This window comes from Pongo pygmaeus, chromosome 9 (assembly GCF_028885625.2).
Source record: "Pongo pygmaeus isolate AG05252 chromosome 9, NHGRI_mPonPyg2-v2.0_pri, whole genome shotgun sequence".
Taxonomy (NCBI): Eukaryota; Metazoa; Chordata; class Mammalia; order Primates; family Hominidae; genus Pongo; species Pongo pygmaeus.
In genome coordinates, this window is record NC_072382.2 from 1,574,899 (window position 1) to 1,646,428 (window position 71,530).

General features: G+C 50.7%; 1 protein-coding gene and 2 pseudogenes across 1 annotated transcript; all 3 read left to right on the forward strand.

The window, feature by feature from the left end:
- Positions 1–434, forward strand: part of LOC129007606 (putative uncharacterized protein DDB_G0291608) — a 1,270-nt pseudogene extending 836 nt beyond the window's left edge.
- Positions 435–17,426: 16,992 nt separating this feature from the next.
- Positions 17,427–21,947, forward strand: LOC129007607 (putative uncharacterized protein DDB_G0291608; annotated as a pseudogene).
- Positions 21,948–22,886: 939 nt separating this feature from the next.
- LOC129007608 (arginine/serine-rich protein PNISR-like) lies at positions 22,887–35,432 on the forward strand. Its single transcript, XM_063670610.1, is given in 4 exon segments — positions 22,887–22,919; positions 34,630–34,716; positions 34,801–35,263; positions 35,395–35,432. Coding segments are annotated over 4 exon segments (621 nt in total).
- The last annotated feature ends 36,098 nt before the right edge of the window (positions 35,433–71,530 follow it).

Consider the following 71,530-nt stretch of genomic DNA (forward strand, 5'->3'; position numbering starts at 1 on the left):
CAGCCAGAGCCACAGCCCCCACAGCCAGAGCCACAGCCCCCACAGCCGGAGCCACACCCCCCACAGCCGGAGTCACAGCCCCCACAGCTGGAGCCACAGCCCCCACAGCCGGAGCCACAGCCCCCACAGCCGGAGCCACAGCCCCCACAGCCGGAGCTGCAGCCTCCACAGCCGGAGCTGCAGCCTCCACAGCCAGAACCACAGCCCCCACAGCCGGAGCCAGTGCCTCCAGAGCAGCCACAGCAGCCCATGGTTCTGGTGGGTTGAGGGTGGAGCAGGTAGAGGAGCAGGTGAGAGGGAGGTGCAGGTGTGGAGCCCCCTGAGCCTGGGCCCTTTATATCCCTGCCCAGGGTCAGGTGTGAAGCTGGGCACATGGTCACTTCCTGGTTCCTGTTTGTGCCATTTTCCCAGGGAGATTTTGCTTGCTTTCTTGAAACTAGAAACAATCACGTTCTGTTTATTGTGTTTTGCAGTTTTACTTCTGGCTCTGCATCTCTACTCTGACTGGCGCATGCCACACCCGTGTATCATAGAAGAGACTGACTGGGGCCCCCAGGGGCCAGTGGACCTGCCACACATCCCCTTCCCCAGTGGTTGTCCTCACACGACTCCTGGCCATCAGGGAAATGCCTCTGAACAGCCACCAAGAGACCCGGAGAGCTTGGCCAGGAGGGGCGTGCAGGACCTCGTAGCTTTCGCAGCTCTTAGGGCAGGAAGCTGGGATCAACTCCTCCCTCCTTGGGGGCTCCCCAGCTGAGCAGCTGCCAGGAGCTGCTTGCAGGGCCTCACGCCTGAGGCTGCATCAAATTCGAGGTCACGCATGTGCAGGGTGATGGGGCTGGGAGGGGCCCGACACACTCGTTCAGAAAGGCAGAGCTGGCTGGGTTACTCTTCCGACACTGTTGAGAGAGACCTTTGCAGGATGTCAGAAAAGGAGGGAGCCAGAGGCAGGGGTGAAACCTGTGTCCCCGTCCTGGGGCTCCCGTGACAAATGACCACAAACTGGGGGCTCAGACAAGAGGAATTAGTTCTCTCACAATTACAGAGGACAGACACCTGGGTGTCTGCAGGCTGAGCTCCCGCCAAAGGCTCTCGGGAGGCTTCTTTCTGCCTCGTCCAGCTTCTGGGCTCCGGGTGTTCCCTGGCTGTTCCTTGGCTGTGGCCGCATGGCCCAGCCTCTGCCTCCGCAGCCACAGGGCTGTCTCCTGCGCTCCAGGCCTCTCTTCTGCAGTCAGGTTCCTCCGGCCTCCCTCTTACCAGGACGCTGAGGTCACACTCAGGCCCCGTCCTGGAGTCTGGGATATCTTTCCCATCTCAGGATCCTAGACACAATCACGTTTGCCAAGGCCCCTTACATCCACAGGACCCAGGAGCCTGGATATGGGGCCAGGAGGGCATCGGTCAGCCAAGCACAAGACGCCCTGGAGTCACCCTTGGTGTCCGTCTCTGTTCAACAAGGTGGGTCCCTTGTGAACAGAGCTTCGGGTTCCAGGTGGCCTCCCTGCAGGAGCCACTGCCCCTTGGGGGTGGTGGGCAAGGGGGGGCAGGCCCTGGTCAGGTGGCAGAAACTTTGGGGCTTTTGTGGGTCCACTAGTGTCCTGCGGTCTGTGTCCGCGATCTGTGAGAGTCAGGCAATGTTCTTTGCAAGCTCATCCTGGCCTGGAAGCACTGGGGGAGGAGGAAGTGTAGGAAGGAGGGGTCTGGAGTTAGGAAGCCAGCTCCTGCTCAGGAGGGCCCAGCTCCGTCCAGCAGGGAGCCGTGAGGTCTTGGGCCGGAACAAGGTGTGGGGTGAGGGTAGTTCTGAAAGGGTGAGGGGGGCTCAGGCTGAGACTGGAGAGGGAACCCCAGGAGAGGGAACCCCAGGAGAGGACAAAAGGAATAGGGCTTCTCCCTCCTCCCACCCTCGGAAGATGGAAAGTTCATTCCTGGGCCCCAAAACTCCACTGCCTCTTTCCAGGATCTAACACGCCGCTCACTCCCTGGATAGGCAGCCGCTGTGCTGGCACAGAGGGAATGGTTGTGAGGGGTCCCAGCGCCAGCCCCCGCTGCTTCTGGTTGCTGCATGTTCCTTCGGGGCTCTGGACCCGCACCTCTTGTTCTTCCATCTTAGAGAACACCAGTGTGCTAATGATGACGCCCGTGTGCGCGGGAACACATACATGTCACTCAATGTGTTCCTTGCAGCATGATCAGTTCGCAATGTGGAAATGAATGAAGGCTGCCTAACAGGAACGCGCGGAGGCTGTTTACCCGGAGCTTGCTCTGGCAAGGGGTCAGCCACGCCACCTGCATCGGGCACTGTCAGTTGATATATTCAGTCTCTCAACATTTTATTCGCATATAATTTAAACAAATTTCACCAAATGTTGTGTGTATATATTTAAAAAGTCAAATAATGCCAAGCGGCTTATAATTGCTTCACCTTGCTCAGCCCAGCCTCATGCAGGGGATGGGCGTGTGTATAACCACGCGCCTTCTGCAGTTACTGGCGAGGCTTTCCGTAGGTGCCAGTCCTGCAGGCTCTTGGCGTATCATTTCGAGAGCATAGGTCTTTACTTTCTGTTGTGATGTATGTGGGCTCACCTCTCCTACACACGTCTTTCGTGTCCTCCAAATACGCTCCCTGTGTGTGTTTTGTGAAACCACCGTTCCCACCATTGGAATGTTTGTGTGAACATTGTTCTCTGTGGAGCCCAGCTGCCCATGCAGGTGATAGTTCCTTCTTAGCCTCCTTCTTCAGAAGCTTAGGTTGGCTTTGTTTTTTCACTTTTATCATTTGTTCTCCCTGAGCCTTGATTCTCCCAGGGTTTCACTGTCTCTTCTCTGCCAGGAGAGTCGCCAGGCACCAAGGCTCCTGTCTGGCCCCATGCACAGTGATCGCAGGGCTCAAGTGGGAGGCGGCGATTAGCCAATTGGCAATTAGACAATCTGCTTCTTCAGGAGATTCTGGGTGATGAATCTGTCCCTGAACACCCTGTTTTCTTGGGACCTCTTTTTCCTAGAGTCCCTGTCTTCCTGATCCAAACTGCGTAGATCTGATTGGACCCACACACAGCTGTCAACCCAGGTCTCAGTCTTCACCTCTCCTGGGCTGAGCCCCCTCCTTCTTGGAGCCTGGGCCTTCTTCCTTCTTGTTTTACGCCTTTAGTTGACTAAGCAACTCCCCGCCCCGGACCGCACCCCAGACCCCACCCCATGTAGCGTCCTAAGTGAGCCTGGGAAGGAACAGGCAAGCTCTTGCATGCATTACTCTATCCTTTCTGCCTTTGTAGTGACTTGAAATTGGAGGCTGAAACCATTTCCAGTTCCAACAACCAGTGCTGCTGTTGTGAAATCCAATGAAAATTCTTCCCAGCCTCCTGTTGTGTGGGGCCTGTGTTCTCTGTCTGGAAGCTTGGGGCCCTCTCTTTGCTCCTGATGTGTAGACATTTCATGACGGAGGCCCATTCCATTCACTTTCATTGGTTGCGCTGCAGCCCCTCTCGTGTGGAGGCTCGCAACCTTTGCCATTGGGGCTTTTTTCTTACATAATTTCTTGGATACTCTCCTCTCCATTTTCCACTTTTTATCCTTCTGTAATTCCCATTAATCTGAAGCTGAGCCTCCTTGATCAGGCCCAAGAACTCCCTTTCATAAGTATGAGTATTTTGTAATTATTTTTTTTAGATAAGGTCTTGCTATGTTGCCCAGGCTAGAGTGCAGTGGTGTGATTATAGTTCACGGCAGCCTCAACCTCCTGGGTTCAAACGATCCTGCTGCCTCAGCCTCCCAGTAGCTTGGACTACAGGAGTGCACCACCACACCTGGCTAATTCTAAAAATTTTTAATGGAGACCAGGCTCTCACTCTGTTGCCTACACTGGTCCTAAACCCCTGAGCTCAAGTGATCCTCCTGCCTCAGCCTCCTAAAGTGCTGGGATTACAGGCGTGAGCCACTACACTCTGCCAGCATAAGATTTTGTAACACCTTTTTAATGCATTGAAATAAAACTTATAAATAATATAAACAACCTACACATGTAAGTTTAACAAAATCTATCCAAAGCCCCAACTGTTACATAAAGAGGAAGTAAAAGGAAACCAATTAATACTAAAACTTTATGCATTTCTCAAGATGAAAACTAGGCACAGCTACACTGGAAGATGGAATGCTGGCTATGACACATGTATCCAAAATGAGTAAGTTTGCATGTAAAGAAATGCAGAGGTGGCTGGGCACAGTGGCTCACGTCTGTAATCCCAGCACCTTAGGAAGCCGAGAAGGGCAGATCACCTGAGGTTAGGAGATCAAGACCAGCCTGGCCAACATGGTGAAACCCCATCTCTACTAAAAATACAAAAAGTAGCCAAATGTGGTGGCACATGCCTGTAATCCCAGTACTTTGGGAGGCTGAGGCAGCCTGATAACTTGAGGTCAGGAGTTCGAAACCAGCCCAACTAACATGGTGAAACCATGTCTGCACTAAAAATATAAAAATTAGCTGGGCATGGTGGCTCTCGCCTGTAATCTCGACTACTCAGGAGACTGAGGCAGGAGAATCGCTTGAACCAGGGAGGTGGAGGTTGCAGCGAGCCAAGATTGCACCATTGCACTCCAGCCCAGGTGACAGAGTGAAACTGCTTCTCAAAAAATAAAAAAAAAAAAGGAAGAAGAAGAAAAGAAGACGAAGACAAAGATGAAGACGAAGAAGAAGAAGGAAAAGAAAAGGAGGGAGGGAAGGAGGGAGAGAGAGAGAGAAAAAGAAAGAAAGAGAAAGAAAGAAAGGAGAAAGAGAGAAGGAGAAATGCAGCAGCAGAGAGAGAAAGAAAGAAAGAAAGAGAAAGAAAGAAAGAAAGAAAGAAAGGAGAAAGAGAGAGAAGGAGAAATGCGGTAGCAGACACGATTCTGCGTGAGCACCACGGAGACGTGAAGGAGTGGCAGTGCAGGGACACAGGACCCGTGGCCTGGGCTGGACTCACTGTCCATGATGAGCGGTTGTCCACATGCACACATACGGCTGACTGATGACCACTTGCAAGCTGGGCCTGACCTACCCATGGAAAATCAATGTCATCCCCCAGGTTGTGAAAAGTATCACAGGAAGCACATCTTGTGCCTCCAATTCCAGTCCCTATGGAGGCCACGTCTCCCTCCAGTCTTCAAAAAGAGCCTGAAGAGTGAGGCTTTCAGCGTGAAGGGGATGGAGAGAGCACTGGGCAGGAGACCGCTGGGGACAGGTCAGGGCGGGAGGAAAACACGGGGACAACCCACAAAGAGCTTCAGGCTTTCCACGTGCAGTTGCACACGAGGCTTCTTGTTACCAAGCAGCAACAATTTCAAGAATGTGTGGGACAGAAATAGTACAATGCCCTTTAACAACAACTTCTACTGATGGAACTCAATGCGGCCCTGTGAATAATACAACACACTTTAACAACAACTTCTACTGATGGAACTCACTGGGGCCCTGTGAATAATACAATACACTTTAACAACAACTTCTACTGATGGAACTCACTGGGGCCCTGTGAATAATACAACACACTTTAACAACTTCTCCTGATGGAACTCAGTGGAGCACTGTGAACAATACAACACACTTTAACAACAACTTCTACTGATAGAACTCAATGCGGCCCTGGGAATAATACAACACACTTTAACAACTTCTACTGATGGAACTCAGTGGAGCCCTGTGACTAACACAACACACTTTAACAACAACTTCTACTGATAGAACTCAGTGGGGCCCTGCGAATAATACAACACACTTTAACAACAACTTCTACTGATGGAACTCAGTGGAACCCTGCGAATAATACAACACACTTTAACAACAACTTCTACTGATGGAACTCAGTGGGGCCCTGCGAATAATACAACACACTTTAACAACAACTTCTCCTGATGGAACTCAGTGGGGCCCTGTGAATAATACGACACACTTTAACAACAACTTCTACTGATGGAACTCAGTGGAGACCTGTGACTAATACAACACACTTTAACAACAACTTCTACTGATGGAACTCAGTGGAACCCTGTGACTAATACAACACACTTTAACAACTTCTCCTGATGGAACTCACTGGGGCCCTGTGAATAATACAACACACTTTAACAACTCCTGATGGAACTCACTGGAGCACTGTGAACAATACAACACAGTTAACAACAACTTCTACTGATAGAACTCAGTGGGGCCCTGTGAATAATACAACACACTTTAACAACAACTTCTACTGATGGAACTCAGTGGGGCCCTGTGAATAATACAGCACATTTTAACAACAACTTCTGCTGATGGAACTCACTGGAACCCTGCGAATAATACAGCACACTTAAACAACAACTCTACTGATGGAACTCAGTGGGGCCCTGTGAATAATACAACACAGTAGAAGTAGAAGAAGTTCAACAACTTCTACTGATGGAACTCAATGGAGCCCTGCATTTGATGTGTCTCCTCAGTGTTCACATCTTCATTCTGAGTCTGTTCAAAGGATTCCCAGGTCTTGTTCCTCATGTATTTGCAGGTGGTGGTGGCAACCATAAGACCACCATGTTGGCAGGCCAAGTACCAGGAGTGCTGTCCCACAAAGGGATGCGAATTTCCAACATGGTGAACAGATCTTAATACATTCGAAATATTTTTTAAAAGGACACACTTCCATTGAGTGACAATGGCAGTTGCATTCCTGGAAAATTTAGTATATGTCAAAATCTGCAAAACTTCTGTGTGCGCATGTGTGTATGGTGTGTGCCATGTATGTGTTGTGGGTATGTGTTTGTGTGTGAGCAGGTGTGAATATGTGTGTGTGTGGTATGTATGTGGTGTGTGGAGGTGTCTGTGTATATGTCTGTGTGTATGTGTGTGTTTGATATGTGTGTATGTGTGTGCATGTGTTTGTGTATGCATGTGTATGCGTATGTGCATGTGTGTTGGTGTGTATGTGTGTATGCATGTGGTGTGTGCATGTGTATTTCTGTTTGTATGTGTATGTGTGCATGTGTTGTGTGTATGTGAACATGTGTAGAGTGTGTGCATGTGTATATATATATGTGTGTGATGTGTGTGTTTGTGTGTGGTGTATGTATGCATGTGTTTGTGTGTGTGTGTGTTTTTGTGGTGTGTCTGTGTGTTTCTGTGGTTTGTGTTTTTGTAAGTGTGTGTATTTGTGTGTGTGTTTGTGTATGTATATGTATGCGTGTGTTTTTTTATGTGTTTTGTGCATGTGTGTGTTTGTGTGTGGTGCATTTGTGTCTGCATGTGCATGTGTTTGTATGTTTGTATGTGATTTTGTGCCCACATATGTGTATGTGTCTGTGTGTTTGTGTGTGTATGTGTGTGCTCCAGAGCAGCCACATCAGCCCATGGTTCTGGTGGGTTGAGGATGGAGTAGGTAGAGGAGCAGGTGAGAAAGAGGTGGAGGTGTGGAGCCCCTTGAGCCCGGGCCCTTTATACCCCACATAGGAACACACCATCATTTCTGTCTCTTTCTGTTTGCTGTTTACACAGCTCCTGGAGGTATGTCTTGATTGTTTTTCTTTGGCTATGTTGATATTTTCTGGATCCAAGTATGAGCTCTTCCTCATGAGATGATTTCCTTGTGGAATTCATACTGAAAGGAAAGACAGCTCCAACGCTGGTTCACCTCAGGGGGAAGTGCAGACTCCTCAAGGTCTTAGGCTCTGTCCCAGGTCCTGACTCTTACTCTTCCTGGGCCTTTGAGCAGATCCAATCAGCCCCGGAGCCCCAGCTTCCTCTCCAGCAGAGGGGTGCTAGCAACACCAGCCTCTGGGGGTTGCATGAGAATTATCTGAGATCATTCATGTATTGCTTCTTTTGCAGCACCCCAACTCCCCATCCCCCATGCTCATTCAGGGTTCCATCTTGGCAGGACTGGGTCAATGTTGTGGGTTTCTCACGTTCGATGCTGTGAGACGCCCTCCCTCCCCAGAGCAGTGCTGCTCTCTACCTGATTCCTGCTGATGCCCCCAGGATGTGGTATCTTCTCTGTGGCAACTGTGGCTGAGGATGGCAGGGTTCTCAGCAGTGGGGAAGGAGGCATCCTCTGTTTACCTCCTTCTTATTCCTGGGCCAGTCCCTGTGGTGAGGGCGATGGGCTCTGTGATTACAGAAGGGAAGTTCACACAGCACGGTCCTTGGGGACATGTGAGCAGAGTTTCCCGCTGCTTTGAAACTATTGTCTGGACAGGTTCTTCTCTTGGAGGAAAACAAAGCTTGGAGCAGAACTTGGAGGGTGGTGGGGGGACCATGATGGGTATGAAGAGCAGCCAAGAGACAGGAAGGATACTGCAGCCAGGAAGTAGGGCACCAGCGATGGTGTGGAGGCTGCAGGTGCAGGAACCCATCGGTACGGTCCACACTCAGATGCGGTTCAAATGTGTGATGAGTGGATGTGCAGATTTACAACCTTCCAGCGTGCCTCAGCCAACTTGAGGTGAAATCCAAACCACTGACACTGGACCCATCCACCTCTCCAGCTGGATTTGACAGTGGCCTTGGCCACCCATCGTTGCAGAACCAATCAGCCCAAAGCTCAGTGGATCAGGAGTTCAGATCTGGCACTGGATGGTGGCACAGGCCGCATGATTTGTGGGGTCTCAGTTAGGAAGGTACCAATGGCTAACGATGGCAGCATGGCTTGGCTGGGCTGTATTTTGGGACCTCAGTTCTGGCTGTCTGCAGGGTTCCTTGGTTTTTCTGTATATTATGTCAGCTGGGGCTGGCTTGTCCAAGATGCTGTGTTCACACACCTGTGGGATGGCTACAACAGGTGAGGCTGGACAGATCTCCCTCCCCTCCCCCACCTCACGGCCTCTTCCCATGGCTGGCTTGGGCTTCCTCACAGCATGGTTGGCTCAGGGCAGCTGTACTTCCTACAAGGTCACTGGAGCGGAGACTAGAAGGCACCTTATGACCCAGCCTAGGAATCCTAGAGTATTTCTTGCTCCTCAAGTCACTAAGGCCAGTCCAGATGGCGGAGAGAAGAGAAAGTCCACCTCTCCACGGGAGGAGAATGACTTGGCGTCATCTTCAAACTGCCTCAATCATTCATCCAGACCTGGATCGGTGCCGGGGCCACACTGCACTCCTCCTTACGTCCTGTGTGCTGGCGGTTCCTTACATGGAACAGACTCACCCAGGACCGCCCTGGACTGCGTCCCTCCTGTCTGCCCAGCTCAGATCCACCTCTGACACCCCGTCCTGAGATAGCTGCCCCTGCCACCTTGCATTCTCCGCTTCATTTATTGATTCCCACGATGCCAAGCTGGCTCTGCTCTCACCCTTGTTTGTTCTTAGAGGTGTGTGTCCCACCTCAGGGGGGTGTGAGTCTCGAAGGGGCAGCAACTTTATCCCACATGCAGCCATGCAGCTGTGTCACCAACACCTGGACACGCTCCGTCATTGTCATGGAGAGAGGGAGGTGTCAACTGAAGAAGGACGAGGTCGTCAATTTGGAAAGGAGCGCTTTACTTCTCATAAAGCGCTGTGGGCTGAGTGTGGCTGTTCTGACCGTCTGGGAGGCACAGCCTCTGGTAGGAAGCTGGAAACAGACACTTAGAGGGAGGGAAGAATAAAGCAGGGATCTACACTGAGTAGGGGGTGGCTGAATATGCATATTCAATAAGCTGTGGGAGGGGCATGAATATTGATGAGAGGTGAAACCAGGCATATGTGCAATTGAGCTTCACTTCTCTCCATGTGCCAAAACCAGAGGTGTTAGCCTGATCTGAGGGCGGAGTTTTCAGCCCTCTGACGTTAAAGGTGGAGCAGCGGACTCAGAAGCCCTCCCTGCACCTCTTCCCTAGACTGGCCAGGGCCTCTCCATGGGGGATCTTCTATCAGGAAGAAGAGGGGCAACATCAGGGGTTTGCTGATCTCAGCGGTGCAGTCTCCACAGGGTAGGTTCCTGTTTTCCCTGAGGTGAGTGTCAGGCCCCTGAGCCCAAGCTAAGCCATCATATCCCCTGTGACTTGCACATATACATCTAGATAGCCTGAAGCAAGTGAAGAATCACAAAAGAAGTGAAAATGGCTGGTTCCTGCCTTAACTGATGACATTCCACCATTGTGATTTGTTTCTGCCCCACCTTAACTGAGCGATTAACCTTGTGAAATTCCTTCTCCTGGCTCCGAAGCTCCCCCACTGAACACCTTGTGACCCCCGCCCCTGCCTGCAAGACAAAAACCCCCTTTGACTGTAATTTTCCACTACCCACCCAAATCCTATAAAACGGCCCCACCCCTATCTCCCTTCGCTGACTGTCTTTTCGGACTCAGCCCACCGGAACCCAGGTGATTAAAAAGCTTTATTGCTCACACAAAGCCTGTTTGGTGGTCTCTTCACAAGGACGCACATGAGAGTGAGGGAGCTGGGTCATGGCTGGCCAGGAAGCAGAAGGAGGTGAGTCCAGCCTCCCATCCTCATAGCCAGGAACTCAGCTTCCAAGGTTTCCCTGTAAACCAGATATAACATTCTAAGGCCCCCTCCTCCACCATCTGAATGGACTTCCTCCTCAGCCAGGGCTGTTTTAAAATTTAACCCGAGAAACTATGACGGGCAATGGGGGTCAGACATGCTTCACTCTACGTCTCCGGCATTAACATCTACATAGACTTCAAGTCCGATAAGAAATGTTTCACAACCTCTTCTCTCTGAAGCCTGCTACCTAAAGGCTTCCTCTGCAAATAACAACCTGGGTTTCCATGATCTTTTATCCTAACCCAGACATTCCTTTCTGTTGATCCCAGGTCTTTAGACAAGCTCAACCAATTGTCAACCAGAAAATTTTTACATCTACCTATATCCTGGAAGATCCCCGTCCTTCAAGTTGTCCCACATTTCTGGACCGAACCAATGTATTGTTGACGATAAGAGTAAAACTCTGTAAAATATTTGAAGAGATTTATTCTGGGCCAAATATGAGTTACCATGGCCCATGACACAGCCCTCAGGAGGTCCTGAGAACATGGGCCCAAGGTGGTCACGGTACAGCTTGGTTTTATATATTTTAGGGAGGCAGGAGACATCAATCAAATACATTTCAGAAATACATTGGTTTGGTCCATATTTGTGGAACAACTCAAAGCAGGTGGTGGGGGTTGGGGGATGGGAGGATTCCAGGGTAAAGGTAAATTTAAACATTTTCTGATTGACAATTGGTTGAGTTTGTCTAAAGACCTGGGATTGGAAGAAAGGGAGTGTGCAGGTTAAGATAAAGATTGTGGAGACCAAGGTTCTTTAGAAGTCTTATGGTGGCTCCCTTAGAGACAATAGATGACAAAAGTTTCCTATTCAGATGTTTATGTTTAAAGGGTGCTAGACCCTTAGGTAATCTCTTTAGGACTGGGGAGGCCTGGAAGAAAAACACCTAGCTATGTTAACAGAGATTCTTTCCAGATGCAAATTTTCCCCCTCAAAGGACAGCTTTGCAGGGCCATTTCAAAATACGGCAAAGAAACATGTTTGGGGGAAAATATTTTGATTTTCTTCCTTGTCTCATAATGTTATGCCAGAGTCAGGTTGGAAAGTAAGTCACAATATTTAGGGCTAAACAAAACCCGTCTGATGAGAGTTTATGATTTGTAGGGCACGCCCAGAAGCCTTAGATAAGGAATTTGAGCAAGATTAAAAAAAACAGAGTTTAGGCCTTAGTATTTCTTAAATGTATTTGACTGAAGTCTCATGTCTCCCTAAAATATGTAAAACCAAGCTGCACCCTGACCACCTTGGGCACCTCAGGACCTCCTGAGGGCTGTGTCACGGGCCATTGGTCACTCATGTTAGGCTCAGAATCTTTTCAAATGTTTTACAGAGTTTGACACTTTTTGTCGACACCCCCTTGGCCAAGAGGGGTCCCGTTCAGTCAGTGGTTGGTGGGGGCGTGGCTAGGATTTCCTTCTGATTTCTCGGGGGAAGACTCTTGCTTCTGCCTGCTGCTCACATGTTGAGTGAGTTCCTCTGATTGGCAGCTGGGCTTGAAACCGCCTGCAAAATTATGACTGAGACGGTGAGATCTAACTTAACCCACTCCACCTTGCTTCTAACTTCCAAGCTGTCCTTGTTCATTCCTGGGCGTTGGCTGAACTAACTTTGGGAGAAATTTAGTTTGTAGTTTATAGTTTAAACAAAGACAGTAACAACCCTTTCCCAAAGCAGACCGCCTTCTTGCCTGGGGACTAGACTAACACTAGCCACAAGATTAGAAATTACGGTTTAGGAGTCACGTAGCCGGAGGTCATTTACAAGTTCTGACCCTCCCTGCACTTGATGGGTCAGTTGGCACCACCCAGATCAATAAATTGGTTCATCTGATCTTGTGGCCCCCACCCAGGAACTGACTCAGTGCAAGAAGATGGCTTTGACTCCCTGTGATTTCATCCCTGACCAATCAGCACTCCTGGCTCACTGGCTTCTCCTCCCCCCACCAACAAGTTTTCCTTAAAAACTCTGCTCCCTTGGCACATATACACCATGGAATACTATGCAGCCATAAAAAAGGATGAGCTCATATCCTTTGCAGGGACATGGATGAAGCTGGAAATCATCATTCTCAGGAAACTATCACAAGGACAGAAAACCAAACACTGCATGTTCTCACTCATAGGTGGGAATTGAACAATGAGAACACTTGGACACAGGGTGGGGAACATCACAAACCTGGGCCTGTCGGGCATGGGGGGCTGGGGGAGGGATAGCATTAGAGAAATACCTAATGTAAATGACGAGTTGATGGGTGCAGCAAAGCAACATGGCACATGTATACCTATGTAACAAACCTGCATGTTGTGCACATGTACCCTAGAACTTAAAGTATAATAAAAACGAAAAACAAAAAAAACCCTCTGCTCCCCAAATGCTCCGGGAGGCTGATCTGAGTAATAATAAAACTCCGATCTCACGCACAGCTGGCTCTGTGTGAATGACTCTTTCTCTATTGCAGTTCCCCTGTCTTGATGAATCAGCTGTGTCTAGGCAGCGGGCAAGGTGAATCCCTTGGGCAGTTCCAGACTCATGGTTTCTTTAGTTAGATTCAGTACCGTGGGCTTCAAGCGCTAGAGGTCAGGAAGGGACCTTTCCCTTGAGCAGATCTGTGATCTTGCTTGCCGGGTGTCTGCCCATTCTCCTGCCTTCCTCAGAAGTCAGCAGCCCCTGTGTCTGTCCTCCAGGCAGCCCTGGGCTCCCTGGCCCTCCTCCAGCAGCAGCCGCTGCGGCCTGACTCTCAGGGTGGTCTGGCTCTCTGCTGCGAGCTGCTTCTTCAGTGGCCCTGATGCCTTGCTTACCTCTGTGTGCAGTCTTTCTCAGGAGCTGTGGGGAAACAGCTGGCAGGCTGGTACTGATTCAACTAGGCTGGGACACCTGGGAGTTTAAACGCTCGCACCCATCCACATTGGGCCTGTCAAAGTCTTTTTTTTTTTTTTTTTTTGAGATGGAGTCTCACTCTATTGCCCAGGCTGGAATGCAATGGCGCCGTCTCGGCTCACTACAACCTCCGCCTCCTCGGTTCAAGCAATTCTCCTGCCTCAGCCTTCTGAGTAGCTGAGATTACAGGTACACACCACCACACCCAGGTAATTTTTGTATTTTTAGTAGAGATGCGGGTTTTGTCACGTTGGCCAGGCTGGTCTCGAACTCCTGACCTCAGGTGATCCACCCACCTTGGCCTCCCAAAGTGCTGGGATTACAGGCGTGAACCACCGTGCCCGGCCTCAAAGCCTTTTTAAAAGCTCAGCTGTTTTCTTCCTTGATTCGTAATAGCTTCCTCCTGCACCCGTTGCACAGAATCAAATGATGGAAAGGACTGATGGACATGCGCAAAGCACACTGACCTGGAGCTTTCACTGTGTGAGAAGAGACGGTCTTGATCTTACTCCCTGGCTTCTGGCACAGAGCTCTTCAAACCCTTGCAATTTCTCTGAGAGTTATTGTTTTCTGTTTGTTTGTTATTTCTAATAAGCTCCCTTAGATCACACGGAGTTTATGCTAATGAGGTGACTTGGGGGGGCCCTACATGGCCTCAGGATGGGACCAGTGGCCAGAAAGATGCAGTGAAAAGAGCCTGGGAACTCTCAGCTCCAGGACGGCGAGGGCTGCGGGTAAAAACTCTACAAAATTGAACAGTGTTGGGAGAAAAGCTGAGTGTTGGGAGAGAAGCTGAGGCAGGGCTTGCATGTCTGCTAGACTTGTTGACTCCTTGCTTCTAGCGCTCCTGTTATCTCAAACAGCCATATGTTTCTCATTCACTTGATACACTGTTTCAACCCCCACATCCTCACCACCTGTTTGTTTGTTTGAGCACCAATAAATAGCGTGGGCTCCCAGAGCTCAGGGACTTCACAGCCTCCACACTCGCGATGGCCCCCTGGTCCCACTTTCTCTCTCAAACTCTTTTTCTCATTCCTTTGACTCCGCCAGACTTCATTGCCCTTACGACCCAGTGTTGGGTCTGATCACCCCAACAAGCAGTGAGATCCCATGAGCTTCCAGTTGGTGCACACATCCCCCTGCTGGAGAACGATGCCCCCAGCTCCACGGGACAAAGCTCCCACACTCAGGACCGTCCTGGACCTCACCCTAGGTGCCTCTTCACCTCACATTCCCCCACTGGGAAAGCGATGCCCCCGGCTCCATGGGACAAAGCTCCCACACTCAGGACTATCCTGGACCTCACCCTTGGTGCCTCTTCACCTGGGGGTTCATCTGTGTCTCATCCTCTATAATAAACCAGTAAACATAAGCAAGTGTTTCCCTGAGTTCTGGGTGCTGTTCTAGCAGATTATCGAACCTAAGGAGGGTGGTGTTGAGTAAAGGAAAATAAACATCTCAGAACTCCCAAATTCCTTAGGCCAAAGGGAAAGTTAAGCGCAGAGGCTGAGTCGCACCGCCCTCTTGCAAAAGCAGTGCTGTTCCTCCACAGCCTGTGTCGTGGTGTGTTTCGCTCTCCAGGCCCAGGAAATGGCAAAGGCTTCAGGTGTCTCAGGACACTGCCTCTGCAAATCACTCGTAAATACGCGCCATGCTGGTTGCAAAACCTCTCAAGACGTGCGTCCTGCCATCAACAAGGACCTGCCCGTTGTGACTTTGGGCCTGCAATCCAATTCCTGCTCCTAAAACGAAAGTCTTCCATTCCACACCGATCATACAGATTATGCGTTTATCTTCCCAGGAGCAGAACAAAAACAAGATGACACCAGTCCTTCCTCCACCTACCTAGAGAGGTCTGCATAACTGACTCTTCCTTTAGTCCCCTTTCCTCCTCAAATGTTCACCTTACCTTATGTAAAATGCAGATTTACTGGGCACTAACTAAAGTCTCACAGGAATGCAATCATTTGCCTAATGCTTACCTGCCTCTTCCTACCTGCCTGCCCCCCTTTAAGGAAATGTATAAATACCAAACTTCCCAAAAACCTCTTTGGGAAAACAGCCACAGATGTGCCTGCATCTTGCATTTTTCTCAGGTGCGCCTTAAAGCAGGCTTAGTAAACCTTGATGGACAGAGAGCTTTGCCTCAGCCACTCATTTCAGGTATCAGTGTGGACCCTGATTTACAGCCCGTTGTTTAGAAGCTCGGGAGGCTGGACTCGTGATTGGCATCTGTATTTGTCTGTTTTCACACTGCCAATAAAGACATACCTGAGACTGGGCAATTTACAAAAGAAGGAAGTTTAATGAACTCACCGTTCTACCTGGCTGTGGAGGCCTGACAATCATGGTGGAAGGTGAAAGGCACATCTCACATGACGGCAGACAAGATAAGAGAACTTGTGCAGGGAAACTCCCATTCATAAAGTCATCAGATCTCATGAGACTTATTCACTATCATGAGAATGGCACAGGAAACACCCACCCCCGTGATTCAATTACCTCCCATTGGGTCCCTCCCACAACACAGGGGAATTGTGGGAGCTACAGTTCAAGATGAGATTTGGGTGGGGACACAGGAAAACCATGTCAGCCTCTCAGGTGGGGACAGTCTTGTGGGACTGAGCCCTTCACCTGTGGGATCTGAAATGAACTCTCTTTCGGGATGGGAGTGAATTGCAGGACACCCAGCTGGTGTCAGAGAATTGGTCAGTGTGGAAAGAGGCAGAAAACTGAGTGGTGTGGGGAAAACCCACACATCAGGAATGAGAGTGTTCTGTGTGAGAGTGTAGAGAAACTACGTTTTTCTCAGATTCATGCTGACAACAGAAGCAATACCACAGGTGGAAGAAAACAGAGAGGGCCTCTTTCTGGTCCAGCCACAGGGTGGAGGCCGTTTTTGACTTTCACGTTCCTCTGTGGGTTCAGCTCTCTCTTGCTTGTTGGCTCTGAGGATTATTTATTTTTTCAACTGCTCAGTGACTTAAAAAATATATATGTTTTAAATATAGCACTTTAAAGCTTTATTTATTTACTTACTTATGTATTTATTTATTTATTTAGAGAAAGAGTCTGGCTCTGTCGCCCAGGCTGGAATGCAGTGGTGCGATCTAGGCTCACTGCAGCCTCCGCCTCCCGGGTTCAAGCAATTATCTTTCCTCAGCCTCCCAAGTAGCTGGGATTACAAGGTGCCCACCAGCATGCCTGGCTAATTTTTGTATTTTTAGTGGAGACGGGGTTTCACCATGTCCTTTTAGAAGTTCCAGGGTTGTGAATAGTGTCTAGTCAACCTTACTACCAAAACAGAAACTCAGAAGCAATTTCTAAAAATTCCGTGGTGTTGGGTTTTCACTTTCTTGTCACAGTTCCGTCAGGCACTCACTGCCTGCCATCCTATGAGATGGTGGCTTCCCGAGCAGCCTCCAGTGCTCTGCTGTTACAGATGCCTGGGTCTGGGGGCTCCAGCCTTGCAGCCCACCTCCTCCTCCGCCAGCTCCTGCCTTCCATCCCTATGAGTCGAACATGCTGGACTTTGGCCTGGGCCCTCCAGCCCCCGGAACTGGGAGAAATGGTGTCTGTTGTTCAGTCTTCCAGGCTTACTCTGTGGGTTTTGTTCTGGCAGCCCGAGCTGACAGAGGCAGCAGGGAAGGGACAGGTGGGCACCTGAAGCAGAAGTCTGTGTAGGGAGGTGCCACAAGGAGGCAGGAAATAGATGTCTGTAGGAAGCCTTCTAGGAGATGCTGCAGGATTTGGCGACTTGTGGGGGAGAGAAGCCCAAGGGGCCTCCCGATTCTGTGTCCTGGAAGATGGGAAAGATGGTGACGCCCCAAGCCAAGTGGATGCCACGGCTGAGTTGTGCCCCCTGGTTCATATGTTGGAGTCCTCAACACAGTATCTCAGAATGGCACCTTATTTGAAGATAGGTCTTTACAGGGATGATTAGTTAAAACATGGACCTAATGGAGTAGGGTGGGCCCTAATCTAATCTGTGTCCTTAAACAAAGAGATGAGGACACAGACACACACAGAGGGACGAGCACGTGAGGATATAGGGATGGCGGCATCTGTAAGCCATGGAGGGAGGCCTCAGGAGGACCCGGCCCTGAGGCACCTGGACGGTGGATTCTGGCCTCCAGACTGTGAGACAATCCACTCCCGTTGCTTAAGCCACATGGTTCGTGGGGCAGCCCTAGCAAACTCACACAGCAGGGAACGGGGGGTTCCCAAATGCCTGGGAGTGCAACTCTGTGAAAAGTGTACATTTCTCTAATCACACAGAAGTTGAAACAAAAGAATCACAATGCAAACTCGTGGGAGGTGCAGATCGTTTTTATTTAGAAGATCCAGCCTGGGCACTTACAAGGCAAAACCCTGGGGAAAGAAACCAGGAGGTAGAAGAGGAGACTGGGCACCCCTCCTCCTCAGGAGAGGATCCTGGGGACTCTAATAATTCTGAGTCCTCTAGGTCAACTCTAAAAGCAATCGGAGCTCTGGCAGCTCAGGCAGGATGAAGATGAAGGGTGGAGGAGCCATGAGGTTGCAGGGACCGGGGAGAGGCAGCAGCTGGTCAGAGGATTCCAGTTTCAGCGTGTTTCCAGCAGGCTCACAGGAGGGGCCCAGGGATGTGGGATCTTGAAGCCCTGAGAAGGTTGAAGTGGTGAGGTCAGGAAAGGAAGAGGGGATTCCGGGATAATTGATGGGCAGGATCCAGCAGGCCAGAAGCCCTCATGACCTCAGAGGCTGAGTGGCTGAGTACTGAGCCCTGGACACTAGGCTGTCTTAGTCCAGAGGAGGACACATTCAGAGACGTGCTTCAGGAATTCAGGACACAGCTCCAGTCATTCCTGGAGAGCCCAGATCTGTAGGACCCACTGAGGTTTGTGGGCAGAGCCTCAGATCTTGCACTGGCAGCAAATCGGGACACAGCAGCTGGACTGGGAGCAGCAGGGCTTGCAGCAGCTGGACTGGCAGCAGGATGGCCTACAGCCTGAAAAGCAGCCGCAGGGCTTACAGCAGCTGGACTGGGAACAGCAGGGCTTGCAGCAGCTGGACTGGCAGCAGGATGACCCACAGCCTGAGGAGCAGCAGCAGGGCTTATAGCAGCTGCACTGGGAGCAGCCACAAGAACCACAGCCCCCCTTGGAGCCCCCACAAAATCCACAGACCCCCTTGGAGCCCCCACAGGAGCCACAGCTGGAGGAGGAGCAGACGGGCACACAGCAGCTGGAGCCACAGCCCCCTTTGGAGCCCCCACAGGAGCCACAGCCCCCCTTGGAGCCTCCACAGGAACCACAGCCCCCCTTGCAGCCCCCGCAAGAGCCACAGCCCCCCTTGGAGCCTCCACAGGAACCACAGCCCCCCTTGTAGCCCCCGCAAGAGCCACAGCCCCCCTTGGAGCCCCCACAGGAGCCACAGCCCCCCTTGGAGCCCCCACAGGAGCCACAGCTGGAGCAGGAACAGGCTGGCACGCAGCAGCACACGGGCTTGCAGCAGCAGACAGGCACAAAACAGCTAGAGCCACAGTCCCCACAGCCAGAGCCACAGCCCCCACAGCCAGAGCCACAGCCCCCACAGCCAGAGCCACAGCCCCCACAGCTGGAGCCGCAACCCCCGCAGCCGGAGCCGCAGCCCCCACAGCCGGAGCCACAGCCCCCACAGCCAGAGCCGCAGCCTCCAGAGCAGCCACAGCAGCCCATGGTTCTGGTGGGTTGAGGGTGGAACAGGTAGAGGAGCAGGTGAGAGGGAGGTGTGCAGGTGTGGAGCTCCCTGAGCCTGGGCTCTTTATATTCCTGCCCAGGTGTTTATACTGAACACATGAATACTTCTGTTGTTGTTTCTGCTATTTCACATGCACAAGTGTTATTTTTAATCTCTTCACAATCCCATGAGCCGCCATCAGCTCAAGCCAAGCTCTCCTTTCCTTGATTTCTAAATTTGGCTTCTTCCTCATAGGTGTTTCCCTTTGTTAGAAGACACTGGGCTCCCTCTCCAGCAGGTGTCCCAGGAGCCTGGGAGGCAGTGGTGGCTTGGCCAGCAGGTGGACCATTGTCCTTGGTGCTCATTGTCCTTGGTTCACTGATGCAGACCCTCCACCCCCTGGCATTGGTGTTTATATCAAGGATGGTCATTTTATAAAAAATAAAATAAAATAAAAAAAAAATTAAAAAAATAAGCTGAAAGAAAAGGCTGTCTATAGGTTCCACCACTTAAAAACTTCCAGTATAAATATTTTGTCAAATTTGTAAAACAAAGTTTTGAAGAGCATGGATTTGAGTGTGGCTTTGGTTCTCCTTTGTCTTTCTTACCTCTTCCTCCTGTGGTTTGGCTCACTCCTCCAGACACAGATTAGACCCCCATTCCCGTCAGGCAAGCTGGGCTCACAGAGGGAACAGAGAAACAAGACCCTTTCTAATACTTTTGAGTTTTCCTCAATTAATTCTTTGTAAAAATTCCACAAATCAATGGATATTCTTCAAGTTTATTCTTCTTGAAGGCTACAAAATTTTTGATTAGCCACCCTCTCTAATACACTTTTATTTTCTAAAAGATTAATTTTAATTTTTTTTTTTTTGAGAAGGAGTATTGCTTGTCACCAGGGCTGAAGTGCAGTGATGCTATCTCGGCTCACTGCAATCTCTGCCTCCTGGGTTCAAACAATTTTCCTGCCTCAGCCTCCCCAGTAGCTGGGATTATAGGCGCCCACCACCAGGCCAGGCTAATTTTTTTGTATTTTTAGTGGAGACAGAATTTCACCATGTTGGGCAGGCTGGTCTTGAACTCCTGAGCTCAGGTGAACCACCCGCCTCAGTCTCCCAAAGTGCTGGGATTACAAGTGTGAGCCACTGCACCCAGCCAAATTTTAATTTTTTATTAAGGTAAAATTTACATGCAGTGAAAAAAATTTTTTTTTCTGAGTCTCACTCTGTCGCCCAGGCTGGAGTGCAGTGGTGCGATATCAGCTCACTACAACCTCTGCCTCTCGAGTTCAAGCAATTCTCCTGCCTCAGCCTCCCAAGTAGCTGGGATTACAGGCACCTGCCACCACACCCAGCTAATTTTGTATTTTTAGTAGAGACGGGGTTTCGCTATGTTCGCCAGGCTGGTCTCGAACTCCTGACCTCAGGTGATCCACCTGCCTTGGCCTCCCGAAAGTGTTGGGATTACAGGTATGAGCCACCAGGCTCGGGCTGCAATTTTTTTTTTTTTTTTTTGAGATGGGTTCTCATTCTGTCGCCCAGGCTGGAGGGCAGTGGTGCGATCCTAGCTCACTGCAGCCTTGGTCTCCTGGGCTCTGCACATATTTTGAGTGTACAGTTCCATGAGTTCCGCTAAATATGTACTCGTGTGCTCATCACCCCAACCATGACCAACTGCTTCACCCCCAGAAGGTTCCCTTTCGCCGCCTTCCCTTCCTGTTCATTGCTCCAGGCACAGCTCTGCTGACCAGTTGTGCCTGTTGTTGAATGTTGCAAAAATGAAATCATTAAAAATGTACTCTGGTTTCTTTCCCTCACGATGTTATTCTGTGTGTCAATGATTTGCTCTTCTTTTTTTTTTTTTTTTGAGACAGGGTCTTGCTCTGTCACCCAGGCTGGAGTGCAGAGTGGTGCGTTCATGGCTCACTGCAGCCTCGACCTCCTGGGCTCAAGCGATCCACCTGCCTCAGTCTCCCAATGTGCTGGGATTACAGGCATGAACCACCACGCCTGGCCTTCTTCTTCTTTTTTAATCACCGCGTAGTGTTTCTGTAGCAGGGCGAGGTGCAGACAAGAACCCCTCAGACACCGAATTGTAGAAGGAAAGGGCTTTATTCAGCTGGGGGCATCGGCAGACTCATGTCTCCAAAAACCGAGCTCCCCAAGTGAGCAATTCCTGTCCCTTTTAAGGGCTCACAACTCTAAGGGGGTCTGTGTGAGAGGGTCGTGATCAATTGAGCAAGCAGTGGGTACGTGACTGGGGGCTGCATGCACTGGTAATCAGAACGGAACAGGACAGGACAGGGATTTTCACAATGCTTTTCCATACAATGTCTGTAATCTATAGATAATATAACCGATTAGGTCAGGGGTCGATCTTTAACTACCAGGCCCAGGGTGTGGTGCCAGGCTGTCTGCCTATGGATTTAGTTTTTACTTCTTTTTTCTTTGGAGACAGAAATTGGGCATAAGACAATATGAGGGGTGGTGTCCCCCCTTATTCCATGTAAAAATATTCTCCACTGTGTTCCCCCATTCTCACGTTCGTAGACATTTGAATTGTTTGCAGTTTGGGGCGATGATGAATAACACATAAACATGCCTTCCAGTCCTTCCGTATTCATGTTTTTAGTTTTAATTTTTTGGTCAAATATTGAGGACTGGCCTTGTGAAACCATAGAGTAGTGTATGCTTAACTTGCTAAGAAACAGACAGCTTTCCAAATGTTCATGCTGCTTTCCCCCTCCCCAGCAATGCCTGAGAGTGTCCGCTGCCCCAGGCCTGTCAGTACCGGCCAGCGGCTTTTCAAATGTGAGGCATCAGATGGGTGTAAAATCGCACCTGGTGTGGATTTTGACCTGTGTTTCTCTGATGACTAATGTTCGCGAGGATCCTTTCTTGCACTTATTGGACATTTGCACATCTTTCTTGTTAAAAAGTTTTGCTAAAATTATTTGCCTATTTTATTGTGTTTTTTTTGTCTTTTTGTTATTGAGTTGTTGGAACTCTTCATAAATTCTATATCAAGAATGTATATGTGAAGTGCTTTGTCATATGTATGCATATATATTTACATATATTTTTCATATACATGTGCATATGTGTGTATATAATATATATGTAGAATATATGTATTATATATAATTTTCTAGTATTTGACTTGCCTTATTATTATCTGAACTTCTTTTTATATGGAAATGCTTCTGATTTTGAAGTCCAATTTAACATTTGTTTTGACAGCTAGTGCTTTCTTGTGACCTCTTTGAAAACCCTTTTTCCTAGCATTTCCTCTAGAAGCATTAGAGTTTTGGTTTCTGTATTTAGTTCCATGATGGATCTCAAGATAATTTTTGTGTGTAATGTGAGGTAGGAGTTGAGATCCATTTTTTCACATTTTCATCCAATTGTTTAAGCAGCATTTGATAAAAAGACCATCCTGGCCAGGCGCAGTGGCTCACGCCTGGAATCCCAGCACTTTGGGAGGCCAAGGAGGGCAGATCACCTGAGGTCAGGAGTGCAAGACCAGCCTGGCCAACATGGCAAAACCCTGTCTCTACTAAAAATACAAAAATTAGCTGGACATGGTGGGGGGCGCCTGTAATCCCAGCTACTCAGGGGACTGAGGCAGGAGAATCGCTTTAACCCGGGAGGTAGAGGTTGCAGGGAGCCGAGATTGCAGCACTGCATTCCAGCCTGGGTGACAGAGTGAGACTCTGTCTCGATAAAAATAAATAAATAAATAAATAAATAAACAAACAAACAAACCATGCTTATCCCACTGAAATAACTGGTGTTTTTAGTGAGAATCAGCCGACACTATGGCGAGTTTGTTCCCGTGTCCCGCTCCGCAGGTCTGTATGCTGCTTCCTAATGCAAACACAGCATCACTGTGACATTATGGGAGGTTTTGAAGTTAAGTATTGTGAGACTCCAACTTCATTCCTCTTTTTAAAGATTGTTTTGTTTGTTTCCAATTCCTTTACTTCTCCAGCTAAATTTTAGAACCAACTTGATCATCTCAAATACCAAAAAACCTGTTGCTATTGCAATAGATAACCGAGGCAGGGGAAAGACCCTGGAGAGAGCCCCTGTGCCATGTGGGCAATTGGAGAAGGCTGAAGGCTGAAGCTGGAGTTCTAAGACTGGGAAATGCTTCCTCACTCCAGCCCCCACCTTCATCACCAGCCTACGAAGCCCGTAGGCACAAAGGTAACTGCACCCACTAAGACTTTGTCTTTCCTCTTTTCTTTTCTTTCTTTTTTTTTTTTTTTTTTCTGAGATGGGAGTCTCGCTCTGTCACCCAGGCTGGAGTGCAGTGGCACGATCTCGGCTCACTGGAAGCTCCGCCTCCCGGGTTCATGCCATTCTCCTGCCTCAGCCTCTCTGAGTAGCTGGGACTACAGGCACCAGCCACCATGCCTAGCTAATTTTTTTTTTTTTGTATTTTTAGTAGAGACGGGGTTTCACTGTGGTCTCGATCTCCTGACCTCGTGATCAGCCCATCTCGGCCTCCGAAAGTGCTGGGATTACAAGCGTGAGCCACTGCGCCCGGCCTGTCTTTCCTCTTTTCTAAAATGCCTGCTGAGGTCTGTGAGTTGGTTCCTCTGTTTAGTTGTTTTCTTTGCTTGCTAATTGGTGTGAGCTCTTTGTGTTTTCAAATGCTGAGCCGTGGTCAGCTTTTATGTTGCAAGATCCTCCTTGGTTCATCTTTTCATTCTCGCAAGGGCTTCCCTTGTTAAATGAGAATCCTTGAGTGTTTAATTTTAACTTATCAATTCATCCATCTCTTCCTTTATAATTAGAGTATTTGGGGCCTTATTTAGGAAATACTTCTCTGAGATCATGATATATTTTTCTGTAAAAGTTGAAAACTTTTGTCATCTGTTTTAAAATCTTTAATCAGGTATATGTGATGGTTAATTTTATGTGTCAATTTGGCTGGATCACAGGGTGCCCGGATATTCGTCTGAATGTTATCTCTTGGTGGTTGGTGAGGGCGGTTTCTGGAAGAGACGAGCATTGGGATCAGTGGACTCAGGAAAGCAGACGCCCTCCCCAGTGTGGGTGGCTTCCTCTGATCCACTGAGGGCCAGAATAGATCAAAAGGTGGGGGAAGTCCCTTTCTGCCTGACGGCTCCAGCTGGGACATTGGTCTCCTGCCCTCGGACTTACACTCACACCGTCAGCTCCCTGGTTCTCGGGCCTTTGGACTTGAACTGAATGACCCCGCCGGCTTTCCTAGGTCTTCAGCTCTCAGACAGCAGATCATGGAGCTGCTCAGCCTCCAGAATCGCACGGGCCAATTCTTCATAATCATTTATGTATCTATGTATCTCTCTCTGTGTGTACGTATGTATGTATGTATGTATGTATGTATGTATCTATCTATCTATGTAGCTATCTATCTATGTATCTATGTGTCTATGCATGTGTCTATCATCTATGTATCTATATATGTATCTATCCATCTATGTATCTATTTATCTATCTTTGTATCTATCTATGTATCCATGTATCTATCTGCATATCTATGTATGCATGTATCAATCTATCTATCTATGTAGCTATCTAACTATGTATCTATCTATGTAGCTATCTAACTATGTATCTATCTATGTAGCTATCTACCTATCATTTACCTATTTATCTATGTATGTATCTACCTATGTATGTATCTATGTGTCTATGTATCTATCTATCATCTATGTATCTATATATATATATCCATCTATGTATCTATGTCTATTATCTATCTTTGTATCTATCTATTCATCTATGTATCTATGCATCTATCTATTATCTATGTATGTATGCATCTATCTATCTGTCTAATCTACCTACGTACCTATCTCCCACTGGTTCTGTGTCTCTGGAGAACCCTGACTAATGCAGTATAGATTTTTGTATATTCATGTGGAAACTGCCTTTCTCGGCACTTTTTCTTTTCCAGTCCCTCAGTTAACCAGTGTCAGTCAGGATGGCCTGGGTTGTGCTGCAGCAACAAACCACACCAAGATCTCAGTAGCTAAGTCAGCCCACACCTCCCACCACCACAAGACACCTGGGGCTCTGCCTCTTAGTCCATAACCCAGGCAGCCAGTTGCTGTGGCAGAGGAAAAGAAAAATATACTATTCATGATAGAATTCAGCAGTATATTAAGAATTTTGGCTGTGCATGGTGGCTCACACCTGTAATCCCAACACTGTGAGAGGCCAAAGCAGGAGGATCACTTGAGTCCAGGAATTTGAGACCAGTCTAGGCAACTTAGGGAGACCCCATCTCTCCAAAAAAAAAAAAAAAAAAAAATAGTCGTGCTGATGTGCACCTGTGGTCCCAGCTACTTGGGAGGCTGAGGTGGGAAGATCACTTGGGCCTGGGACATCAAAGGGACAGTGAGCTATGATTGCATCACTGCACTCCAGCCTGGGCAACAAAGTGAGAACCTGCCTAAAAATAATAGTAAATAAATAATAAATAAAATAATTTTGCACCCCAACCAAAATATTTACAAACCACATATCTGAAAAAGGACTGGAATATACAAATCTAGACTATGTAAAGAACTCTCAAAACACATCAGCAAATCATACACAACAAACAAAAACAATCTGATCCAAAAATGGGCAAAAGACTTGAAGAGACAATTCTCTGAAGAGGACGTATAGGTGGCAAATAAGGATGTGAGAGGAAGTTTGACATCCTTAGACTTTAAGAAAGACAAACTAACCAGTAATGCGATATCATGATGCCCCTGTGAGAACGGCTTAACAAAAAATAGCAGCAACACCAAATGCTGGCAAAAGGCAGAGAAGCTGTGCCGCTTGTATGTTGATGGTGGGAATGCAAAATGGTACAGCCACTCTGGAAGACAGGTTGGCAGCTTATGAAAAAAACTAATCACACAACCACCATTCAACACAGCAATCTCACTCCTGGGCATTTATCCCAGAGACATGTGCACACAGAAAACCTGTCCACAAATGTTAATAGGAGGTTTATTCATGATCACCAAATGCTGGAGACACCCATGTGTCCCTTGATGGGTGAAGGGGAAACACACTGGTCCACCCGTGCCAGGGGACATGTCCCAGCCATGAAATGGCAGAGATGACAGATGCTCGATGACCCGGATGAATCTCCAGAGAATCGTGCTGGGTAGGAAAAGCCAGTCTCAAAAGGTTACACACTGTGTGTTTCCATTCATGGAACATTCTCGAAATGACAAAATTACACAAATGGAGAACAGGAGGGAAATGGGAGGGCTGCATCAGGGCAACGCACGGGGTCCTTGCAAGAGAAATGATCTGTATTGTGACCGTGCCAAGGTCAATATCACTGTGTTGTTATGTTACATGCATTCCAGATGCTATCAGAGGGGACATGGGAAAAGGTACATGAGATCCCCTTTGTGTCTTCTTATGAGTAAATTCTTATGAGTAACTTCTTACGAGTAACTTCTTATGAGTAACTGCAGGTGAATCTACAATCACCCAAATATAAAAAGTTAAATTGAAAAAAGAGTGCATACCTCACAGATACTCAGGGAGTCATGTTTATGAAGTGTGTGGGAGAGTAGCTGGAATGTGGAAGGTGCTGTCAATATCAGGTGGCGGCAGTGAAGGTGGTCAATGGATAAATCACCAATTAGGCAACTAGTGAATCAGATTCCAAACACATTTCCAAGGTAGAACCTTGGAGATTTGCTGTTGGATTCGATGTGGAGGGTGGAAGAGGCGTGGAGAGGATGCCCAGGCTTCTATCCTGAGCCCTGGGAAGGATGGAGCTGCTGTGAACCATAATGGGGAAGGCTGGGAAGGCACTGGTTCCAGGGGCAAGAGGAGGAGTTCAGTCCAGGATGTGCTTAGTTTGAAAGGCCAGATGTCAATGAGAAGCAGGCACCTGGGCCTGTGAGTGTGGAAGCTAGAGGGGAAGGTGTTGTGAAAGACATGGAGGAGGTCGCAGGTGAGAAAGAGACCCCCCGGCTGAACCTGGCATTGCCCAGTGCTCAGGGCCTGGAGGAGGAGAATTAAGCAATGAAGACTGAAGTGGAGTGGCTGGTGGCACAGAAAGGAAGCCAGGGCTCTGCACTGGGCTGGATCTGTCCCTACATAGGTAGATAGATAGATAGATACATAGATACATACATGGATACATACACGGATACATAGATACATAGATACATAGTTAGCCAGCTAGATACATACATACATATATACATACATAGATGGATACATAAATACATAGATACATACATATATACATAGATGGATACATAGATACATAGATACATACATACATAGATGATACATAGATATATAGATAGATAGGTACATACATACATACATGGATACAGAGATACATAGATGATTGATAGATACATAGATACATAGATAGATACATAGATAGATACGTAGATAGATACATAGATACATAGATACATAGATAGATACATAGATGATTATGAAGAATTGGACCCTGCAATTATGGAAGCTGAGCAGCTCCACAATCTGCTGTCTGTAAGCTGAAGGTGTCGCCTGCTTGTTTCCAGACTGAGTCTGGTTCCCTGATCACTCTGACCAGAGATTCATGCTAAGATGGTCCCTCGGTGACCACTCCACACACAGCCAGCTTCTCTAGGCTCCATACAGGGTCTTTCTTCACTCATTAGCCAAGATTCCTTGGGTGGGGGGGGACCATCAGGTCTTGAAAATATTCACTAGCTGCAGTGGTGCATGCCTGTAGTACCAGCTACTCGAGGGACTGAGGCAGGAGGATCCCTTTTGCCCAAGAGTTCGAGACCAGCCTGGACAACACAGTGAGACTGTATCTCTATTAAAAACAAGAAGACGAAGGTAAAAAAGAAAATAATCACAAACAAGTAAAAAAGCTGACAATGTCATTTATTTATTTATTTATTTGAGACAGGGTCTCACTCTGTCACCCAGGCTGGAGTGTAGCAGTGTAATTATAACTCACTGCAGCCTCAACCTCCCAGGCTCAAGAGATCCTTCCACCTCAGCCTCCCCATTAGCTGGGACTGCAGGTGTGCACCACCATGCCCAGCTAATTCTTTCATTTTTCTGCAGAGACAGGGTCTCACTCAGGCTGGTCTTGATCTCCTGAGCTCAAGTGTTCCTTCTTCCTTAACCTCCCAAAGTACTGGGATTACAGGAGTGAGCCAAGCTCAAGCTGACCGCTTCTTTTTTTTTTGAGATGGAGTCTCACTCTGTCACCCAGGCTGGAGTGCAGTGTCACGATCTCGGCTCACTGCAAGCTCCACCTCCTGGGTTCACGCCATTCTCCTGCCTCAGCCTCCCGAGTAGCTGGGACTACAGGCACCCACCACCACACCCGGCTAATTTTTTCTTTTTTGTATTTTTAGCATAGATGGGGCCAAGCTGACCACTACTAAAAGTGTCCTCCACTCAAGCAGCTCATTTACTTAACAATATCACTTATTCCCACACACCCTCTCCCAAATCTCTTCCCTGTCTTTGCAGAACCAGCTCTCTTAAGTACATTTTCCACAGTCGTATTTACAGTGCAAATTTTAAGAAAATTGCAACGCTTGCAAAAAAAAGAAATGTAGGATTCTGTGATGTCGGTGAAAGTGACATTGGAGAACCTCTGCTGGGGGCCAGGCAAGGCCACCGCAGTGACATTGGAGAACCTCTGCTGGGGGCCAGGCAAGGCCACCGCAGTGACATTGGAGAACCTCTGCTGGGGGCCAGGCAAGGCCACCGCAGTGACATTGGAGAACCTCTGCTGGGGGCCAGGCAAGGCCACCGCAGTGACATTGGAGAACCTCTGCTGGGGGCCAGGCAAGGCCACCGCAGTGACATTGGAGAACCTCTGCTGGGGGCCAGGCAAGGCCACCGCAGTGACATTGGAGAACCTCTGCTGGGGGCCAGGCAAGGCCACCGCAGTGAAGATCAGGCAGTTCACCCTGAAAGAGAAGCTGGCCAAGGAGACAAGATAGGGGCTTCCCAAGGGGTGAGTTGACCTCGAAGAGAGGCGTTAGTGAAGGATGAGAAGGAGCTCAGTTGCTTTTGCAACGTGACTCCCTTCAGCGTCATTCTGTAACGGGCAACTGTGAAATGAAGGATGTTGCAGCAGGCAATCCTATGATTTTATCAAAAAATTATGCATAAAATATCCAAGACGTGATTTTTTTCTTTGTTGATTTCATGGAGAGTTACAGCTATGTCCTAAATCTTGCTAACAATCATGTGTCATCTGTTCATTATTAAGGAAGGGTTTGGTTTTCTTTCGCTTTCTGTTCTAACCCCCACACCCCAAGCACGGACAGCATTGGTTCTGTTGGGCCTGTTTTCAGTGGATGGCCGGCAGCAGGCTTTTCTCTGGTACCCATTACTGTGGTAGTGAGGCCGTCTTTGATCTGCAGGTCACTGGTCCTGCCTGGGCCAAACACCTCCCCCTCTTCCCTGCAGAAACCTCTTCATCACACAGCAAGACATGAATTTACCCACGGGAGCCACAGGCCAAGCAAAGAGAATGCCAAGTGAGCCATGCGGGGAGAAGTTTCCAGCGTCTTCTTCTGGACCCACTGACCCCACAGCAGCCCCTCCCGCCCCACTGGCCAGGCTGGAAGCAGCTACCAACTCCCTACCTGCGGTGTGGTCCGCCCTCATGGAACCTCATCAAAGTGTACCCTTAAAAAGGGTTCCTTTCAGCCGGGCGCGGTGGCTCACGCCTGTAATCCCAGGACTTTGGGAGGCTGAGGCAGGCGGATCATGAGGTCAGGAGATCGAGACCATCCTGGCTAACACGGTGAAACCCTGTCTCTACTAAAAATACAAAAAAAAAAAAAAAAAAAAAATTAGCCAGGCATGGTGGTGGGCGCCTGTAGTCCCAGCTACTCGGGAGGCTGAGGTAGGAGAATGGTGTGAACCCGGGAGGCAGAGCTTGCAGTGAGCCAAGATCGCGCCACTGCACTCCAGCTTGGGCAACAGAGTGAGACTCCGTCTCAAAAAAAAAAAAAAAAAAAAGGATTCCTTTCATTTGAGCTTTAATTGTCCTTTGCTACTCAAAGGCCTTCTAAATCTTATCATTTACCAGGCAGAAATGAGAACTCTGTAGCTCCCCAGGTTTCTCCATGCCTTCTAGAACTTTCCTCCTGGCTGGCAAATCAGCCGGTTCTTTCGAGCTCACCCTGTTCTTGTAATGCTTTGATAAATGCAGCCACAACGACCCACGCGGGAGTGGCATTGCGTTTTCTGAACTCTTCCCTCAGGGATACACGATCTGGGACAGTCTTACCAAATACATAATAACTACCTTTCTCGCCTCCGATAACTTTCCTTTGCACCCACCCCCTGACCAATAAACCAGGGCCACAATGCTATGTTTTTGTTCTGGTAGGTTTCTGGGTCAACCAGGATAGACCAATTACGCTGCCAACACAAGCCACCCCCACGTTTCAGTGACTTCACATGACACAGGCTTACTTCCTGTTCCCATCGCAGGCCACTGCACGTCAGCTGGTGACTCTGCTCTGTGCTTCGTCACTCTGGGACTCAGTCGGAAGCAGCAGCCACTGCTTGGAACGTTAGTGCTCATGGTGGCAGAAGAAACAGAGAATGCAGAAAACTGCAGCAGGTGCTTCAAACTTCTTCCCACTAACTCAAGCAAATCACATGGCCACACCTGACTCAGAGAGGGCTCGTGGAAGGGCCACCCTACCACCTGCCATCCAACCTGTTCCCAGGAGGAGAGGAGAACCAGGATGCCTATAAATACCCTAATTACCACCCCATTCTGGGCTCTGCGTGGCAACGCTGCCAGTCCTATAGATAGGTTTTTGGCTAAATGAGCTTAAGCTTTTTTCTTATTTTTACTCTAACATATGCATTTAAGGCTATAAATTTTTCTCTAAGGAGTGATTTGGCTGCATGCAGTAAATTTGATAGCCACATTATTTCATCAGGGGTTACAAAATGGTGAGTTTCTAATTCTACAATTTCTTCTTTATTTATAAACTGGAATACTTCCTCTAATTTTTTGGTTACCATCAGATAGAGTTTGTCTATCAGAGATAGAATAAGTGCCTGATTATTTTCCTTTATTTAGTCATCTTTGAAATAATGACTTGATTCCTAGAATCCTCTAAAGGTAACTAAGTTTTACAGTTTGCATAGTATCTCTATTATTATTTGTGTATGTATGTGTGTGTGTATGATTACTCACTCCTAGTTTAAACTTATTTGATGTGTATCAGTCCAGTTAAGAAATTGGTGTTCAGATTGTTCCAAGTCTGTCTATACAGAGTTTCTCCAGGTTTGACTCTTACTTTTTTTTTTTTTTTGAGACGGAGTTTTGCTCTTGTTGCTCAGGCTGGAGTGCAATGGCGCCACCTCAGCTCACTGCAATCTCTGCCTCCCAGATTCAAAGGATTCTCCTGCCTCAGCCTCCCAAGCCCAAGTAGCTGAGATTACAGGCATGCATCACCACATCCGGCTAATTTTTTGCATTTAGTAGAGTCAGGTTTTCACCATGTTGGTCAGGCTAGTCTTGAACTCCTGACCTCAAGTGATCCACTTGCCTCAGCCTCCCAAAGTGCTGGGATTACAGGTGTGAGCCACCTTGCCCAGCCGACTCTTTAGTTCTTTTGACGTGACTGCATTAGTCTTAGTTATCATCTCTGCTTTCTGGGATAACAAGATGTTCTAGATTTATCTTGTTCACTTCTAGCCCATTTCACCAGAGAAGCCAGATTCTATGTGGATCCAATAAATAGCATTTGAAGACAACAGCCTTGGTGCTAGGAGTGTTCACTGCTACAGGATGCCTCATTGTTTCTAAGTCTTTCAGTGGAGGAGGAAACTATTTTAATTTGGATAAAATACATCATAATTTCATATCGATATGTCTAATTCAAATTCAGGATGACAAGGTTTTTACTTAACCTCATCTGTCCCACACCAAAAATTCTAGTTCTGATACCACCCTAATTATGCATTTGCTTTTTCCATACAGCATTCACAGCGGAAAAACAACCACACTATCACCGCCACCACCACGACTACTAAAAACAGCTTAGGAATTTTATTTTTGTGTTCTTTCTGTGGACATATCCTACCAATAAATTGCTGTATTTCCAAATAACTTGAAATAATTCAACTCTATTAGTACTGTCTCTCTTTTTTTTTTTTTTTTTTTTTTGACAGAGTCTTGCTCTGTCGCCCAGGCTGGAGTGCAGTGGCGCAATCTCAACTCACTGCAACCTCCACCTCCCAGGTTCAAGCCATTCTCCTGCCTCAGCCTCCCAAGTAGCCGAGATTACAAGCACGTGCCACCACACTTGGCTAATTTTTATATTTTTAGTAGAGACAGGGTTTCACCCTGTTGACCAGGCAGGTCTCGAACTCCTAATCTCAAATGATCCGCCTGCCTTGGCCTCTCAAAGTGCTGGGATTATAGGCATGAGCCACTGCACCCGGCCAATATTACCTTTTAAGAATCTTGAAAGGGCTGGATGCTGTGGCTCACACCTGTATTCCCAGCACTTTGAGAGGCCAAGGCAGGCAGATCACCTGAGGTCGGGAGTTCGAGATCAACCTGACCAACATGGAGAAACCCTGTCTCTACTAAAAATACAAGATGAGCCAGGCATGGTGGCATATGCCTGTGATCCCAGCTACCCGGGAGGCTGAGGCAGGAGAATTGCTTGAACCCGGGAGGCGGAGGTTGCGGTGAGCGGAGATCGTGCCATTGCACTTCAGAGTGGGCAACAAGAGTGAAACTCTGTCTCAAAAAAAAAAAAAAAGGAATTTTGAAAGAACGTTGTTGGGGTTGGGGGATAACAAGAGAGACTTCAGAGTGGTGTCCCCCAAGGCCCTGAGTTTGGAAACAGCCATTGTGTTTTCTCTTTCTGACAATTTCCTATGAAGATTGGAACAAACAAGGGAAACACTGTAAGTGGAGATGTACGAGTTGAACATGCTTCCTTCAACCAGTGGACATGCGAGAGTTTCTTGGAGCAAGAGGCTGGGTGCACAACAGTCGTCGAACGCAGCATAATAATGGCTGTGTTTTCATTCTCAGTGTCTCTGGCCATACTGATTAAGACTTAGGGATTTCCCCCTGATGGAAGCTGGGAAAAAGGAATCGCAGTGAGAATAGTTTAGAAATATGTTTATTTACAGAGGTAACAGGCTGTCTAACAGCAAGGACAATCAGAGTAAGTTGGTTACAAAAACTTCCCAAAGGAAGATGGCAGAGGCCTGGACCAGGGAAAGGAGGCAAGTCTGAACTCGGGAGTTTCCTTTTTTTTTTTTTGAGACAGAGTCTTGCTCTATCACCTAGGCTGGAGTGCAGTGGTGCAAGGCTCACTGCAACCTCCACCTCCTGGGTTCAAGCGATTCTCCTGCCTCAGTCTCCTGAGTAACTGGGATTATAGGCCCACACCACAACACCTGGCTAATTTTGTATTTTTAGCAGAGTAGGGGTTTCACAATGTTGGCTACATTGGTCTCGAACTCTTGACCTCAGGTGATCCGCCCCCCTTGGCCTCCCAAAGTGCTGGGATTACAAGTGTGAGCCACCGCACCCGCCCCCCACCCGACCCCCTGTAGTTTTCAGCAGAATCTTCTGCTCCTGTCACCCTAGCCTGAGGAACAGTCCTGTCTCCATCAGATCAATAGCTGGAAAGACCTAGGAAGAGAGGGGTTCTGAGAAAAGAGGGGTCAGCCAGGAAGGAGACGAGAGGCAGGGGAGACAGCCAGCCCCATCCTAGCACCTTCCACCAACATCACCAGCAGACCCACGCAGTCCGAAATACAACAAGAATAAGAAAACTATAGCCATAGCCATAGTAATGACGCCGAACAACAGAGAAATCAGCAAGATATGTGTTTCAGTTTGTCGGCATGGTATTTTTATCAGTTTGCAACTTTCTGTTTAAGATAAAGCAGTGTGATCCTGGTTAACACGGTGAAACCCCGTCTCTACTAATAATAATAAAAAAAAAATTAGCTGGGAGCGGTGGCGGGTGCCTGTAGTCCCAGCTACTTAGGAGGCTGAGGCAGGAGAATGGAGTGAACCCGGGAAATGGAGCTTGCAGTGAGCAGAGATCGCGCCACTGCACTCCAGCCTGGGCGACAGTGCGAGACTCTGTCTCAAAAAAAAAAAAAAAGAAAAAAAAGATACAGCAGAGTGTTGGACATGCAAAGCCACTCCAAGGAAACCTCTTAAACGCCCACCTTGTTGCAGGTGGGACACTCATGCCCAGCTGCTCCAGCTGGAAAAGACAGGACTGCAAGTGGGTGCAGGAGCTCAGGCCTCTGAAAAGACAAGCAAAGGCGAGTTTAGCGGGTGAGGGGTGATTCAGCTGCAATTGCAGTTGACTTGGGAAGAGAATTTGTCAGGAGAGACAATGGACATTAATTAGGGTGGACTCTCCTTAGGAAAAGGCAGCCAGATATGGCATCATTCTACAGCGGGGAATGGACCCTGAGCAATGATTTGGGGCTCAACAATGAAGGACAGGTCACAGCTTCGGAAGACAGGATTAGCAGGACTCACATGAGGCCTGAGTCCAGAGCCTCAGATCTTACACTGGCAGCACACGGGGACACAGCAGCTAGACTGGGAGCAGCAGGGCTTGAAGCAACTGGACTGGCAGCAGGATGACCCACAGCCTGAGGAACAGCAACAGGGCTTACAGTAGCTGGACTGGCAGCAGGATGACCCACAGCCTGAGGAACAGCAACAGGGCTTACAGCAGCTGGACTGGCAGCAGTAGGGCTTGCAGCAGCTGGACTGGGAGCAGGATGATCCACAGCCTGAAGAGCAGCAGCAGGGCTTATAGCAGCTGCACTGGGAGCAGCCACCAGAGCCACAGCCCCCTTTGGAGACCCCACAGGAGCCACAGCCCCCCTTGGAGCCTCCACAGGACCCACAGCCCCCCTTGGAGCCCCCACAGGAGCCACAGCTGGTGCAGGAACAGGCTGGCACACAGCAGCACACGGGTTTGCAGCAGCAGACGGGCACACAGCAGCTGGAGCCACAGCCCCCACAGCCAGAGCCACAGCCCCCAGAGCTGGAGCCGCAGACTCCAGAGCAGCCACAGCAGAGCATGGTTCTGGTGGATTGAGGGTGGAGCAGGTAGAGGAGCAGGTGAGAGGGAGGTGCAGGTGTGGAGCCACCTGAGCCTGGACCCCGTTATATCCCTGGGTAGGGTTGCTCTGAGACCTCGGTCACTCCATCATTCCCAGCACTTTCTGGGTATGTGATTATTTGTTTGCTGGACTTCGGGTTCTCATTGGCCTGATCCAACACCCACCTGCTTATGTTTCTAAATGTAGCCACTTCCTCCTTGGAACTGGACCTTGTACTGAACTGATCACCTGCCTTCTGTTTTCCTCATGTGACTGGCAGAGGATAGGTTTTCCACAAAGATCATTTTGGTTGTTTTCTTCCCATCTTTTCTTCCCACCTATGGCACTATATTTTTCTTTGAAACTGTGATCTTTGTGTAAAGAGAATTTTTAAAAAACTAAGCTTTCATCCATATAATTAAAGAGGCTAATTGAGGAACCAATGTTGTATCTTGGTTCTGTCTTAACACATCGGTGCATGGCAGTGAATCTGTCCTCCATCGGCCTCAGGTCGTGGGGTGCTCAGGACTCCTGGTTGCTGCTTACACAGCCTCACATGGTGAGTATTGTTTATGTTAAAAATGTCAGGAATTTCATGGGTGGATGGGGGATCTCATTTATCATCCTGTTGTTAATCTCTTCAATTAACTATTAGTGAGGGTGATTCTTTTACTCCAATATAAATTATATACTTTTTTATTGGCATGGCACGGTGGTTCACGCCTATAATCCCAGCACTTTGGGAGACCAAGGCGGGCAGATCACGAGGTCAGGAGATCGAGACCATCCTGGCTAATATGGTGAAAACCCATCTCTACTAAAAGTACAAAAAATTAGCCGGGCATGGTGGTGGGCGCCTGTAGTCCCAGCTACTCAGGAGGCTGAGGCAGGAGAATGGTGTGAACCTGGGAGGTGGAGCCTGCAGTGAGCCGAGATCATGCTACTGCCCTCCAGCCTGGGCGACAGAGCAAGACTCCGTCTCAAAAAAAAAAAAAAATTTATACTTTTTTGACTTCTCATTACTGCTTTAAAAGTTATTTGGATATTGAGAGAACAAATCCCTTGTGTTCAAACAGTGTACTTTGTTTTTCCACAGGCGTGTACTTGAGTTTAATTTCTGACGTTTTTAAAAGCCATTCTCACTTTGTCTTAATTGTCATTTTTGGCCTCGCCAACATTATTAGATGGTGTAAAAGTGAATGTCTTTTAGCCGGGTGCGGTGGCTCATGCCTGTAATCCCAGCACTTTGGGAGGCTGAGGCAGGCGGATCACGAGGTCAGGAGATTGAGACCATCCTTGCTAACATGGTGAAACTCCTTCTCTACTAAAAATACAAAAAAAATTAGCCAGACATGGTGGCGGACGCCTGTAGTCCCAGCTACTCGGAAGGCTGAGACAGGAGAATGGCATGAGCCCGGGAGGCGGAGCTTGCAGTGAGCCGAGATTGCGCCACTGCACTCCAGCCTGGGCAACAGAGTGAGACTCTGCCTCAAAAAAAAAAAAAAAAAGAATGTCTTTCAAGCTTGGGATAAAAGCCTTGTCTTGTCTGGAAGAGGTGAGAGAGGGGTTATAGGTTCTGTAGTTCCCATTGCTAATGAGGGCTGCGGGGGCAGGGGACTGAGAGAAACCCACAGAGAGGGATGTGCCTGCTGTGCTGAAAATGCCCTCTTCCTAGGGAACACACTGGGTCAGAGGATGCAGCCCTGTGTGGCAACAGTTCACGCCTCCCGACTGGGTGCGGTGAGGCTGGGATGGGGACATTTCATAAGACCTGGATTGTGAGCACAGAGCCCAAGCATCCTAACAAAGCCGTCCCCCATCAGCCCCGCGCGAGGCTGCACTGGACGTGAGCAGACCATCACGCACCCCAGGCGCTCGCCAGAGCTTGGCAGCTCCGCCCTCAGGTGCTGGGTAAAGGGAACCAGGAGCATCCCATTTTGTTTCAACATAGGTAGAAGATCCAGACAGGATTGGCCAAACCCAAGAGAGGTAATGTGAGATTCTGTAACAGCTATGAAAACAAACCTTAAAAAACGAAAGGAGGAGGAGAGGAAGGAGGCAAACCTTTCTAAGCGAAATTGTCATCCAGGAGACAAAAGTAGATTTCCTGCAAATGGTTGAGTTATGCAGCAAATAATAACAAATATGGCAGCAAATTACAAATATGGCATACTAACTTTAATTGGGCTCTCAGTTGAGATAGTAAAATTATAGAGTAAGTTTTATTTCGTTTATTTGTTTATTTTTTGAGACAGAGTTTTGCTCTTTCGCCCAGGCTGGAGTGCAATGATGTGATCTCAGCTCACTGCAACCTCCGCCTCCCAGGTTCAACCGATTCTCCTGCCTCAGCCTCCCAAGTAGCTGGTATTACAGGCACGTGCCACCACACCCCACTAATTTTTGCTTTTTTAGTAGAGACGGGGTTTCACCACGTTGGCCAGGCTGTTCTCAAACTCCTGACCTCAAGTGATCCGCCCACCTTGGCCTTCCTAAGTGCTGGGATTACAGGCTTGAGCCTCTGCGTCTGGCCTATAGAGTAAGTTTTAAAAGGAAGAGCGGAAGCCTCGGGGAATAAATGAGCACCAGAGGTCATTACAGTTCGAGTCAGTGATTAGGAAGAGTGAGGGGCAGAACGGAGGTGGCTGGGACTTGGATTGCTGGCATCCAAGAAGGGCGTGAGATGCTCACAGTGTGGCTAAAGCACAAAGCCGTGGAATCAGCCAGAGAGAGGCCGGCGGACGGGGAGCACAGGAAAGCCGCAGCATTGATGTAAGCAGTGGAGCCTTTAATAAATGGAGCAGAAAGCAGATTCAAAGGCCAGAGAAATGCACCATGACCCACAGGAAGATCTGAAAGTTTAGCCCCAAAGAGCGTAACATGCTCCAGGAAAGAATGAATGCAGAATGCTGAGGACCGAGCCCCTGGTGGTTTGGTGACAGAACTCCAAAGGCTGAATCAACGTTGCCGCTTCTGCAAATCCCTGGCCAGTCTGCCGTGGCTGTCTGGGCTGAGGAGGGTGCTCATAGCTAGCTGCTCCTAGATGCTCCTCAAAGAGGTCATAAACCCAAAGATAGGGGATCAATTTCTCCAAAAAGTAGACAAAACCAAAACATGATCCACGAATATGGCGACAAAAGGTCCTTCAAATAGAAGAAAACAGAAAGACAGCCTCCAAAATGGCAGAAATCTAAGACAACAGCACCTGGAACTCTGGGAAAGTTATACGGACCCTACACAATTGGGATTTATTCCAGTTAAAGGAGTGAGGCAGCAACAGGCAAGGCAGGAAGCGCTGAGGACAACAGAATGAAGACCAACATTGAGTAATTAACTATACAGGCGATGGTGAGTTACAGCGGAGGTCACCTGCATTCCCAGAAAGAAAAATTAATCTGATGACATCTCTGCTCTCCACCTACTCAGGCCCTTTCCACAGCCTCCAGGTGGGTGGGGGTTAGAGCCATGGAAGGACCCGGTGACCTAGAGCAGGGGTCCCCAACCCTCAGGCCACAGTTCATGGCCTGTTAGGAACCAGGCTGCACAGCAGGAGGTGAGTGGAAGGCGAGCAGGTGTGACTGCCTGAGCTGCACCTCCCATCCCTTCAGCCGCCGCATTAGATTCTCACAGGAGCCAGAACCCTACTGCTAACTGCACATGTGAGGGATCTAGGGTGCATGCTCCTTACGAGAATCTAACTAATCCCTAATGATCTGAGATGGAAGAGTTTCATCCTGAATCCAGCCCCCACCCACTCCCCTGGGTCCGTGGAAAAATTTTCCTCTACAAAACCGGTCCCTGGTGCCAAAAGAGGGTGGGGGTTGCTGCCCTTGGGTGCTCTTGAAAATGGCCCTGCATTGTGGCTGGGCTGCTGGCTTCCCTGGTGGGCAGCGATCCTGGCCCCTCACCACACCCATGGGCCAGCACTGTCTCTACCATCTCGTGGGTGCTACTGTTTCCATACTTCTCTTGTTTTTACATTTTCCTTTTCATAGGCTTTTAAATTCTCTTTTCTTGCTTCTATGGACTTGATGAAGTTTCTTTCTTCCTTTCTCCTCTTTTTCTGCTGGTTTGCACTGATGTTTTTGTTTCTACTTTTCCCCAGTGGTGACTGCGAACATTTTAACATGCATGTTTAACACAGTCTGAGATCAGCCACCATCTTCCCCTGGCCCCGCACAGAGGCAGGTGCTCCCCTCAGACTAGCGTCTCCTGCGCCGACCTGAGTGCCGTCCAGTGTTTCAGATCCGCCTCCTTCGTGTACCCCCAGCCAGTCATGAGCATCCTACCCATCATTTCTTCTTTAGATACAGCACATTTACCTTCACGAGAACCTCATACTTCCTTCCAGAATTTATCAAGTTGAAGGAGACACTTCTGTCCTTCAGCTCATGGTCAGGCACGCCATAGCTAATTGTTACACCTGCTTAGGTGGACGTGTGAATTCTTCTCTCCCTCAAGGCACTTTTGTAATGAGTTACAATGATACATTTCCTGACGGTGAGCCATCTTAACATTCTTGGAACAAACCCTACTTATGACTTGCTATTTTTAAATAATCATATTGGAGTCTTTAATATTTGATTCAGAAATTGTGTGTATTTGTTAATAATGAAATGAAGTTAAAATTTTCTTGTGTTTTACTGGCCTTACCTATTTCTTTTTTTCTTTTTTCTTTTTCTTTCTTTCTTTCTTTTTTTTTTTTTTGAGGCAGAGTCTCACTCTGTCACCCAGGCTGGAGTGCAGTGCTGCAATCCTGGCTCCCTGCAGCCTCGACCTCCTGGGTTCAAGAAATCCTCCCACCTCAGCCTCCCGAGTAGCTAGGACTACAGGTGTGCGCTCACAGGCCCAGCTAATTTTTGTACGTTTTTGTAGAGATGAGATATCACCATGTTACCCAGACTGGTCTCAAACTCCTGGGCTCAAGTGACCCTCCCACCTCAGCCTCCCAAAATGCTGGGATTGCAGATGTGAGCACCCGCACACAGCCCTTTTCATTCTTCTCTGTCGAGCCCCAAATGTTCCTGGGTGGTTCTGGCTGGGGGTCTGGGGCTGCATCCCCTGAAGGCTCGGCTGGTATTGGACCCACTTCCAGGATGGTACATGCCTTGGCTTGTGAGTGAGAGGCCTCAGCTTCTGACCTGCAAGCCTCTCCACAGGGCTGCTATTGGCACAGCATCTGGCTCCACCCAGAAGGACTAGTACTGAGAGAGAGAGACAGAGACAGAGAGAGAGAGAGAGAGAGAGGCAGGTGTTGTACCTCCCTTCATGTCCCAGCCTCCAAGCCCCGTGCCATCGTGCTGTCTGCTGTCTGCATCGTGAGAAACGCACTGTGCTGCTGGCCTTCTTGTCGCTTCTTCTGCAAGTCCTTCTGCTGGAGCCTTCTCTGCTGCGCGGCATCAGCCAGCACTTTACCATCCCAGGAAAAACCTCCCCTGAGCCTTCCTCTCATCTGAGTGTGGTATCAGGTGGTGGAGGGATGAAAATCTGTGGGGTCAGCCTAGCCCGTTTTAGGAGAAATCCTTCCAGCTCTCTCTTACCTGGTGCCCCTTCCTCTGTTGGGTTCTTGATCTGGAACCTACAGATATAGGTGGACATCAGGTCCTATCTGGATACTGCACAGTTTTATGTAAAGTTGTGTGTTTTTGTGCAGGTTTGTAGACTTGTTTAAAGAGAGGCCCTGTAAAATTCCACAGAGGAATGTATGAACCCAAAGTAGTTAAGAATGGGTCTGCAGAGGTAGTTCCTAATGTGGAGCACAGGAGAAAAGACTACAACATATTCATGTCTGTTTTACTCTGAAAAGGTGAAAAAAATTGAAATTAACTAAAATTAAAGTAGCAAATGACTAGACAGGAGCATATGCACCTTATATAATACACACACTTCAGGGGCATTTGCTCAAAAGCTACATAGTCATGGGGTGCCCCACGGGACAGGGTGAGACCACTGCCATGTTGATTGTTCCATCAGAGCATTGTAAGAGGCCCTCTGAGGATCCTCTTTGCCCAACTCGGCGAACCTGAAGGCCATCAATGGACCACGAAGAACAAAGGCCCATGAAAGGGAAGACGTTCCCAAAGTAAAAAAAGAAAAAGTCCTCTTGTACCGGAGGGAAGGAGCTGATCCAAGGGTGTCACCAGGAGTCAGTGCAAGTGTTGATACATTACTTCAGGGGCTGGAGGCAAATATACTAGGTACTGGAAGCAAATGTATCAAGCACTGGAACACTGGAACAAATGTATCAGGCGCTGGATGCAAATGTATCAGGCGCTGGATGCAAATGTATCAGACGCTGGATGTAAATGTATCAAGCACTGGAACAAATGTATCAGATATCGGATGCAAATGTATCAGGTGCTGGATGCAAATGTATCAGGCGCTGGATGCAAATGTATCAGGCGCTGGATGCAAATGTATCAGGCGCTGGATGCAAATGTATCAGATGCTAGATGCAAGTGTATCAGACACTGGATGCAAATGTATCAGACACTGGAACAAATGTATCAGATACCGGAAGAAATGTATCAGACACTGGATGCAAATGTATCAAGCACTGGAACAAATGTATCAGACACTGGATGCAAATGTATCAGGCACTGGAACAAATGTATCAGACACTGGATGCAAATGTATCAGGCACTGGATGCAAATGTATCAGACACTGTATCAGGCACTGGATGCAAATGTATCAGACACTGGAACAAATGTATCAGACACTGGATGCAAATGTATCAGGCACTGGAACAAATGTATCAGACACTGGATGCAAATGTATCAGGCACTGGATGCAAATGTATCAGACACTGTATCTGGCACTGGATGCAAATGTATCAGACACTGGAACAAATGTATCAGACACTGGATGCAAATGTATCAGGCACTGGAACAAATGTATCAGACACTGGATGCAAATGTATCAGGCACTGGAACAAATGTATCAGACACTGGATGCAAATGTATCAGGCACTGGATGCAAATGTATCAGGCACTGGAACAAATGTATCAGACACTGGATGCAAATGCATCAGACAGTGGATGCAAATGTATCAAGCACTGGAACAAATGTATCAGACACTGGATGCAAATGCATCAGACACTGGATGCAAATGTATCAGGCACTGGATGCAAATGTATCAGACACTGGATGCAAATGTATCAAGCACTGGAACAAATGTATCAGACACTGGATGCAAATGCATCAGACACTGGATGCAAATGTATCAGGCACTGGATGCAAATGTATCAGACACTGGATGCAAATGTATCAAGCACTGGAACAAATGTATCAGATATCGGAAGCAAATGTATCAGGCACTGGATGCAAATGTATCAGGCACTGGATGCAAATGTATCAAGCCCTGGAACAAATGTATCAGACACTGGATGCAAATGCATCAGACACTGGCTGCAAATGTATCAGGCACTGGATGCAAATGTATCAGACACTGGATGCAAATGTGTCAAGCACTGGAACAAATGTATCAGATATCGGAAGCAAATGTATCAGGCACTGGATGCAAATGTATCAGGCACTGGATGCAAATGTATCAAGCACGGGAACAAATGTATCAGACGCTGGATGCAAATGTATATCGGGCACTGGATGCAAATGTATCAGGAAGCAAGTGTATCTGTTGCCTCTGTTCCAGAGCTGGAGGATGCCGCCTCTGGTGGGGACAGCCAACACAAGGCGGCTCTCTCCTAATGGGTTTTCTGTTCCTCCCTGAGATACAGTCCCCTACCCCAGAACAGAGTGGGGCTCCAGCATACGCGGGAAGAGTCACCGAGTGCCAGCTGGTGTCAACACCGTGGCCTGAGGCCTGTTGACTGGGCTCGGGGCACTCACAGGTATTGTGGTCACGGGGGCAAATGGCCATCCGGTTCCCTGCTCTCCACCGGCTTTCTTTAGCATCCAGTGGGCCTGCACCCGAATGTAGTTGCTGCTTCCCAGGCTGAGCCCGGGACCCGGAGCAGACAGGCACCCAGACAGGGCATCCTCTTCCGCTCACTGACCCTGGAAGGGCCTCTGCCATCAGCCTGTACCGCTGTTCAGGAGCCCCTGGGCCGGCCACGCAGTGGGGGAACCCGCTCCACAGCGACACCGTGCGGCGGCAGGAGGAACCGCTGCAGGAGACAATGAGATCTCGGTCCTGACCCAGCGCAGAGGCAGTGTCTGCCCCTTGCAATGCTTGGATTTCCTTCCTCAAAAGGCAGCCTTCGATTATTTGAAATTCAAGTTCCAGCAGGCATCCTGTACTGTATCTGTCAACTCTGCCACCCGAGTGGTCTGAAAGCGCTGGAAGAGACCGCGGTTATCACAGGAGCACACTTTCCATGGGGAGCACGCAGCAAGCTCCAGAATAAGCGCTTAAAATCCCCGTCTCAGTCAACACTGCAAACCTTCCAACAAAGTCTTACACCGAAAAGGACCCTGCTGAGCTGAGGGCTGAAGCCCCAGGTCCTTGGACCCTTGGAAACAGCCTGTGGGCCAGGAGCTGCTTTGGACCGTGAAGGTGTAGGGCCCAGGCACGTCCCAAGCAAGACACGGTGCTCCCGCAGAGGAATCTTCCCAGGAGCAAGCCAGGAGTCCTGGGCTCAAAATCACCCTCGGCAAGACTAAGGCCTCTGAGGGAGCCACTGCCTGCCCATCGCTTCCTTCTTGTCACACGGAAAGGGAAACTCACCGCGGGGCCAGTGTTTACTGAGGGGCCGCTTCCATCACAGACCTGACAGCACATTCGAGAAAAGTGCGAGGAAAACAGGAGTTATTTATAAAAATGTAAAGCAGAAGAGAATACCGGGACCAGTGGCACAAGCAGGAACCAGGAAGGGACCGTGTGCCCAGCCTCTCACCTGACCCTGGACAGGGATATAAAGAGCCCGGGCTCAGGGGGCTCCACACCTGCACCTCCCTCTCACCTGCTCCTCTACCTGCTCCACCCTCAATCCACCAGAACCATGGGCTGCGGTGGCTGCTCCGGAGGCTGTGGCTCCAGCTGTGGGGGCTGTGGTTCCAGCTGTGGAGGCTGTGGCTCCGGCTGTGGGGGCTGCGGCTCTGGCTGTGGGGGCTGTGGAGGATGTGGCTCTAGCTGCTGTGTGCCTGTCTGCTGCTGCAAGCCTGTGTGCTGCTGTGTGCCAGCTTGTTCCTGCTCCAGCTGTGGCAAAGGGGGCTGTGGCTCTTGTGGGGGCTCCAAGGGGGGCTGTGTCTCCTATGGGGGGTCCAAGGGGGGCTGTGGCTCCTGTGGGGGATCCAAGGGGGGCTGTGGCTCCTGTGGGGGGTCGAAGGGGGACTGTGGTTCTTATGGCTGCTTACAGTGCAGCTGCTGGAAGCCCTGCTGCTGCTCCTCAGGCTGTGGGTCATCCTGCTGCCAGTCCAGCTGCTGTAAGCCCTGTAGCTGCTCCTCAGGCTGTGGATCATCCTGCTGCCAATCCAGCTGCTACAAGCCCTGCTGCTGTCAGTCCAGCTGCTGTGTCCCCGTGTGCTGCCAGTGTAAGATCTGAGGCTCTGGCTGCAGACTGAAGGTGGCCTGACTGGTGAAGGGCCTGGCTGCCCAGCTTCCTTGCTGTGGGTTCTCTGGTGCTCCACTGTCTCCACTGTGTGCTCACTGGCTTCATCCACTCCACACCAGCGCTCCTGAAACTGACTGGGGACCCCTTCTGGCTCATTGCCCACTACTTCTCCTGAACTTCCTCTCCCTGCTCCTCACTCATTTAAGATCCAAAGCGGCCCAGTGAGGCCCCAGAGGCAGATCAGACCCCTTAGATCGTGACAGCTGCCCCTTCTTTCAGGAGTGTGATCGACCCTTAATCTCTCTGGCCCTCTGTGTATCAAGACTGAATCCTGACCCTCTAAATAAACAAAGTCTCTAAGCACAAAGCTCGCTTTCTTGTGGTTCTCTCCTTCTCACCTCTTTCGAATTCCCAGAAGCACCATCTTCTTGCCTCCACCCCGGGCCTGTTCCCATTTCTCTCCCCTCAGCATCTTTCATGTGTGGGCCATGTCTTCACGCACAGAACTAACGTCTACAGCTTTCTGCTCTGGGCCCCTTGCTGTGCTGGGCTCCAGAGATGACAGAGCAGAGTAAATCCAAGCTCACAATCTGGTACGTGAGGAGAGGTGGGGAGAGGGACAGGTGGTGAGGGCGGTGGTGTCAGCCATGGAGGCACTGCCGTCCCGTGGGAGGGAGGGAAGCTCAGGGCCAGGCCACTTCAGCGGAAGGATGAGGAAGGGTCTGTATGCTGAGCTGTGTGGCACATCAGGCCCTGAGAAGCCCCTAGTGCATGCAGGAGCCAGATGTGGAGATGCAGAGGAGCTTGGGCTTATCTGCAATGTCACAGGGCCTTGAAAAACCAGACATGAGAAGGCAGGACTGCACATGACGCTCAGCTGCGGGACACAAGCTCGAAGGCAGCCAGGAGTTGAATAGATGCCCCCCTCCAAAAAAAATTCCAGAGCTGGGGGAGCCCAAATGCCCAGTGCCTTCTAAGGCAACCTAGTCTGGAGAAAAGCTTTCTTTCAGCTTTTATTTTGGGTCCAGGGCTGTATGTGCAGGCTTGCCATACAGATGAATTGCATGTCATGGGGGTTTGGTGTATAGATTATTTCATCAACCAGGTAATACGCATAGTACCCAACAGATGACTTTTTGATCCTCACCCTCCTCCTGCCCCCCACCCCACAGTGCTGTTGTTCCCTTGTGTTCCTATGTACTCGGTGCTCAGGTCTGACTTATAAGTGGGAACATGCGATATTTGGTTTTCTGTTCCTGCATTAGTTTGTGAAGGATAATGACCTCCAGCTCCATCCATGTCCCTGCAAAAGACATGATCTCATTCTTTTTGATGGCTGCATAGTATTCCATGGTGTATACATACCACATTTTCTTTATCCAGTCTGTCATTGATGGACATTAGGACATTATGTGAAGATGAAGGCAGAGGTTGGGGTGATGCTTCTGTAAGTCACAAAGGACCAAGGGTTGCCAGCAAGACCCAGAAGCTAGAAGAGACCAGAGCAGAGGCTCTGTTGCAGCCCCAGAAGGAACCAGCCCTGCCCAACCCTGAATCTCGAACTTCTGGCCCCCAGGATTGGGAGAGGGATATTTCTGTCATTTGTGGTCCTTTGTTAGGGCAGCCCCAGGAAGCAAGTACAAGCAGTGGCTCAGTCAGAGCAGGAAAAGCAGCCAGTCGGGGTATTTTCAGTCAGGGGGATCTAGAGTGGAAATCGGAAGCTTATGTTCTCGAGGGCAGCTCTGGGACCTGGACTTCCTGGAAGGACTCCAGCCGTCCACAGCGGGAGCCCCTGGGGACCTCAGGTTTCCAAGCTGTCCTGGAACCCTGAGCTCCAGTGCACCTGCCATGTGGTCCGGGGACAGGGAGCTGCCTCACTGCCACCTCTGCCACAGCCGCCTCAGGGCGTCTACAGGCTGGTGACAGCACTGGAGTGTGCGTCTACCCAGGCTTTTCTCTGGGGGTGCAGGTGACCAGCTGCTGCGGAAGCCGCAGGTGCACAGCTTGCCCTCATGCGCAGCAGCACTTGAGCCCCGGCGTGGGCCTCTGCCTGCCTTCCCTTCCAGACCTGGGGAAAGGCATTCAATTGGCAGGACCTCATTCTCACCCTGGACTTGGAATTGACATTTTTATCTTCTAGCTCGTGCAGTGTAGACAGGACCAGAGGAGGGGGTGGAGACTCTGTGGGCGGGGCTCGCCTACGTCCTGCCTTTTTCCCCCCTTAATTATCCCCCCACTAAGGCTTCTGTAGCCCTGTTACGGAAGCCCTGTTACTGTACCCAGGGAGGGTGTCCAGGATCTTGGCGTCTCAAACAAAGAATTGGACAAAACGCACAAATAAAGCGAGGAGAGCAAAAGCAGGGATTTATTGAGAAGGAAAGTGCACTCCACAGTGTGGGAGCAGCCGAGCGTAGGGGCTCAAGGGCCCCGTTAAATAGTTTTTGTGAGTTTAAATACCCTTTACTGGAGGTCCTCCCTATGTAAATGAAGAGAATGAAGTTACAAAGTGGTTGGTTTGCTGTGTGCCCGTGGGGAGGACATGTCCTGTCATAGCTGAAGTGTGAATCCGCCTTATGTTCCCTGCCTCCAGACCTTGTTTTCCTGCCTCAGTCCCAGGGCCTGCTTCACGGGCACGCAGCTCCCACAGACACACAAGGTCCCACACTTGGAAGGCTTCATGCCTTGCTGTCACTGTCTCTGCTGGGCGTGGTGGGCGTGGTGGCTCATGCCTGTAATCCCAGCACTTTGGGAGGCTGAGGTGGGTGAATCGCCTGAGCTCAGGAGTCTGAAACCAGTTTGGGCAACGTGGTGAAACCCCATCTCTATTAAAATACAAAAAAATTAGCTGGGCGAGGTGGCGGGTGCCTGTAGTCCCAGCTACTCAGGAGGCTGAGGGAGGAGAATTGCTTGAACCCGGGAGGCAGAGGTTGCAGTGAGCAGAGATGGTGCCACTGTGCACCAGCCTGGGCGACAGAGCGAGACTCCGTCTCCAAAAAAAAAAAAAAAAGAAAAAAAGAGAGAAATTCTAAATAACTTTGTTTATCAGCTTGGGTTTTGTGGGCAAATCTGGTGGGACAGGGGAGTGTGCACACGACAGGGGTTGCACCAGGGGCAGTGTGAATGCGTGTGCATGCAGGGCCCTGGGCACGGCGGGCAGCACAGACCTGGCTGCATGGTGTGTATCTGAGGGCAGTCCAGGGCACCAAAGGGTGGCTGGGCTGGAATCGGGGCCCAGGAAGGAGTTGGCCGCGGTGGAAGCGCAGTCATGGCGGCTGCAGCTCACGGGGAGGAGGGACCCTGCGCAGGTCAGCAGCAGCCCAGGGTGGGAGGCTGGCTGGTCTGTCTGTCCCCAGAGCCTACTTCCGCAGCATCTGCTAAATATGTGCTTCCCAGTCCAGGGCTAGGACAGGAGCTGCCAAGCTCAGGCAGTACACAGTAAATTGTTACAGAATCAAACTGTGTATATGGACATTAGCATAGAGCAAATAGGGAGTTATTGGAATTCCTCAAACACTTTTGAACCTTTAGATTTGGAAAACGGCTGCAACATTGCAAAGCAAATATCCACAAGACAAACTTAGAAATTAAATGTAAAGGAAATGGCCGGGCACAGTGGCTCTTGCCTGTAACCCCAGCACTTTGGGAGGCTGAGGCAGGAGGATCACTTGAGCCCAGGAGTTGGAGACCAGCCTGGGCAACATAGTGAGACCTGGTCTCCATGAAAAATAAAAATAAATTAGCTGGGCCCGGTGGTGTGCACCTGTAGTCCCAGCTACTTGGGAGGCTGAGGAGGGAAGATTGCTTGAGCCCAGGAAGCTGAGGCTGCAGTGAGCCATGATTGTGCCCCTGCACTCTAGCTGGGCAACCAAGTGAGACCCTGCCTCAAAAACCAAAAAGTAAAGAACATTATAGTTGATGGAAAAGAATACTGTTTTCATATAAAGCTTCAGGTGAACTGATGATTAAAGGGTAAGACAGGGCAGGCACAGTGGCTCATGCCTGTAATCCCAGCACTTTGGGAAGCCAAGACAAGCAGATCATCTGAGGTCAGGAGTTTGAGACCAGCCTGGCTAACATGGCGAAACCCCATCTCTACTAAAAATTCAAAAATTAGCTGAGTGTGGTGGCGCACGCCTGTAGTCCTAGCTACTCAGGAGGCTGAGGTAGGAGAATTGCTTGAATCGGGGAGGGTGAGGTTGCAATGATGGATTAGAGGTGGAGACCTCATTAGGAACTCATGCTCAACTTTGTACAGACACAGATGGTCACACACAGAAACACCTGCAGATGTGTGCAGACGTGGTTAGGATGCGCATGTATATCCTGTTGCTCTGTCAGCGGAGAGTGTTGACAGCTGTTGTGAGACCTCAATTCTTGTCTTCTTAGTTTACAATAATTTAAACAAGACACACAGGAGATGCAGCACAGACGAATTCATTGCAAAGGAGAAAGAATGTTGTGGAAGTGAGGTGCAGAACAGACAGGATGCCCTGGGAGAGACAGGGTGCAGGGTGGGCTGCTCACAAGGATGAGAAGCAGAGACTAGCCCGAAGGAGGCTCCCTTTATGGGACTCTTCCATGATTATTCCTAAGGAGCTGGGAAGAGGTGTTGCTAGGAAGCATGTTCTGGGTGGTCCTCTGGGTGCACGTGTGCAGTAGCTGTACACGCTCATTCATACCATTCATGTCTCATTAGCATCTTAAATCTCCACCCAGGGATGTGCTTTATAATATTATAAGGAGCAAAGGGTCAGTGTGAGGACAGGTAAAATCAAAATGCACATGCTCTCTACGGGGGAAATTCCCTCCTGAGATAGCTTTGCTCGAATGAGCTCAATGACGACGTGAATGGGGAGGCTTGTTGCCTTGGCCCAGTGGTCACCACGGTTGCTGCGAGAAGATGGCCACTTCCTTGACAACCTCTCCTGCCTCAAGAGAGCCCCAAAGCTATGGCACCCCACAGCAGCAGGAGGTTGAATACCAGGCTCCAACCCAAGGACCAGGGACCCTTGGAGACATGGCAACTTCTAGGACTGAGGCAGAAAAGATAAAGGTGAGCCTGGAGCATCTTGTAGCTCCAGAAAAAAAAAATCTAAAAGAAAACAAAGCAAAGCCCCCACACATGCAGTGATGGGAAGTATCAGGAGCACATTGCAGGGACACGGGAGCCAACAGAAAGCGCTCCTGGGGGTCACAAATAGAACAATTAAATCAACACAATAAATAGAGAGAGTAGCATTGACTCTAACCGGAACTGTAAAATAGATATCCATGAGCACAACTGATAGAAATAAGTGATTTAGTAAATAAATAAAGGAGAATCACTTGAACTCAGGAGGCAGAGGTTACAGTGAGCCGAGATCGCACCACTGCACTCTAGCCTGGGCAATAGAGCGAGACTCCATCTCCAAAATAAGTAAATAAATAAAAGTAAATAAATGGGAGTGGATAGGCAAGTCCCCCATGCAGAAGGATTCCCACCAATTCTGTGTAGCCGTCACCCCTTAAGTGCAGGCAGCACCGGGACCTCCTTCTGAGAGTGCAGCACGGGACAGGGGAATTCAGGAGCATCTTTCCGTGGGGAATCCTGACAGACACAAACACAGCCAGGAGACGGGGGCAGCACAGCCCACGAGGCACGACGAGCCATGCCAACAGGACAGGCCCTCAGCATGGGGTGACGAGAAGGGCATCTCCCTCTGTGCTCTTCCTTCCCACATCCACAGCCCTCTCTAACTGTGAAAACACCAGACGGATCCCAATAAGGGACACCCTACAAGCACCTGACCAGTCCTCTGAACCGTCCAGGTCACCACCAACAAGGAGAGCCTGGAAACGGTCACCGCCCAGAGGAGCCCAGGGAGATGGACAAGGGAATGTCACGTGGGACCCTGGGTGGGGCCTGGGGACAGAAACGGACCAGCAGGTAAATGCTAATGAGAGAAGAACAAACTGCGGACTTCAATTAATAATAATGCATCAATATTGGTTCTTTATTTAATTTTAATTTTTTTTTTTGAGATGGAGTCTCGCTCTGTCACCCAGGCTGGAGTACAGTGGCGTGATCTCGGCTCACTGCAACCTCTGTCTCTCGTGTTCAAGCAGTTCTCCTTCAGCCTCCCGCATAGCTGGGATTACAGGTGCCTTCCATCATGCCTGGCTAATTTTTGTATTTTTAGTAGAGACAGGGTTTTGCCATGTTGGCCAGGCTGGTCTTGAACTCCCGACCTCAAGTGATCTGCCTGCTTCAGCCTCACAAAGTGCCGGGATTACAGGCGTGAGCCACCTTACTTGGTCATTATTTAGTTTTTAGTTTAGTTTAGTTTAGTTTTTTCTTCAGACAGAGTCTTGTTCTGTGGCCCAGGCTGGAGTGCAGTGGTAGATCTCAGTTCACTGCAAACTCCACCTCTTGGGTTCAAGTGATTCTTCTGCCTTAGCCTCCTGAGTAGCTGGGATTACAGGCGCCAGCCACGACGTCCAGCTAATTTTTGTATTTTAGTAGAGACAGGGCTTCACCATGTTGGCCAGGCTGGTCTCCAACTCCTGACCTCAAGTGATCCTTCCGCCTCAGGCTCCCAAAGTGCTGGGATTACAGGTGTGAGCTACCACGCCTGGCCCAATATTGGTTCTCTAGTTGTAAGAAATGTACCATACTGAAGTAAGATACTAATAATGGGGGAAGCTGGGTTTAAGGTGTATGGAAACTTGCTTTGCAATTTTTCTGTAAATCTAAAACAATTCCAAAAAATAAAGCTTATTAAAAAATAATTTAGACTCATATGAAACTGATTTATTTGAAGAATTAATTAAAAAAAAAATTTCTCCACAAAAATCACCAGGTCTAGATGCGCTGACATTTATCATTTAAAACAATTTATCAGAAACTTATCCTAATGTTGTCGCAGCCCATAAAATACCTTTACTGCTCCAATAACAGCTGTATCAGCACAAAGATTCTTCTCAAAGGTCATCAAAAATTATTTGAGATCTTGCATTTGCCAAAAAAGACTGAAATAACTTTCAGTTATGTCAAAACCAAAAATGAAATTTCTAAAGTCTCCATTTTGATGATCTAATAAATGAATTTGCAGAAAAAATTAGAAAAATTGTAAACATATCCCATTAATAAAATATTATTATTTTTTTCCCAAGACAGAGTCTTGCTCTGTCCCCCAGGCTGGAGTGCACTGGCACAATCTTGGCTCACGGCAACTTCCACCTCCTGGGTTCAAGCAATTCTCCTGCCTCAGTGTCCGGAGTAGCTGGGATTACAGGCACACGCCACCATCCCTGATTAATTTTTGTATTTTTGGTAGAGACAGGGTTTCACCATATTGGCTAGGCTGGTCTCGAACTCCTGACCTCGTGATCTGCCCGCCTTGGCCTCCTAAAGTCCTGGGGTTACAGGTGTGAGCCATCACGCCCAGCCTTTTGCTGCCTTTTGAACCAGGAGTCCCACCATTTCTGTGTCTGGCCCATCTCTCTCCCTCCCCAGAGCCCAGCTCCTCGGACCCCTCCCGGGTCCTCACCTGACCCTGCCACATTCTCACCCCCGACCCTGGGCTGGGCTCCACCACAGGCTGCTGACAAATAAACAAGAGATTGGCAAATCAGACCCAGCATCAGATTTGCACAATGATGCATCGTGGCAACGAAGGGTTGACAAGAAAGCAAATGTGCCTGATATTGTAAATAATACAAGACATAAATGAGGCTGCGTATGGTGGCTCATGCTTGTAATCCCAGAACTTTGGGAGGCTGAGGCAGGTGGATCACCTGAAGTCAGGAGTTCAAGACAAGCCTGGCCAACATTGCAAAACCCTGTCTCTACTAAAAATACAAAAATTAGCCAGACGTGGTGGCGGGTGCTTGTAATCCCAGCTATTCGGCAGGCTGAGGCAGGAGAACCGCTTGAACCCAGGAGGCAGAGGTTGCAGTGAGCCCAGATCACGCCACAGCACTCTAGCTTGGGCATCTCAAGAAAAACAACAACAACAAAAAACCAAACCAACAATAAAACACTCACCGTAGTAATGACAGATGCCGGGGAAAACATCATCTGTTTTCTCCATGTTGCGGAAAAGGTATTAATAAACCGTCAATGCCTGATACAGTAACAATAGAACAGCAACAGATGGAGAAGCCCTTCATACAGTGTAAACACAGGCACACCCATAGTTAGGTTTTCCTGCAAACGTGCATGTTCATATCTAAAGCGAAATCACGTCTCTATTCGGCACCATGCCAGGAGCGGAAGGCGCCTGCTCTCTAAGACAATGGTTTTATAGTAACGATTGCAGCCTCCACCCGGAGAGCTTCAGGGGCCTGAGCTAAGGGCTGTGCTGAGGAGGGGGCTCCGGTCACCTGTGGTGTCTCCCCCACCCCTCCCAACCCCCAATCTCCTCCAGCTAGGCCTCCCCCTCGGACCCCACGCCTTGCTTGAACCAAATGGTTCGACCTCTGCCTCTTCCTAAGGCTCATTCCTGATCTGGGAAGAGAAAAGATGAGGAAATTCCTCGCAGAAAAGGAGAAATCAGTCATCACCTTGTGTGTTGTGTGTGTGAGGCTCTCCCAGCCCGTGGAGGCGGGACTTTTTTTCCCTCGATTTGAAAGGCGCCAAACGCAGATTCTCTGGATGTCCAAACTTTTTTACAAATGGAAGAAGAATGCATAAGAGCGTAAAGCATAGCTTGCACCCCAATACACTTTTGGCTTCTTGGGTTTGGGCCATCTCGATCTGTGCTTGCATCCTGCTCTTCATTTCCTTCTTTTCTCCAAGCTGGGGGACACCAGGCTGCAGCCGTGGTCATCGTCCCAGTGTGAACCCCCCACGCCTGCACAGCTGCAACGATTTTCTTTGTACTTAAACACAAACGTTTATGTTCGCCATTGCCTGTGTAAACTAGCAGCCCCCTCTTTCCGTCTCCTTGCTTGTGTTCCTTCGACGTGTCACCTCACAGACACCCCTTCACTGTGTCACCTCACAGACACCCCTTCGCTGTGTCCATCCCTCCCCAGAAGGTTGGAGCCCTGAGAACAGGTGTCCCTGGTTTTGGTCATTGTTCTACCCTCCAGTTCAATGACAGTGCCAGGCACATAGTGCACATACAGTAAATATTTGCCAAATGCGTGCAGGGCTCCAAGCGATCCTGAGCAGCTCTGGGCAGAGAGGCTGAAAGTCTCACCTTTCCCTCCCAGGTTTCAGGGAAGAGCCTGGTCTGGGAAGACAGGAAGCCGGCTTGACTCAGCAGGGCTGCCAGGGGGCACTGTGGCAAGATGGCGGGAGAGCCGCAGGCCCAGGGTTGCAGGTTCTGGAGCCCAAAGGTGGCCCAAGGCTCCCGCTGTCTGGCAAACTCCAACCGTGGATGCAGGCGATAGCCCCAGTCTCCAAAGATTGAGTGGCTGTCACTGGCTTTAGGATAAAAATGAAGCGTGACCCTTAAAAACATCCAAACATGGTAGAAATATGTGAACTGGACGTGATGCACGTTGCGTGATACATTTTGCTTTATAGGCTGCAGCAGAGCAATGCAAAGGGCTCCAGGCTCAAACAGGCTCCGGCCCAGTGTGTTTGGAACTCGGGGAGCAGAGGAGGGCTGCAGGGGGAAGAGGGCATCGGGAGAAACTCTTAAAGGGAAGGTCTTCCCGCGCTGTGCACAGCCCTTAGTTACCTGTGCCAGTGGCGGGCGGCTTTCATCTCGCACGGAGCCCCCCGCCAGCCCTGGCTCCCCTGCAGTGCCCAGCACAGCCCTGGCATCCCGCCGGGCTCTGCCACCGGCCCGGGCCACTTCCATCTTCCCACAGGGGTGGGAGCCTCGGGGAAGGGGCTTCTCGGAGCTTCGCCCGCTGTCGTCCCTCTCGCTGGACCTGCAGCTTGGGCCCTGCGTGTCTTCTTATCCAGAGCTATTTCTTAGTTCCTCAGCCCTCTGCTTGTGGTTAATAATGTTTCTATTTCCTGGAACTTTTCTTTAATGGATTGATTGAGGCCTGTAGCCATCTCATTTTCCTGGGGAGTTGGTCACGCGTCGGGGAGTCCCAGACACGTGGAAAGTGGCTGGAGTAACTCCTGCCGGTACCCAGGGAAGTGGGGAAGAACTTCCATGCTCAGGGCCGTCCCTGGCCACTCCCGAGCACCCTCAGGCCTCACCTGCCTCTTGACCCTGGCCTCTCTGTCCAGCCAGAGCCCCAGGAGCTGCCTGTGGTTGAAAGGTTGGGCTACAACTCATGGCTGTGGGGCCACACACCGTGGGCACCCCGGGGTCGCAGGAGGAGCATCAGGAAGACCCTCTGTAGGACTGGGCTGTGGCTGGGTGGTTGGGGGTCTCCCCAGGTTGGAAGCTGTCAGAAAGCTGGAGCCCCCATGACCAGATGGCAAAAGTCTGACCCCAGACAAGGCCCAGCTCCTGTTAGCAGAGAGAAGGGGAGGTTTGGCATTTCATGGCTGGCACCGGGATCTTGATTTGTCGGTGTTTAGATGAAATTATGAAAGGGCCTCGTTCTGTCTCATCTCATCCCGGCCTTGAAGTTGTCTGAAGTTGTTTTCAGCTGGAATGCAGGCAAACAGACCACTTCCAGCCCAGACCACCTCCACTCCCAGACCACCTCCACCTGAGACCACCCCACCCCATACCACCTCCAACACCAGACCACCTCCAACCTCAGACCACCTCCACTTGAGACCACCTCCAACCTCAGCCCATCCCACCCCAGACCACCTCACCCCAGACCACCTCCACCCCAGACCACCCCACCCCCAGATCACCCCACCCCCAGATCACCCCACTCCAGACCACTTCCACCCAAGACCACCCCACCTCAGGCCACCTCCACCCCAGACCTCCTCCACCCCTAGATCACCCACCCCCAGACCACTCCCACCCTCAGACCATCCCACCCCAGACCACCCACCCCCAGACCACCTCCACCCCAGCCCATCCCACCCCAGACCACCTCCATCCCAGACTACCTCTACCCCAGACCACCTCCACCCCAGACCATCTCCACCCCAGCCCATCTCCACCCCAGCCCATCCCACCCCAAACCACCTCCACCCCAGACCACCTCCACTCCAGACCATCTCCACCCCAGCCCATCCCACTCCAAACCACCTCCACCCCAGACAACCTCCACCCCAGCCCATCCCACCCCAGACCACCTCCACCCCAGACCACTCCACCCCAGACCACCACCACCCCAGACCACTCCACTCCAGCCTATCCCACCCCAGACCACCTCCACCCCAGACCACTCCACCCCAGCCCATCCCACCCCAGACCACTCCACCCCAGACCACCTCCACCCCACCCCAAACCACCTCCACCCCAGCCCATCCCACCCCAGACCACTCCACCCCAGACCACCTCCACCCTCAGACCATCCCACCCCAGACCACCTCCACCCCAGACCACCTCCACCCCAGGCCACCCCCAACCCCAGACCACCTCCACCCCAGACCACCCTTACCTGATGGAGGTTTTGGGGCTCTGGAAAGTTCCCTTCAAAGTTCTCTCCAGCCTGGGCCCCCTGGCCCACCCCTCTCCACTGGCATTTACCCACTGCTGCCTCTCGCTCCCCACCGGGACCGAGGACCTGTCCTCCACTCCACAGCTGGGGAGGGGTCTTCCTTAGGGCACTGGCAGGAGGCCCGGGGGCTGTCCTGGCTCTTCCCTGGTTGTTCCTTATGGATCAGATAATTCTCTCCTGCTTCTTCCCCGACACGAAGCAACAGGCTCATATCCAGCAGCTCAGAGGCACGGTGGAGGGTAGGGGGTTGAGGGGTGGCCCAGGCCCCTGCGCCCAGGTTTCAGAGAGGCAGAATCTGCCACTGCAGCTGTGTCCACATCCACCCTGACCCTGACCCTGACCCTGGGCATGAACCGGCAGCAATTCGCTCTCCGGAGGGTGGGGACCGCGAGGACGGACCTGCTCCCTCTTTCCCTCCCTCCCAGGGGAGCCGAGGCAGCACCCTGGACCCCCGAGCTGGGAGTCGGCAGCTCCGTGACCCCATCTGCCCCACTCACCATGGGCTGCCAGATGGGGCTCCTCCTGGGGTCCTCCGCATGTGTTTCTGGGGGCAGCACATCACTGGAGGCCAGGACGGGCTGGGGAGGCACTAGTAGCCCCAGCACCCTTGCTCCGGGCAGGGCAACCGCTGAGACTCCAGGGGCTGCACCACTGCCCTGTGGCCGGGCCCCTCCCCTCCTTCTCCAGGTCCCTCTAATAGTGCTGGGGATGGGCACGGGGGAAGCGACACGACTCCTGGCTCTCACTTCAGTGGCTGAGGACCCCCAGTGCCCACAGGTTCAGAGAGGGAGGTCTGGCGGGTGCTGCGGGGCAGCCCCGACCTGGCACCCAGGAGAGGAGCCCCTTCCGCGTTGCAACACTCCCACCCACAGCAGAGAGACCCGCCCCAGTGCTGGACATCGGGGGGGTCAGTGTGTCCGGCCGCAGGCCAAGCTGCACTGGTGGCTGCTCCTCTGTCCTGTTTTCCTGCCCGTGTGACCTGGAGCCGCTGTGCCAGGCCTCTCACCACCAGGTTGGGGAAACAGCAGCAGAAAGAACCCCCGAGATGCCCAACCAGCAGAGGGGACTCCTGAGGATCAAGGAACGGCCAGGGCTGCGAGCTCTCCCAGTTGGGGGGACCCTCACCCACCATTCAGCTCCTGTCTCCCGGCACCCCCAACCACCTTCACATTGTCACCAGCAGGGGCCTGATGCCCAGGTGGGGCACCCCAGAGGTTGCAGTCTCTGGCAAGACAGGGTGGGGTGCATGTGGGCGGCAAGCAGCCCAGGTGCCGAGGCAAGAGACCGAGGGCACGAACTCTTCCAGTGTAATGAAGAAAATATATAGAATAAGAACAGTTATACCAGATATAGATCATAGATATGATTATATATGAACATTATTAATCATTAGTTTGTAGCAATTACTCTTTATTCCAATATTATAATAATCCTCGCTCTACAATCATAACCTAGGAAAAACCAGACCACACAGAGATAGGAGCTGAGGGGACATAGTGAGAAGTGACCAGAAGACAAGAGTGCGAGCCTTCTGTTATGCCCGGACAGGGCCGCCAGAGGGCTCCTTGGTCTAGTGGTAACGCCAGCGCCTGGGAAGACAGACGCCCGTTACCTAGCGGACCGTGGCCTGGCGGTAGCCTCAGTGTCAAGGAAAAACACCCGCTACTTAGCAGACCGGGAAAGGGAGTCTCCCTTTCCCCGGGGGAGTTAGAGAAGACTCTGCTCCACCACCTCTTGTGGAGGGCCCGATCAGTCAGGCCTGCCCGCAGTTATCCGGAGGCCTAACCGTCTCCCTGTGATGCTGTGCTGCAGCGGTCATGCTCCTGGCCACTTTCATGTTCCATCCTGCACACCTGGCTCTGCCTTCTAGATAGCAGGAGCAGAATTACTGAAAGTATTAAGTCTCTGAAATGCAGAAATAATGGCGTAAGCTGTCTTCTCTCTGTCTCCTCTCTCTCTTTGCCTTGGCTGCCAGGCAGGGAAGGGCTCCCTGTCCACTGGACACGTGACCCACATGACCTTACCTATCATTGGAGACGGCTCACACTCCTTACCCTGCCCGCTCGTCTTGTATCCGATAAATAACAGCACAGCCTGGCATTTGGGGCCACTACTGGTCCCTGCGTCTTGGTGGTAGTTGTCCCCCGGGCCCAGCTGTCTTTTCTTTTATCTCTTTGTCTTGTGTCTTTATTTCTATGCTCTCTCGTCTCCACACTCGGGGAGAAAAACCCACAGACCCTGTAGGGCTGGTCCCTACAGGTGCAAAAGGTGTAGGACTCTCCCCTTCCCCAGAGTCACAGGGAACCCCGGGGCGCTGCTTCGTCGAATGAGCATTGTCCGGAGGGGTGCGGGGGAAGGAGTGAGACATGACGGAGCCCAGCCCAGCTTGGGGACAGGGTGGTGAGGTCCAGGGTGCCAAGGTTTTAAGGCACCCACCCTGAAACTGAGACTCCGGGACCTGTTCACCATGATGTGAGTGACCCTCAGGGGTAGCGGAGTGTGGGGTGGACCCGGGCGGAGTGAGGCAGGTGTTCCAGGGACCCCCATAGGACACCTGGCCACCTGTGTCTCCCCACATGCACCAGCTTCAGTGCCTGGGAAGGGACAACCCTGGCTGCCACGGGGAATCCACTAGGAGGCTGTGGTGTAGAGAAAATGATGCCCCTCCCTGATCCACCTCCCTGGCCAGCGCTTCTGCAGAGCAGCAGAGGGGGCTGGGGTCTCTGGGCACGGCCACGCAGAGTGGGCTCCACCAACACCTCCGGCTTCTGCTGGAGGCTTCTGCTGGAGGCCTCCCCTTAGTCCGTCGCTCACCCCTTTCCCGAGTGACACAGCAGGACAGGGGGTGGTGGGCCAATAGGGAAGGCTGCAGGCAGGACCCCCCGCGGAGCAGTCCCTGGGCTCTGCGTTACCTCCACCACCCACGCTGGCCTAGGGCCTGAGGACTGCTGGGCTTCCTCCTGCCTGGGGGTTTCCGGTGGTCAAGTCCACTGTCCCCAGCCATCCAGAAAACAAGAGCCACCTGCCTGTGTAACACGGTGGGGCTTTTAATCCACAGGAGCCTCAACATCTGTGCTCCTGGGACTTCCTCTTTTAAGGGGAACATGTGGAACATTGGTCCCTTCAGGAGGGGCAGTCCCCACCCACCAGTCGCCCAGGGCATCACCCTCTGAGCCCCTCTCAGTCCCCAGTGTCTGAGGGCACCAAGGGCCTGCGGTTCCTGTCTCAGGCGGTTCAGCACCTCTGACTCCTCTGGAAAGAGCTCCCCAGGCCGTGGGCTTCCATAACCAGCTGAGGTCTGCATCGTCAGTGCGGGCACCTGGTCCAAACCCGTTATTCTAAATTTGACAGGAGAACAGGGCCACTCGCCTGCTTTTCATTGGTGAGCTGTGTTTCCTGGACCCATTATTGATGCTGGGGTCTAATGATATTTTCTAAACTCTTACAGCTTATATTAAAATATCGAAACCTGAGTCGCTTGATATTGAAGAAAGTGGTCAGTTAGTCAAGCCATAGTGTTGGACAGTAGATGCTTGCCCGTCATCACCAAGATTGTTCATTGATTTTGAGGCAATACTTCAGGATTGACAAATGATAGCAGCCTGAAGTACTGTGTGTGCGCGTGAGTGTAATGAACATTCGGTGAGTGTGTCAATGGTAACATCTCCTCCCTACGAAAGATCATATTTTCTCAGGTGAGGTGGCTCACGCCTGTAATCCCAGCACTTTGGGAGGCCGAGGCAGGCGGATCACCTGAGGTCAGGAGTTCGAGACCAGCCTGACCAACATGGTGAAACCCCATCTCTACTAAAAATACAAAAATTAGCTGGGCATGGTGGCAGGTGCCTATAATCCCAGCTACTCGGGAGGCTGAGGCAGGAGAATCCCTTGAACCTGGAAGGTGAAGGCTGCAGTAAGCCAAGATTGTGCCACTGCACCTCCAGGCTAGGAGACAAGAGCGAGACTAGGTCTCAAAAAAAAAAACCAAAAAAAAAAAAAAAAGAAAGAAAGAAAAAAAAAGAAAGATCCTAATTTCTTATCACTTTCTAAAAGGTGGGTGATGGATTTCAAGACGAGCTGTTCTCAACTCTCCTTCTCCTTCTGGAAATCCTTCAGTCGGCCCACCTTGGCCTCTGAGCTGCCTGGCTGCGGAAGGAGGCTGAGAGACATCACCAGTGGATGTATTTCAGCACCATTTGCACTGAGTTGTAAAGGCCAAAACACTTTTCACTAAAGTGACTTTTGAAACTTTATATGACATTATATTTAAACTTTGTGTCTTAGAGGTATTTGTGTTAAGCAGAAATATTTACAGTCTAGCTCATCCTGAGAACCGGCCTCTCCACAGCACTGCTTTTCAATGTGACCACCTTTTCAGAGAGAGGCCCACCTGCGGGTTGTGGAAAGTTCTTTTCGTTTTCTTTTTCTTTCTTTTTTTTTTGAGATGGAGTCTCGCTCTGTCGCCCAGGCTGTAGTGCAGTGGTGTGATCTCGACTCACCGCAACCTCCGCCTCCCGGGTTCAAGCGATTCTCCTGCCTCAGCCTCCTGAGTAGCTGGGATTATAGGCGAGTGCCACCACACCTGAATAATTTTTGTATTTTTAGCAGAGACGGGGTTTCACCATGTTGGCCAGGATGGTCTCAATCTCCTGACCTCATGATCCGCCTGCCTTGGCTTCCCAAAATGCTGGGATTACAGGTGTGAGCCACTGCACCCGGCCAGTTGTTTGCATTTTCTAAGACACAGAGCGGCCCTGTGTGCTGAGACCCGGCACGGACGGGAGCCCTCTTGGCGCATGAAGAAAATTGATGGCGGTAGTAGAAGGTGCTGTTTCTTGCCAGGAGGGTGTAACATAGAGCCATTTCTGATTATCTTTTACCAAGTCTCACTCCTAATGAGAACTATTTCTCATGCCTAAAAGCAAGTTTTACTGCTTCTATGGTGAAAATAGGCTATTTTAATAATGTTTTCTCTTGGGGCAATGATGCTTTGTAAATGGAAATAACACAGATTCTGTACTTTTCCCCATCTTGTTTTTCTTTCTTTCTTTTTTTTTGAGGCAGAGAGACAGACTTTATTCAGGGGGACTACAGCAATGAGGTTTTGCAGCAGGGAAAGAGGTTGTAGCTTCTGGTTTGGCTTCATGCGTTTGACACACAGTAACTTTGAATTCTTGCACTTACAATTTTTTGAATTATGAAAGTAATACATGTTAGTGGCTAAACAAGAAAGGAAAGCACGGCCGGGCGCGGTGGCTCACGCCTGTAATTCACGCACTTTGGGAGGCCGAGGCGGGCGGATCACGAGGTCAGGAGATCGAGACCACGATGAAACCCCGTCTCTACTAAAAATACAAAAAAATTAGCCGGGCATGGTGGTGGGCGCCTGCAATCCCAGCTACTCTGGAGGCTGAGGCAGGAGAATGGCGTGAACCCGGGAGGCGGAGCTTGCAGTGAGCCGAGATGGCCCCACTGCACTCCAGCCTGGGCCACAGAGCAAGACTCCGTCTCAAAAAAAAAAAAAAAAAAAAAAAAAAAGAAAACAGAAAAGAAAGGAAAGCACGAAGGAAAATAGCAAAGCGTCCTGGTGGTGTTGCACACACACAAAGCGGCAGCATCCGCTGGAGGTCTTCTGTGGTTCGTAAAGGTGGCTACGGACTCCCGCGTGGAGACGCGGCCTGGAGGGTGTCACTGCTCTAGGCTGTCTGCAGGGCCTCTCCGCAGACCTGGATGGATTTCAGTGGGAGACTAGAGCGTCGCTTAAGATGTTTGAATGTAAAAGCATCCCGAATGATCATCTTTTAGCTTGAGACTTTGGCTACCTTTCAAACAGACATGGTTTGACCTTTCCAGTCCTAGGTAATGCAGGAATGACAAGTGCTCCTGAAGGCAGGGAGGCGGCCCGGCCCGCACTGAGCCTCTCACCAGCCAGAGGGCGCAGCCACCCGGCCTTTCCGAAGCAGGACAGCGGCCTTTCCAAGACCGCGGAGTCCCCGTGAGGGATGCTGCCTCCGGAGCCTGGCATCTCGGGCAGATGAGAAGCTGAGCGTGGTCAGATGGCCCGCAGGGTCCCACTGCGGGCCGAGCCCTGGCTGGGGGACAGTTTGGGGGGAAGCAGCAGCTGCCTCAGTTTACAGTGGCAGCCGGAGGAGGACCTGGGCAGTGGCGAGTGTGGCTGTTTGCATGGTGGGGAGACAGAGGTGGTCCCTCCTGCCTGCTGCTGATGCCCACGGCCTCCTGTCCCCAGGAAAGGGGTCTGCGCCCCTCCCCAATCGGAACAGCGACAGAAGAGGCGACCCTCTCAAAGGCCCTTCTGCTGCTCACCGCGGGGTGAGTGATGGTGTGGAGCAGGATCTGGGTCCAAGGACTTCTTCCACGTTCAGGGTCCCCGTGATAACTGAAGAATTATCCATCCAGAGAGGCAGGGGAGGACACGGGACAGGGATGTATTTTATTATTGATAAGTACAATTTTAAATTTTAAATTATCAGCAGGACCCTAGGAATCACATAAAGAGGAAAAATAACCTGTGTGGCACTCTCAGCATAAAGCGCCCAGGTTCAGCGATGCGTGTGCGTTCTGCTGTCTGCTCATTCGAAGAGCAAAGGAAGCAGGGATGATTTAGGGCCTCTGAGGTGACACGGAATCAGGAGGAATGGCACCACGAGAAAGATGTCTTTCTCATTTTGTGAGCAGAGAGCCCATCGTTCAGGAAGAGCCTCTGAGCCACAAAGCTAATCACACACAAATCACCGAGCCAGCACCGGCTCCTGATTTGCCTGCGTGGCTCCAGGTGGCAGGTGCTCCACGGCACTCAGTAAAGGGTGCGGATGGTGAGGGGTGCGGGCACTGGCCAAACAAGGGCTTCCCTGGATCCTGGAGTGGCTCCTTCCAGCCACGGCCAAGGCTGCTGGAGGGAAGACCAGGCCGAGGGCATGTCTTGCATGCTCTCACTCACAGGCACACACCTGTATTTACCATGTTATGTACACCCATAGAATCTTTAAGATCTTGTTAATATTAATATATCAATTGAAGGTTGGGGGCAGTGGCTCACGTCTGTAATCCCAGCAGTCTAGGAGGCCAAGGCCGGCGGATCACTTGAGGTCAGGAGTTCAAGACCAGCCTGGCCAACATGGTGAAACCCTGTCTCTACTAAAAACACAAAAATTAGCCAGGTGCAGTGGCACATGCCTGTAATCCCAGCTTCTCAGGAGGCTGAGGCAGGAGAATCGCTTGAACCCGGGAGTGGAGGTTGCAGTGAGCCAAGATCGCACCGCTGCACTCCAGCCTGGGTGACAGAGCGAGACTCCATGTAAAAAAAAAAAATTAATATATAAATTAATATGACTAACATATAAATATACATTAATATAAATATACAAAATAATACATATAGTATATAATAATATATGCCAAATATAGGAAATATGAATAATATAAATAAAAAGATTATGAATTATGCATTAAATATTAAATAATATTAATATAAATATACTTAATATTTATTTTATATATCTGTATGTACCCATATAGATACAGACAGATATCTATCTCTATAGCTAGATATTTCCATCTGTATACACACTCATCTATATCCACATGCATGTATAATGTAAAAAGAGAGAGAGAGACAGAGATATAGAGAGATTTATTTCAAAGGATTATCCTGTGCTATTGTAGAGGTTGGCAACTCCAAAACTCACAGGGCAGGCAGGAGGCTGGTCATTCCCACAGGAACTGCTATTGCAGTCTAGAGCCTGAAGGGAGAATTCCTTCCTTCTTGTAGGAACTCAGTCTTTTCCTTTTAAGACCTTCACCTGATTGGATGAGGCCCACCTGCCTTCCTCTGATTGGATGAGTCCCACCTGCCTTCCTCTGATTGGATGAGTCCCACCTGCCTTCCTCTGAGTGGATGAGGCCCACCTGCCTTCCTCTGAGTGGGTGAGGCCCACCTGCCTTCCTCTGAGTGGGTGAGGCCCACCTGCCTTCATCTGAGTGGGTGAGGCCCACCTGCCTTCATCTGAGTGGGTGAGGCCCACCTGCCTTCATCTGAGTGGATGAGGCCCACCCACATTGTCAGAGGGACATCTGTTTCACTCAACGCCTACTCATCTAAAATGACTTTGATTAAATAACCTTCACAGCAACATTCAGACTGGCGTTTGGCCAAACAGCCTGGCACTGTGGCCCAACCTAGGTGACGTGAAGCTAATGACCTCCGTGTGCCTGCAGGGCGCTGTGGCGCTCCATCCCTCTTCTGTGTCAGAGAGCTGTCTGAACTGCTCCAGCAACTCTGATGCATGGGGACGTCGTGTCCTGAAGGGGTGGGGGCTTGCTAGGACTTTGCAAATCTCTCCATAAATGGCCCTGCTGTCTCCAGCATGAGAGGAGGTTGGAGCATAAAGAGCAGATTTCTGCGGTGTCCCTGGTGCTTCCTGAGAGGAGTCCCACACTCAAGCTCACCCCCCACTGTGGATGTGCTGAACCAGGCCCCTGGGGTGCTTGGGGCCCGAGGGTGCCAGGATTAGAACCTCCACACCCAGAGGCTCCTGCCTGGGGCCCGCATCACCCATGGCGTCTCCTGCCTGCCCCGGATTCCTCCTCTTTCTTCCCTTTGCCGTTTTTTCTGGCTCCTTTAGCTGCAGGTCCACAGCTGGCTTTTCTCCAACTCTCCTGCATACTGGCTGAGAAGGGCACCTATGTCATTGTTGCAAGCTGTTTGCGCTGCTGTAATGCAATCCCTGAGACTGGGGGATGTATACAGGACAACACTGATTTCTCATAGTCGTGGAGGCAGGAAGTCCAAGATCGAGGCACTGGTAGGTTCGCGTCTGGTGAGGGCCTCAGTCTGCTTCATAGCTGGTGCCTTTGGCTGTGACCTTCAGAGGAGGTGAATGCTGTGTCCTCAAGTGGGAGGCAGCAGAAGGGCACCATCCAGCAGTGAGGCTGTTGCTATAACAAATACCTACAACTGTGGAAGCAGCTTTGGAACTGGGTAACGTAGAGGCTGGAGGATTTGGAAGGTGCATGCTAGAAGCAGCCTAGATTCTCATGACCACAGAGTTAAGGGTGATTCTGGCAGGTCCTCGGGAGAGGGGGCTGCGGAAAAGCCCAGCTCTCTTCGCACTTAAATGGTTGTGAACAGAAAGTTAGCAGAAATATGGAGAGTGAAGACTATTCTGATGGGGTCTTAGACAGAAGTGAAGATTTTTTTTTTCTTTGAGACAGGGTCTGGCTCTGTCACCCAGGCTGGAGTGCAGTGGGGAGATCTCAGCTCACTGCAGCCTCAGCCTCCTGGGCTCAAATGATCCTTCCACCTCAGCCTCCTGAATAGCTGGGACTGCAGGCATGCCCCACCGTGCCCTGCCACCTCACCTGGCAGCTGTTCCTTATTCATAATCCCCACTGTCTGTCTCTGCTTCTCTTCTCCCTCTCTCTTCTCTCTCTGTCTTTTGGGGTTTCATCATGTTGCCCACACTGGTCTGAAATCCTGAGCTCAAGTGACCCTCCCACCTCAGCCTCCCAAAGTCCTGGGATTACAGGTGTGAGCCACCCCCACCCAGCCAGAAGTGAGGAATATCTTACTGGACACCAGAGGGAAGACCGACCTTGTTGCAAAATGGCAAAGATCTTGGCTGAATTATGTCCATGTTCAAGTGCTCTGTGGAAGGAGAAGTTTAGGAGCCAGAAGCTGGGACGTTGCTAATGCTGCATGGAGCCTCTTTCAGAAGAGCCTTAATCCCATTCACATGAGAGGAGGCCTTCCTCACCGCCTACTCCCCTCCCAGAGGCCCGGCCTGTTACATTTCATTGAATGAATTTCGGATGGGATGCATTCACACCAAAGCGTCACCCTCCTGAGTACCTCTCTGAAGCCACCTTGGGGCCTAGGCTCCCCCGGGCGTTGGACAGCACACCCTGTCCACTGGAGCTGACCCTGAATGCAGGCTCACTGGCTTTGCCACTGCATGCCCCCGGAGGCATCAGACGCTGCTTGTCTCTGCTGCCTTTGAAAGGTGTGCGTGGAGTCGCCGGCCTGAACTACATGAGATCGAGACGGAAACCCCGCCAGGCACCAACTAACGGATGGATGCCCAGGCCGGCATGACCCTCCTCCTCCTCACCCTGGTAGCAGAGACCCACGTTGACCACTGAGAAAGAACCGATGCCCAGCGAGAAGCGACAGGGAACATTCAGAATCCCCCGCCTGCCCCGGTCTGGACCGTGAGATGAGGAAGGACTTTGTCGTTTTTGTCACTTTAACCGAACCTTGGAGAATCACCGCCCAAAGCGTGCACTCTGTGGGCTGTTTAAAAAATTATATGCACACAGACTCTAAAGGAAAAACCAGGGACAAACCGCTCATATTCCATGAACCTTCCTTCCGCATAAGCCGCCACGTGTCGCTTGGCAAAGCGGTGGGCCTGGCAGTGGGGTTAGCCTTTCCCACTCAGGAACGGCGCTGGCCACGTTTCTGCCAGCATCAGCGCCCCTGAGCTGCTTTCCAAAGCGCGGCGTCAGGAACGTCACTCTTCACTGTTGAATTCAATGTGGGCACCTTTAATGGCTCAGTCATTTTTTAAAAAAAATCAAAATTCCACGCAGGGGCCTTGGTTCCAGAGCTCCCTTTCCAGGCTGCAGTTGCGGGCGCTTGCCACCAGGTGGCACTGTTGCATAGCGAAAGGAAAGCGGCTCCGCGCTGGAGAACCGGGCCGGGCTGCGGGAAGCCCTGGAGGGCCAGCCGGGTGGAGGGAGCTGCAGGAGGGGGCGGAGTGCTTTCCGGGGGTGCAACTTGGTTTTCCCTGGAGGGATAAAGCTCTCCTTTGGCAGGTGCCTGGGGGTGCCCTTTAAAGCAGGGAGCCCGGGGAAGACCCAACTCTCTTCCTGTGAGCTCATCCCTGGTATTCAGGGTGAAGGACCCGCAGCCTGGTCTCTGAAACGGCCCTCCAAGACCTCCTTGTCCCCTGAAGCACACAGGCAGACCGCGGGGTCTGGGTGCACCGTGGCTGTCCCTTCCCTCCAATGCTGGGCGACCCGGGTGGGTGGCCACTGCCTGACCTGGACCTCCTGGCTGCCAGCCTGCACGCCCTGGGTGCAGAGGCAGGCGAGCCTGGCCTGGTCTGAACAGTCTTATGAGGATTCTCTGGGCCCGTGTGCTCCCGCCTGCCCCTGAAGGGCATAGCAGAAGCATCCGAACACGCACTGGGTACCCTCGTGGCCTGGGACAGCCCTTCCCTGCTGGGCTCCTTGCTTTGTGTTAACCCTGAGGCCTGGGAGCCTGAGCTGGGGAAACCAGGGTCTCCAGACAACACCCAGCTTGGATGCCAGCGTCCGCTTCTGCTCAGAGAATCCAACTCAGGGCTTTGGGTTTCCCCATGACCAAAGAAAAGAAGTCAGTGAATGAGAATCAAATAAAGGAAATGATTTTCTGCCACCACCGGGGCGCAGACTTGCTGTCCATACCACTGTCCCTGGCTGGCACCATAGCGCCCATGTGTGCCTGTGTGTCCAGAGGCCCACGGAGCCCAGATGGGCCGGGGGATGATTTTAGCCTCCAAGGAGGCCGCCCATCTCTTCCGGCGGCCCCTGCTTCTCACCCAGTGTGGGCCAGGCTCACCTGAATGGTGACGGCGCGGGTGAGTGGTGATTACCTAAACGAGCCAGAGATGGCCTCTGCGGACTGGCCCCTGGGTCACTTATTTCTGCCTTGCAGACTGAGCTCATTAGTTCAAGAGCCCACTGGCACGAAACGCAGATTTTTATTAGTTCAATTGTTTTAAAAATAGCCCCAAACAAGCAGACCTTCAGCCATTTAGAGCCGGCCTGCTGCACCTATTCTGCAAAACCTCACCTGGCAGCTGTTCGCTATTCATCATCCCCACTCTCTGTCTGTCTCTCTGAATCCATCTCTGTCTCTGCCTCTGTTTCCGTCTCTGTCTCTGTCTCCATCTCTGTCTCTGCTTCTCTTCCCCCTCTCTCTCCCTTCTCGCTCCATCTTTCTCTGTCTCTTGCTCTCTCTCTTCCTTCTTTCCCCCTCTCTCTCCCTTTCTCTCCCCTTTTTCTCCCCCCACCCGTACCACCCTGTCTCTCTTATCTGTATGATGGGGAATGAAGGACTCAGCAATGGCTGCCCATGTGTCGGTGGGAGCTCAGTTCCCCGAGCCTCTACTTGAGGGGACTCTGAAGGGCTTCATGTCGCACCAGCTTGTGATATGCACAAGCCGACTGCAGCAGACACAGTTGGGCCCTGTGCGCACATCTTCGCCCAAGCAGAGGTCACCTGCGGATACCAGTATGGAGTCCAGCCCGTGGGGGAAGGCTGGAGTCAGGGAAGCTAAAGCTCTTCTAGGGGCAATCTGTACTAATGACAGAGAAATAACTCAGAGGACACCATGGCGTCCCCTGCAGCCTTGCAGAGGGTCCCCAGCAGCCGTTCCTGCACCGAGGCCTCCTTGGCCTCCTCCTCCCTCTTCCCTGCACTTCCCCGAATCTGCCCCCACCCCGTGAGCTTTGCCCTCCAGCCTTTGGCTCAGGGTCTGTTTTTGAGGAAACATAAACTAAGATAACAGCCTTGTGATTTCAGGGCTCCCTGTGACCGCAGCAGGGCCTGGGTTATCCGGGCGGATACAGCTGTCCACAGACAGGCCTGAGGCTGGGCAGAGGGGGTAGGGGGCTGTGGCCTGCGTGCGCCTCTGTTCCCATTCCCGTCCCCTTCTTCCTTGAGAGCGCACGCCTGCTCCACTGTCACGTTCCTCCTGCGTCAGGAGCCCCCTGGAACCCGCGGCTTCGGGTCTGGTGCACCCTGTGGGGCCTCATGCCACTTGGTGTCACGTACTCAAGAGTTTATTTTCCCACAGAAATTTAGGAGAAAGAAATTGTTTGTAGTCAATGGAAGAAGCGTTCCTCAGTGGATGGAGAAGGCCTGGCTGTGCTCCAAGGCCCTGGGCCCTGCATACTCATCTCCTGGGGCTTCCTGAAGCTCCCTGTGGAGCGTGAGCCTGCCGGGCCACCTGGAGCACAGGGGGCCTCCGGGGACAGCGTGGGCATTGTGGGCCGGGCCCACGAGAGAGCTTCCTTCACCTGGGCCTCCCCCAGGGCTGACAGCCCCTTGGATCCCAGGGAAATGCATCCCAACCACAGAATGAGGTGCTGCTGGGGTGCCTCCTTCCTCGAGCAGGATAGCCAGTCATGGTGCCCCTCTCTGAGTGGCATGGGCATCCAGGTAGAGGAGTGCCAGGACATGCCTGGGCAGCACCCTCTGGGATGCCACTGGCTCTATTCCCAGCTGCCCGCTGTGTCTCTTTCCAGGGTTGATGGGTGCCAGGGCTCCTGCATGCTGGACCAGCAGGGTGCCCTGCACCAAGACGGTGCCACCTTGAGGCAGTGCCAGGAGGTGACGGCTCCCCCACACAGGCTCCCAAACATCAGGGATGCACAGTAAAGACAACCTCATTCTAACGTTCTGTCTGTTTGGATAGAGACAAACACGGCCCAGATCTCAGCTCCCCGGCAGATGCCAGACACCGCAATGATTTGCTCCAGCAAGCCAACTGCCCAGGAGCGGTAGCTGCTGGAGTCCCGATCCAACTACACTATTGTCATTCCTACACCCAGGCATGGGCGATCTGTGCTGTTAGACCTGGGGGGCTGCAATGGGTGGGATGGAAGCCTCTGGACCCCCAGTCCCTGGTGTAGGATGGTTCCTGGGAGTCTGGAAGAGGTGCCATTTTTCGCGCACCTGTGAGGATGGACTGACAGCTGCAGGACCCAGCTCGCCACTTCTTGCTGTGGGTCCATGCAGCCAACACAGAGGTTTGTGGTCACTGAGGACATTCGCGCAGACAGTTTTCCAGTGCCCGAGGGGACAGCTGTAGGCCAGCTGTAGAGTCCGTGCAAGGTCTGCCCTGAGCAGTTTGCATTGAAATCCAGGCAGTCATCTGCTCTCCACACACTTCCACTCTGACTGGGAGGGGGTCACAGTGTCCTTCAACCCCATGGGTCAGCGTCCACAGGCCCTGGATGATTTAGGCAGAGTTATACCAGTAAAAGACCACAGCTGTCTGGGGAAGGCCAGGAGCATGCCTGACGCCCACTCAGATGCTGCCCGGGCAGCAGCCTTGTTCAGGGTCCCAGTCTCCTGCACTTCCGGGACGCTGAGCCAGGGCTGCCCGTCAAGTGGGGCTGGCTGCCATGCTCACCTGCCTTCTGTTGCTGGGGGCCAGGGGACCGTGCTTCTTCGCCTTTAGTGGTGGAAGGAAAATACTCATGCTACAAAAACTATACACATGAAGTGTTTTCCCCCAAAGAAACAAGGGTGCTAGCCGGAAAGATGATCAGCTGCCAGAAGACCAAATAAAATAGCAAACCTTCTCTATAGGTGCCCAAGATGCCCCTGACAAAACTCAAAAGCCACTCATGGCAAAACCCAATGCCAAACAGAGATGGGAGGAAACTGCTCAAACATGAGGGATCATGCTTCTCAGGAGCCAGTGGTAAACAGGACCTTAACATATGAAATGCAAACCGTTGTCAGGCAAATGAGAACTGACGGGGTCCCCGTCACCCCCACCATTTATTCTGGTTCTAGCCACGGCAGGAGGATCACAGAACAACACAAGCCACATAGGGAAATTGCAGCCTGGCCGGGCGTGGTGGCTCACGCATGGAATCCCAGCACTTTGGGAGGCCGAGGTGGGTGGATCACCTGAGGCCAGGAGTTCGAGACCGGCCTGGTCAACATGGTGAAACTCCGTCTCTACCAAAAATACAAAATTATCTGGCCGTGGTGGCAGGTGTCTGTAGTCCCAGCTACTCGGGAGGCTGAGGCAGGAGAATCGCTTGAACCCGGGAGGAGGAGGTTGCAGTGAGCCGAGATTGCGCCACTGCACTCCAGCCTAGGTGACAGAGCGAGACTCCATCTCAAAAGAAAAGAAAAGAAGCAAAGAAAGAAAGAAAAGAAAGGAAAGAAAGGAAGAAAATTGCAGGCTGCCTGAGTGGGATGTCCTGCTGGTGAGGTGAGTGCTGCTGGGGTCTGGGCTTGCTGCTGACATATGCCTTGAGAAAGGTTTGAATAGGGCTGGGAACAGTGGCTCACACCTGTAATCCCAGCACTTTGAGAGGCTGAGGCAGGCAAATCACTTGAGGTCAGCAGTTCGAGACCAGCCTGGCCAATATAGTGAAACCCTGTTTCTACTAAAGATCCAAAAAAAACCAAAAACAAAAACAAAATTAGCCGGGCGTGGTGGTTCATGCCTGTAGTCCCAGCTTCTTGGGAGGCGGAGGCAGGAGAATCGCTTGAACCCGGGAG